Raw genomic sequence first — 72089 nt, 5'->3', positions numbered from 1 at the left:
AGAGTGGCGATGTAAGGAGTTAATCCTTACGTCGCGGGTTCGAATCCACTGCAGGACGTGGAGGCCGGTCCTTCGAATGAGACCGTATAAACCGAGGTCCTGTGTCGCAGTAAGTGCTGGAACGAAAAAGATCCCTCACTGCTCAATGGCCCTGAGTGCCGAGTATAGGTCAAAATTTGCAGCCCTGCACCGGCAATTGGTGGCGTCTCCATATGAGTGAAAACTTTTCCAGATAGACGTTTCACAACAAACAAACAAACAAAAAAAAAAAAACCAAACAAAAAAACTGTATGTCTTTCCTACATGTAATACATGTACAACATGGAATTTCTTTTATAATGTTTATCAATTTAAGGATTACGAACATTACATATCTATTCAAAATCCCTGGTATTGTTATGTTTTTTCACGTGATACTATAATTTTAAATTAAGATATCCTGAAAAAATTATCCTTTGATTAGATTCTGTATACGGTACGTAGTGTATAATCTAATACCGATGCTTCTCATAGTGTGTCATTTGATCGTATCAATATAAAAAACGGCGAATTCAGTTTTTTTCTCATGGGCTTTTGATCAATATTATTAAATGACTGAACATACATATTTAAGAAATATTTCAAAATTTTGAAACTATGTTATTCGTATAAAAAATTGTAAAAAGCTTGTATCTTTCTTAGAGCATAAATAAAAGAAGTAAAGGTGCAAACAATACCTTATCTGCTTACGTGTAAGACCTTTACTTGGCAGTTATGTGCAAATCTCCAGAAGATGCTCTGTGGGCTTTGATGAATGGGAAGATACGCCGGAAATTGAAAATCATTCCTACAAACGTCACCTGGGGAGGTATACATTTCACAATCCGCGCAGTATAATATGCAACTTAAAAATAATAAATAGAAACTGAGAAGAGTAAGAATTTGAAACATAATCACCATTTTTTTTTCAACAGGGCAAAATGATTCTGTTTACCTCAGTTTAATCAACGATTTCATGAAGCCAGTTGTGGCAATAGGTAATAATTTACTAAATTATTCAAACATTCCTTTATCAAGCTTACTGACCAATGTTTTGTTACTTAAAGATTTAAGTACGCATAGGGGCTTTTCAGGTGGAATGGATGTTATTTTCCACGTTTTGTCGGATTCTTTGGTTGAAGTGTTATATATTTTTTTGTATTGTTTTACGTAAACAATTTACTATTTAATTTGCTATTGTTGTATCACTCTCTTTAGTTGACAAACTGGTATCTGAAACAACTCTGAAGGTATCAGTCTACACTGGACAACTGGACATCATAGTCAATACGCTTGGTAAGAAATTTTGGACATTTAACCCTAACAAAAAATGCTATAGTTAACTACAGATTACTAGAGCTAACTAAAGTTTATTATAGTATCAAAGTTTCTACCTTTGTAAATCGAAGTTTTTACTTGTTATGTTTACGGTAATCAAAGTATTTTTTTTACTATAGATTTAAGATTATTACATCTTATGTATCCAATGTACAGACGCAGTTTTACTATCAAATGGAAATACTACCTGTAGATTCACATATTACATGTATTTTCAAATTTGACATTGTTGTTGTTTACATTGCTATCGAATTTTAGAGCTATTAAGCTTCGAAACCTCAAAAATAAAGTTCCAGAGTTTAGTTTCATAGTAAATCAAAGTATCGAAGTATTTCCTAGAGTTATCTACAGTAAACTATAGTTACGTATATAAAATTATGTCAGAAAAACTTGGAAATTCAGTCTCACTGCTATGCTATACCAGGTGCTTGTTTGAAGATAACGACTTTGATCATGCCCAACTCATTAAAACAATACAGAATGTAAACAGAGCCAACAAGGACCTCTGAAAACGAAGTTGGGATCATGTGCCTCAACAACTGAATAAGAAATTCATTCAAAAATCTTTATTACATAGGAATTTTATCAAACAATGTATTTTTATATTTGCCATTTTGGAGGGAATTTAAAATAGTAAAATATAAAATTGATAAATGTCTATTATTTACCAGAAACTCAATTATCATAAATAGATCGGATCTACGAAATGGAAAACAATTCCTAAGTAATTAGAAGAACATATAATTTAAAAAAAGTTAATTGTTTCTTTCCTGAACTGAAATGTTGAAATGGCGACATAACAGAAATGAGTAAATAAGAAAAATGTTTACAAAGATAAAATTCATGAGACTAATTGATTTGAAAAAAGAAATGCATTTACAAATAAATTCCTAAAATTTGAAGAAATCGTAGAATTTCTACTGTATTAAGATATTCGACTGTGTGCCTATTTCTTTAAGAATTTATACGAATTTTCGCACAAGTGATGTTATAAATCTGAAAAAATCTTATCTTATTTTGGCGAATGTTACTTTAAATATCTATATGAACATAAATCCAATAATCATGTTGCTGATTTCTCGAAAAAAAAAAGAAAGATGTTATTTATTCCTATTATTTATTGAAACTGCTCATCGGGGAAAAATAAAATTCTTTTAAATTTCTCATATCTTTTTATAAGTATACTTTTATTGCTTATTCCGAAGGAACTCTAAGATGGGTAGAAACGTTGAAAATATTCAAGGACTACGAACTTGCAGAAAGAGAACCATTTAAATGCCCAAATACATCGAATACATGCGGATTTGAAAAGACTTATAATAACTTTTCGTTTTTCTGGATCATGGATGCAGGTCATATGGTAAGTTTTCATTAGATATTTAGCTTTAAGATTTTCTCGTGAGAAATCATCCGATAAATCATTCTTTCCAGAAATGAAATGTTAGTAAAGTGCATGTGACTCTAATGATTTTAATTCCATTGTGTTTTCACCGTTGCAATTCCCAGAAAATAAACCTTTATCATCTGATATCGTTTTTGTTATTAAGGTTCCAAAAGACAACGGAGCAGCAGGACTAGAAATGCTCAAAAGAATAATAAAAAGCTAAGAGAATTAAAAAAAAACCCAGCTATTTTAATAATTGTATTAACTTGATTTAAAAAAGAATAAATTGTATTGGATACAGAATAATTTTTGGTTACTTATATTGATTTGATTTATTGAAATGTATTATTTTCAATTCATCTATTAAATATGCATTACTATATACCAGTACTAGTATGACCACAATATGTTGGCTTTAAAATAATATTTTTAAACTGGAAAGATAAAATGTTGACATTTTTTATGAAAAGGTATGAAGAAACATGAAAACAAATGGTCGAATGATTTGATAAGAAAAATAACTAAGATAAATTTACTACAGTATCAAACTTTTTACAGAGTTTCTTAAATAAAGTTGCAAGGAAAAAAACTTAAGTACTCATGCATGTATTCTGCTCAGTTCCACACCTAGTCAATGTTGTAAACGATTTTTTTTCTTTTGTAACAATGAGTAATTATGTTCAGGAATATCCGTACTTTAGCCCTTACTTTGCTAGCCTAGCAAAGTAAGGACTAATAAGAAAATAGTTTAAACGACTTTGTGCATAATATTTCCCGCTAAACTCCAAACGACTTATGTGCCATCTGCAAAATTAATCGCTAAATTCTATAATTAGAGATTGTATCATTAATGGTAGATGGAAGCAATACTATTTCATGTCATGTTATTGCTATGTGATGTGTGAATTACCCCTTTCAATCATTAGTTCAGTAAAAGTCAAAATATATCAAAACTGAAATCGGTGCGATTTGAATTTCTTTATAAACTATAATATGCTGGAAGTCCACAATGCTATAAATAAACAGAATAGGATATTGAAGTCGTGCTTTTTTAATTCGATTTGACGTGAATATTTGTTGCTTTCCGAAACATCGATGAACGAATAAACTTCACCATGATATGAAGTGTACTTCCAAATGAAATTCGTACACATGTAAAGAAAAAAAAATAAAAAATAAGGGTTTATTCGTCATTCATATAAACGTTTTACATGAAATAGCAAAGTAAATGCATTAAAATAATGCTCATTAGTTCTTAACATGCTATAAAAGATTTACAGGAAGCTGTCAGTGCATAGTAAACAAAGTAGTGTAGGTAGTTAAACCAATCACAAACAATACTTCAAAATATTGGTATCCAATAAAAATATTACACGTTCTATTAAACTTTTGAATAATGTACTTATTTTATTACACTGCTAAGTCTAGAAACAGGTCAACTATTATTTGAACAAAAGTGCATTCATTACTGAAAAGCATATTTTGTACTAAATTTGAAATTGACCTAGTAACGGAAGTTAAATGTGAAAATTTGCTGGAAACAACAAACAGGAGGAAGAAAAAAAAGCTTTGTTTGGCTCATCAGCTTATTTTACATTTTGTTGTTGTTTTAATGTTGTATTTTTCAGCTTCACAAAAATGTCAGGAAATGAACTCTTTTAATAAATGAGTGTAAAGGTTCAAACATGGAACGAGTAAAAATAAATTCAAAGTACTTCAAATTTTGAATGATTTTGGATTTCAATTATTACTTACTAAATAGGAATTTCTTCTGCTTTACTTCTTATGTAATGTAACTTATGTAATTACAATATTTCAAAATTACTTTTGAAACTTGACATTATGAAACCATTTGCTTCTTTCGCAAAGCATATAGTCTGGAATAATGAAACACATTACACTCAGAATAATTCTCTAAAAGAAAGTGATGTTATCTCATGCGCTGGCGAATCAAAGAATATCATAAGAAATTGAGCATAACAATCGTCATAGAATGAAGACGAATTATCTACCGTCTCAAACAGCGGAACTCTGATAAAAATTCGAAATCGGAGTATAATTTTAGGTCTACTTACTAGTCAGAGACCAGAAGTGCTTATGCAAAAGTAAGATGTCCGTCCGTCTGTCTGTAAACATTTTTTTTTTCAAAACGCTACTCCTCCAAGTTTTGGTCAATTTCATTAAGACTTAATACACAAGCACATGTTCTATGAGTAAGATATCTAATTTCTCGGTTTCTGATTTTGACAAATAGTGTATTTTTTAGCTGTAATGAAAATTCTTCAAACGCTACTCCGATAAAACTTGATAAACAAATACAATATACTAAGATACAGAATTCTGCACCTCAGTTTTTGATTTTACGAACAGTGTTGCCATGGTTGCTTAAAATAAAAATTTCTTTGAAATGATTTCAAAACGTTCTCCTCCCACAGTTTTGGTCCAATTTCAATTAGACTTGATACACAAATACACTATACTATACTAAGAATGACCAAGTACACACCAGTACAGCTTCAGTCTCCTCAGGGACTTCTGGTCAGAATGTTAAGGCATAAGAATTAAGAAAATTAAATGAGAAAAATCACAATACAACTGAATGAATAAGCATATATGAAGAATTATTGCATTCTATTTATCGCCCATCCCTCCTTTGGTTTTAAATTCACCGTAATAACCTTCTATAGCACGCCTGAGAGTTTATTACAGAATTAAAGAAAAAATCAAAAATAAGATGAAATAAAATTTTAACTCTCTGTGTCCTAGATGTCTTAAGATTTCTACATTTGATATTTTTAGGACATAAGATTAAGTTTTTTTTAAAGTCTTCAGGCGATGTTATCTCATTCACTGGTGAATCAAAGAAATAATTGCTTTATTCAGAATGCATTAATTTAAAATTTTGATAAAGGGTTGAATATTCATAATAGTCATGCATAGGGGTTGCCTAATATATGTCCATGCTATGGATACAGAAGAAGTTGTCTTTAAAATTTGTTTTTATTTATACCCCGCCATTTGGCCTGAACCTTGGACCTGGGCGTGGTAGGGGTGATTTTCTTAAAATTGTTAAACGTTTTTGTTCGTTTAGCTTTAATTTGTAGATGTTCCTGAGAAAAGAATATTAAATGAATGAATGAAAGCCTCGTCTCGCTTATCCATACATAGTATGTGTTTTCAATATAATCTATATATCTCTTTGTATAGAAATTTTTCCTTCTTTTGTGCAAAGCAATGTGACTATTGGCCTAATCATGAAGTATGCAAGCAATTACATGACCAATATACAATGAAACAAAGATTAAAATACATTGCACTGTTCATATATTTTGCCTTGCATTGTGATTCAATGTTTTCTAAATTTTGAATACGGAAGGAAATCCATAGGATTTGTTCGCTGATTTTGAAATAAACATAAAAAGTGCAAAGTTTAATATGAACAAAGGAAGTAGTAGAACACGAAGCATTCTGCAATATTACATCAAAGAGCAGAGAAAGAGAAATCCATGGAGAGAATCAACGTATAAATGACTGGTTAATATTTACTGTTATGCTTTAAAATATTAACATTTGAAAAGCAACTTGACATATATTCTCATGTAAGCCCAGTGTAAAGCTGGCTATGTAAATTCGCCTGTCTGTGTTACCGTCTGTATGTTTTTTGACAAAACTTTTTTTTCTTTTCCTTTCAGAATTTTTACTCTTGAAGAACTATAAGGCCATTTAGAACTAAATATGCATGGCAGAAAACATATTCATTTGTTTAAATAAGGGCTTTTTAATTTGCAAAATGTCACATTGAATAATCTGTATTTCAAAATAAATTCATGTTAAAAATAACATAATTTGCATGAAAAAATATTTGCCACATTTAATATCAGACATATTGCAATAAAAATATATCATAGTTGTCTCTACAACATTAGTACATTTTACACCTCGAACAAAGGGTTTTTACTGTTACCAAATCATTTGGTACACTCCAAGCTCAAGCTTCGTGGTTGAGTGACTATTAGTATTAAAACCATTATTATTACTAAAACCATCATCATCCATGATAGGTTATAATCACGGAAGGAGTGCAAGGTGACTAAACAATGAATGTTTGACCTAAGGTACTGAACAGTCAATAAAATCTACAGAGTACATAAAGAAAAAAGATCTCCCTCTATTCCCTTCTCTCATTCATTCTGACTTAATAATAAACTTTAACAAAAATTAGAATTGAAATTTAAGCAAGGTTTAATTGATTGAATATTTAGGATCTATGCTGTGTCACTGATACTTCAGTCATAATTATATTCCATCGAATAGTGCAAAAATTTACAATTACTCACCATTTTGTCGTTGATTCCTAAAAGTCAAATTTTGATTTATTACAAATTTCAATTACACAGGAAGAGTCCTATATTGCCCAAGATGTGTGCAAATTTTCCTGTAAGTTACTGTTACAATGTAAAAATTGAGATAATCCAAACATATACACATTGTTTTAGTCGTAATTTCAGTGGAATTCTTTGCTTTTCTGGAGCAATATGGTCATTTTACACCCAAATACAAATCGTCACTAATGTCCACAAGATACCTTAGCTTCTGACTAAATCCATTAAAAAGATATGACTATCTTCATACAGAGATCTTGAATATAGTTATGCTTGAAAACTACTCACTTTTGACCGTCACCTGATCTGTTGCAGACAGGTAGATATAATCCTGACTGTATAATTATCACATCTGGGCCTGTACAAAATACCAGCATATTCTTATTGAAATCATTTAGACTATGTAAATCTTTTGAAACAGTTAAAATGTTTTATTCATATAAATAATGAATTGACACGCTAACTAAGCATTGCTTGTATAAAATATGCTAATGTTGGCTTCCACTTCGGTATTTAACCCTTTATTTATGGGACTGATAAATATCTTATTAAAAAAGTTTCACAATTATGCTACTTTTTTAAAATAAAGAGCTAGGGCTTGGAAATAGTTGTAAGAAACAACAGTAAACAATGGCGTAATTATAGGGAAATGAATTCCATTATATGGATAAGTATGACACACATAACAGCAGTGATATTAACTAACTCACTCGTTTGTACACATAACTTCATCATCAAGTTCACAAAATATGTATGTCTTTTGAAATAATTATAAACGGCTAAAATCACATTTGGGTCTCAGGACTTGTCACAAATTTAGCTTTTTGCTATATGTGATTCTTAACATGATGTTAGGTACTAATTTATTTCTTAAATACACCTTCATTTCTATATGTTTATTTTCCTTGCTTTTGAGCAATCAAACACTGTCCTTTCTTGATACATGATATTTTTCTTAAACTTCCACTATTAAACAGCTCTAGATCGTCTGTTTCAGTAGTACATAAGTGACACTGTACTCCTGAATGTTTATTTCTTAGGGACAAGAAAAATAAAAGGAAATGTTAGAGTTTCATTGCCGCAAAGTATCTCTTGCTTTAAGTAGCATGACGTAATAATTAAGTGTAAGTGACACTTCTCAAAAGGAGCCACTTCATCATCACTCTAAAGTTTCTCCATTGTCAAGATAACTGCTGAGCGCAGACCTAGGCATTAATTTTTCACACCAAACATGACAAGTGTTCCTATTTCGTAAGTAGCATTTTAATAAAATAAAAATCCCCTCATTTTCTGCAAATGTGAACAATAGCATTTATACGTATTGTTTTGGTATAATTGTATGTATTTTGATAGGGATGAATACATGGAACAAAAATTTAAAATTCTTTTAATGTCAACCAATTCATTTCAAGATTTTCATCTTTCTTATAATCAAACATTTTAAAATAGATTTTATGCAAAAAGGAGAGGTAGAGCTAAATCAAATGATCTTTTGGTTTAGTTTACCTTAGCTCTAGCCATATGATAAACAATGTGTTACATGAAGAGAACCCGATTACGATATGAAACAATATCATTCAAGAAGTATGTAAGAATAAAGCATGGTCGTTTGGGAAAGTTTATTTGCTCTTCGCAAGGATATAACGTGTGGTAATTCAACACCTATCAATGTATCACCGTGTTTTGTGGACTGTAGTGATAACTAAGATTTCTAAACCTGAAAAACAGGACAGGAGACAGTCTTAAAATCAAAGCTGTTTATTCGTGAATGTCCGTCGCAAAAGTGATCATTTACAATCATAATAAAAGATATAAAACAATGATACTCTGTATAATTAAAATGAAAGTGTAAAATGATGCCACAAATAAGAACATGTGTTAATTAAACATCATCTCATGAACACACAATTCATTACAGGTATTATAACATGTCTACTGAATATCTTCATTATAAAAATAAATGAGTTAAAAATAAAAATATATAATTAATATCAATTGGGAGAATTAGCTTGTAAAACATTTACTTGGCTATGAGAGGGGTATGAAAGGAATAGACCAAAAATAGAAAATTCACATGTTATTGTTTACATTGAGTCTACTTCCTGTATAGAGACTCTGACTTCCGGTCATACAAAGGAGGGGGGGTTCCTAATGGACAAACATACAAAGAAACCCTAATCTACTAAATAAACACACTTTACAGTAAAACCTAGTACATTTACCATATTCGGTCATTGAGTACAAGTACACATGTACTAAGCTACGTTCTACTAGTCTTGCATATGATTTTACAAACAATCTACACCTACAGCATGTATAATAGTTATGCATCATAAGAACATGTTTACTAACATAGATATTTTCAGCATTTTTCCTTTTTTACAAACAATTAATAGAGTAGAACAGTAAAATCGACTGCGCGTTTACTTGTACAACAATGTTTTGAATACTAAATAGAAAACCAGTACAAAATAGATGCCAAATATCCGGAAAGGCCAAAACAGTAAATTCGACTTAATGACTTCTTTCAAAACTTCTATAAAACACTACTTAATAATTTTGTTTCATGACACATACTTTTCAAATATAAAATACAACATATGTTTATCTACAGATTTGTGAAAAGTAATTAACATTTTGTAAATATGGGATTATTACTTACTACATGTAGTTTATCTACATGAACTATTAAACAAAATATAAAAATGAAAATAAAGGAAAATACAAAGTAAATCTACATTACCTGAAAAACAGGACAGGAGACAGTCTTAAAATCAAAGCTGTTTATTCGTGAATGTCCGTCGCAAAAGTGATCGGACAAAAACCCGATAGCGTCCCCTGTCCAGGTGTTGAGTTATTCTTGCCACTAATTGTTACAAAAGGGCGTTAATCTAAAAGGACTCATACTCGACATCAAACGGAAGATTAACAATAGGGCTTTACGGCAAAATAGAATTTAAGTAATTAAGAAAACAAAATTCCATTTGCGGAAAACTAAGAAAAGCACAGATTTTACACGAAAGGATGACACTAATTGATTTCACAACTTTTCTCAAGAAAACTGACAAAGGACCTCAAGTTATTATTTCTTTTAAATCCAAAGCCATGAATTTTATTGCAGTAAATAAAAATACCAACTGGTAAATAAAAATTAATGAAATAAAAATAATTTGAAATTGATAATAAATTTATACTAAATATATAGTAAAAATAGAAAATATATCAGAGGGTCAATTTTACACTATGATAAATGTATCCAATCCTTAAGGGGTCGTTGTTTTCAAACACGCTTGGGTATTTTTTTGTTTAAAAAAATATGCTTGTGATATTATAGAGAGGGGGGGGGGGGTCATTTAAGCAAGCAAAAATAGTTTCAACCTACATAACATTGTAAGAAAAAATACAAAATGACCACGGACCATTTTTATTTATTTAGACAAATATTATGTACTTGAACAATGCATGCGCATATTACTGAATTTACATTAATATTTTTATCGCGCTTAAGTGTTGCCAAGTTTTGGTTATTATGAATCCAAACGTCAATTACAGTGTTTACGAATCCAAAGACCACTTACCAATGAAAGTTTTTATAAAAACAAAAACGCTGTACAGAAATTTACGAGTTGCAAATAAAAAAAAAACTGTAATGACCAGAGAGCAAAAACAGGTAAGAGTAAATAGGAAAATCTTTATTTTAAAATGATATAACTGTTTAAATAAGAGTGCGAGTGGAGTATCATCCGGTGCAATGGGATGTAGTCATAAGATATTGTCAAAGTGAATATGAATTAGTGGAGCCGGTTACTGGAACCTGTTTGAATGAGTCTGCTAAATATATACATGTATGTAGAGGATATTTGCAATTTAGAGATTACCGGTATATTTGTCTCTGACTATTCCAGGAAGATCCCTGCTTATACAGATACCAGTCGATGTGATTTACGATGACTCAATCCTTCCTTCCTTTTCCAATCGAGGGACTAAGAGGGATACTTTTAAAACTTTGTGCTGGAGAAAGAGAAAAGTGCTTTTATCATACAGTATTGGCAACAATGTGGAGTGCTTATGAGAGCATTTTACAGTGATGGTAAGCTCCTTTTTTAAAGTTATAATTGTTGTCTAATAAAATTTTTTGCAACTGGTAAAAACTGCTTTTTCTATGAAAAAGGAAAACGGAAAAAGTACCATTTTTACTAATGGTTGAAACTCACTTTTACGAAAAAAAAAATTGCTTATTAATAATTTTCTTGTTTTGCTACATTTCATATTTTATTTTTAAACTGACGTTCATTTCATTTTATGAAATCTATCAATTTGATACCAAGAGGTACTAACTGCCAGGCAGTAACCTTTTCCCAATTTACTATGAAAATGGATTCTTGGTACTGACAAATTACAAAAATGCTATCGTATTTGAATGCCATATTACCAAATTTAACATTAAGAATGTAGATGTTTTTATGAGCTTTTGGCTCAAAGAGGATTCATAAAGTATACCTTTTGATATATAAAGCTTTATTAGATGCATATTCATTACTTTTGTGTGTCTTGTAAGTTTAGTTTTACTTCACAAAACCAAAACTCAAATTTGCATTACAATTTTGTGATAAAATGATTTAGTCAAAGGAAGAATGAAATACAGTTTAATATATTACTAGAAAATAAATGTAGTTAAACCAAATACTTGTAGATAATATAGCATTCTTTCTGCGCGAAAAATCCTTTCAAGCTAAAGGTAATTAATGGGACATTTTTTCCAGATTATGCAAAATCTTCCTCCAAATTATACCGATGATACAAACTTCTTTTGAAAATCAAGAAATAAACAACTAAATCATGTTATATAAGTAAAATGAATGTTTGACCTCATAGATTCTAAATTTATTTTTAAAGTTTCACAAAAATACCCTATAATGATATTAAAAGTTGTATAGAATTTTAAAGATGCTCACAGAAAGGTACAATTTTGAACATCACAGATAGTTTACAATATCTTGATATTTTAGGAATGAAAAGGTGAAGATAACGAATAGTAATCGATCTAAAAAAAATATCAAGCGATACAAATCTGTGAACAGGACATAAAACACGGACCCCGAAAATTCCTAAGGTTGGATCAGGTGCATAGGAGGAGTAAGCATCCCCTTTTGACGGGTTCCGTCGTGAGCCCTATGTATTGAACATGTAGACGGAATAATCCGTAGTCAAATTCAGTATATAAACAAAAGGCCTATCATTTGATATAAAACACATCAGCCAAGATACGACCCAATAAAATTTGATATTTTTTATCATTTACAATCGAAAAAGGTCTCTCTCTCTCTCTCTCTCTCTCTCTCTCTCTCTCCAGGTATCCGTTTTTTGTTTGTACTATATAGTAACGTATATGGTACATTTTATGATCAAACTTTTTTCCCCAAAAAACTGTTTGAATATGTTTTTAAATCGAGAAATAAATTCGTATATTACAAAACAATCTGACCCGTGTACATATCGGTACGGTTTAGATCGTGCGAACAATTTGATCAAAATCAATTTTCCAGAAATAAAACAACAGTATTCCTGTATAAGGAAATAAATATTTATTATGGAACATTATTCAAAATAATTTACTTAACATTTTGCAACATTCGGAAATAAGTGTTTTTCTCTCTGATTTTTTTTTTTTTTTTGCACTGAGTTCATTTATTTAAAAAAAAAGAAGACTCAAAAAATAACTGCTTAGGACATATTTTGAAACATGCCGGGACGAATGTGTACAACCTTATATTGGTCGATCAAGTGACTACCGAACAGGTCTTTATGGCAATCAGCATTTTCTTGTCTTTCCAATTCTTCTTACCATTTAGAAAGCCTGATAACAGTTACACATACAAAATATTGTTCATTTTGACAGTTTTGGTACGGTCCCGGGACTTTTATACTAATGCTGGTTTTCTTTATTCATTTCGAACTGATTTTCTATGCTCTCTGATTCAGACGGATGATATGAAAGCATCTAAACCTTATATCTGTTGAATTGCTAAATAAACCCAAATTTTGTTCTTGGAAAATAAATCCATAGTGACGTCAGTTCTGTTAGAATGACTATTCCATTTTTATTGGAACAAAGGTCAATCTACTTTTTCCTCATGAGTATTGGTCTTTTAAGTGTTTGGTCAAGCGAGTTACCTGATTTTTTCACAAATAATTTAATATCATTGATTCTTATTTTGCTCTATGATAAAAAGCCTTAATTCATTGAGCAAGTATATTTTTGGAACCTTATAAAATTTTTTTTTACAATGCGGTAAACTTAATAAACGTTTTAATTAATTGTTTATTAGTGAAGTTATTTTAACTAGTATGATTTCATTACCGTCATATGTTTCAAGGGTTTATTTTGTATGCACATTTTCATACAATGGAGACATTTACAATAGATTTATTGACTGAAAAAATCATGTGAAACTAGTCATATGTTTTTTTAGTTTCCATTCCAAGACAATTTTGTGTACTTTAAATGCCATAATTCCTGTCTTAAAGTATATTTTAGAATTTAAAATTGACTGTGGCTGTCATCCATATATATGTTGTTTATTTAGATATCGCAAGAATGTTTTATATGAAGAACTACGCAATTGTTTTTCTTATACTAATCAACTTTAAAATTGCCACATCATTTTACACAACAAGAAAAACGGATGATTCAACTTCAGACCTTCGAAAAATCGCCATTCATCGAAACACTGGGGAAATTTATGTTGGAGGAAAAAACGCTCTTTTACGATTTAATTCAAAATTCGAAAATGCGTCTAGCATTTCTTTTAGAAGAAAGTATTGTGTGCAAAATCAAATCAGTATTTGTGGAAATGCAACAGCTCCGGATGATATAGTGGAGGTTTTAGAGTATTTACCAGAAATAAAGAAAACACTGATGTGTGGATCACTGGAACATAAAAGTTGTAATTTACTGTCTGGAAAAGAGATATCGCCATTATCTGATAAGAAAGCAAACTATATAGACAGTAGAAAAGGTTCCATACTTGTTCCGATACAAAAAGAACAGACTTGGATCTACTTTATTGGAACAAGTTGGGATGGAGGGAATTCAGTGGAAAGTGAATTTTCCTTCAAAAAGTTATATAACGAGGAATTTTTGGACGAATCCGTGTACTCTAAAATGAAACTTTGTGACCAAGAACGACGAAAATCGAATCTAAAATTTATTTATGGATTCCAAGATGAAGAGTTTGTTTATTCAATCTATCTAAAAATAAGAATGGAAGATTCTAGAAACTATTATGAAACCAAACTATCTCGAATTTGCAAAAACGACGATTACATGGGTTCATTTAGTGAAAGAATATTGTCCTGTAATCAACATAACATTGCTACTGCTGCATATTATTTGACTAATGGGACTTTGTATGTGGCTTTTGGAACGGGAAGCCATTCTCTTGAAGCCCTCCCATCGTCTGTTGTGTGTATGTTGGACATCCAGGAAATCAATAAAATGTTTACGTTTACGCATATCAGTTGTTATTCAAATATTAAGAAGAGTGGATATACTCCTCCTCGTTGGAATAACTGTGAGCATAGAAGATGCAACAAGGATTCAGATGTGAGTTAAAATCTTATTTAAAGCATTATCAATAATTCATTTTATAACTCCTTTAATATTTATTACATTGATGTTATAGAATTACAAACTATAAACTTTGATTTATAAAAATGTTTCCAGTTAGTTGATGACAAAGTGACATATTTTTAATATCTTACAATTACTTATGTTCATGTTTCAGATTCCGGCAGGGAGAATTTGTACAAATGGTAAACTACGCTCTCTATATGGAATTGAAAGTATAGCACCCATACCTGGAAGTCAAGCCGAGATTTATAGACATGAGAAGAAGTTATTTACGAGTGTTTTCTCAAATGGAATGACAGAATATCAAAATCCTTTAGTATGGATTGGAACAAACGATGGGTTTCTTTTAAAAGTATTTTGTTTTTACTTTCTTTTAAAAAACATTATCTTTAAATAATATAATAAACGATAACATCTTTTGCCTTGCAGATTACATGATCTGATTTAAAAAAAAAAGGGGGGGGGGCAAGATATCTATATTTAGCGAAAGTATTTTTTACAAATAATGGCCCGATGAAAATTAATCACTTTACAGTATATCACATACAAACATATTTGAAATTACTTTTCTTTTATATCTATGTGTCTTATCTGATTCATAGCATCCATTGAAAACTCTAACTTCTATATATGTTTCATACCTTCATGTACATATGGATATACTTTGATATTTTCTTGATAAATAAAATATTGTTATCCTTCAGGTAGGCAGTACTTCACCTACTGGGTCTCGGGTCTACGTCGAATTTGATCTCACAAAAAATAGAAGTGTAAAAATAGAACCTGATGTAGAGATTGTTGAGGAAGGAAAGTACGCCTACATTCTGTATGGTAATAAGGTGCGTGAGAAAAAAAGAAATTCTGAAATATTGCTGTAACGCATCTCTAAAAATTGGCTCGCTACGATTTTATATTATTGCGTTCACCTTTTATAAGAGTGTGTGTAGTGATTTCAGTAGAAGTAGGAAACATCGTATGCACTTAATTTATTACTGCTTTGTTGTCTTTTTATTGGTTGTCAGTATATTTAGTTAAAAGTAGGAATAAGTTATGCTTTGCCAAGATGTTTTCATCGATGTGAATTTGGCACACTATAGTTTCGTATAATCTGAAAATATACAAAACTTCTCTGAAAATGTTATTTTTAAAAATGAAAAAAAAAAAATGCTTGGCGCCAACCACAAATGCATAACATCCTTTGAATGTCATTTGCCATATGCATACAATATTGTAGCCTCAAAATAGTACTATGCAAAAATATCGAAGAATTCATTTCATAACGTTGTGCAAATATGAATTAATTTGGTCATTCAGTATTATACAATTTATGAAATATTTCAGAATAACCCTTGTAAATGATTTAAGCTTTAATTTAAACAATTTTTGAATTAATTTTATGAACTAGGTTTCCAAATTTCCTCTTGATTCCTGTCAAATCCATACAACTTGTGGAGCTTGTGTTTTGAGTGGTGATCCTTTAGGATGTGGTTGGTGCAAAGATGTCTGTCTGAAGAAAGACCTGTGTAAGTCCACATGGTACAATGATAGTTGCCCGCCATTTATACACGAGGTAAATACTGATCTCTGATCTGCATGAACTCTTTGCAATCTAGAGTTGAAAACAGGGGGAAAACAAGTTTTAGGCATTCGTTTTTCTAGCTGTGATAGTTGAAACTTCTGAGTACTTTTAAAATTTGCAGTCTAAGAAATGTTTTAGCATATGCTTCCTATAGCTACATGTAACATTTTTAAGTATTTTTTTTCGATATTAACATCCAATGTCTATTGCAAAGTGTTACATATTATGTTTGCTTGTTTAATACCAGGTATTTCCTACCAGTGGACCAACAGAAGGTGGGACAGTTCTTACCTTAAAGGGAAGGAATTTTGGATCCTCGAATCTAAATCCTCCCTCAATATCTGTGGGGAAAACAAAATGTGAAAATGTCACTTGGAATGATACGAAGTAAGCATATTTTATTTTCAATTAGAAAGGTCGAATATATTTTTAGGATCAGTTATTGTAAGAAGGAAAAAATATTTCAGAAACAAAAACTCTAAATCCTTTATCGTATGGCTCGATTATAAAATATCATCAACAAAGTCTCTCTGAATTATTAGCATATACTTTTAATTTATATGCAGGGCAAGATGTTATAACTCTAAGGACTATATGTCACTCTAAGGAGCATTTTAAGACTTGTATCTATGCTAATGTACATGTTACGCTATTATTCCTTTTGGGTTTCTAGCATTCAGTGTGTCCTCCCGATGTCCAAAAATTTTACTGATGTGGTCATTGTAAAAACATATCCTCAGAATTCAACACATGGATATAAAATTAAGGGAGATTCAGAAATTGGCATTTATAATTTCTCATTCAAGGTACATAAGCATTTCTCTTGAGATTCTTGATAAAAAAATTAAATTCCAATATATATTTGTCATATGATCTGAACCGATTACAGTATCGATCAAAAATCTGAAATCATCTAACTATAGATCATGATATAATGATATTAAGAAATCGTTTGTAAAATTTCCCGAATCTGCTCAAAGAAAGACAATTTACAGCAGAAACGTGTTAACTACATGTGCAATAATGAATATACATAGGTCCCGATTGTGATGTCAGTGAGTCCCACATTTGGTCCACGACATGGAAATACCATTGTTACCATCACCGGTGAAAATCTGGATATTGGATCAAAAACTTCTCTGTCAATGTGTAAAATGATAAGGTAACTTTTCGCTTTAGGTGTCAATTGTCTTTTTTCATTTAATATTATTTTATTTTAATTATTAGATGCATTGAATTGAAGTTTTTGATATGATTATTGTGTGATCTATGAAAAATATTTTATTTTAGGATAAATTCCTCTAGCATTCTTTGTAAAATAAATGAATGTCTGATAGTTCGGTCTGGAAGTGAAGGCTTTAAACCCATTAAGCAATGTCCATATTGTGATGATTTCGTGATTGAAATAGACAATTTCAAATTTTGGAATAAAACATTCTGCTACAAACCAAACCCTGTTGTTCAAAATATTTCACGAACAAGTACAATGAAAAGGTAAGATAGTTGGCAAATATGATTCAAATTATACAAAGATCTTTAGTTATTGAATGTTACTAGTATGACAATTAGTATTTCATCATGCTTCATGAAGGTTAAAATTTTCTTCAACCGATGAAGTTCATCTATTCGTTTAAAAGGTATTAGATTTGTTTAAAAAGCAAAGGTAGTGTTTGCATGTTTGTTTGAGAAGACACTGTATAGCTTTTCTTCGTTGCTGTTTTTTTCTTTTAAAAAACACTATTTTTTTTTTTATGCATACACAAGATTCTGTGCAAAACAAAGCCAATTAATATAGTGTAATATATATTATAATTATAAAGCTACTTAGCTTTGGAGGAAATATTTTATGAAATTCGTACTGAGTGATGTAAATTTTTTATTTGATTTTTTAAAAAATAAAAGTAATACCTCAAAATATTTCATAATTTTTATTCAGTTTTTAGATTTTTGCATCACTTTCTTGTAGTGGTGGGTTGAGGTTCAAAATATCAGGACGTCATTTTGGTTCTGTACACTCATATGTGTTCCGTACCATAATTAATTCCACATACATCAAAGATATGGTAAAAGAATAAATTGAATACTTTTCTTTTTAATATTTCATTACCTTGATAGTTTCATTGGAGTATTAAACTAAAAATATCATTTCTTTTTTCCTGTTTTTTAATAATTTCTAATAATTATTAATAATGAATGAGAAAAAAATGTGCATCTGCTAGTGCAAATATCAAGGCACGTCTTAGAGCATTTTTGACGAATTATATTCTGCAGATTTCATTTGTTTGTTGTATTTGTACATGTTTAAGTGTGCTATGTAACACAATGTTTTACTTAATTTTCTGACAATTAATGTCCAAGCTTTGGCTGCCTATCTTAAACACTCTCGGCATTATGGGAATGAATGGGCTATGCAACTTCCGCTAAGATGACATTCATGTCATTCTTCTTTTTTTCTTAGGATTAATAAAATTTGTTTCTGAGTTTGCACCCTGTCCTTCCAGAAATTTTTATTTTACTGCTAGAAAGTTTATTTAAACTGTAAAAATTTCAACATCAAATTCAGAAAACTCATCAAGTTTGAACCAATAATATATTAAGCTTCTTTTTCTAAGCGAGCGATATTTTTTTTCCAGAATTGCACTCAAATTAATGGAACTGAAATAATATGTAAGACGCCAAACTTGTCAAATATATCCGAAGTGAGGCGAGCACAAGTTGTTTTACTTCTGGAAGACGATGCCTTCTATTGGAAGTCCTGGAATAATCAGAAACCCGTGCATTGGAAAGTTTACCAAGATCCTCATTTTAACACCCTCAGAACCTCTCTTTCTAAAGAAGTGTTACATGATACTCGCCTGGAGCTAAAGGTAATATCTATATATTAACATTATAGTTTTCTTTCCATTTATCAATTTTAATTAAGAGTGATTAAATAGACAGATTAGATTCCGAATAAAATATTTATTGGTAGAAACTCAATTTCTAATCAGTTCTTTAATGTCCAAATTAATGATATAAATTGATTATTAGTAAAAGCATAACCTAACAATAGTTAACTTTATTTTACTAAGCTAATTAAAGTGATAACTTTGACACTGTACAATGTAGAGTATTGAAAGACATTAGATTTTAAAAAAGTATCAAAGTAAAATTCATATTCAAAATAATATGTATTGCATGCAAAGTGCATGGAATTATTCGAAGTACAAGACTCAACAGATATCTTTGTTAAAAGCAGAAAGTCTGCAAAACTTCATACTGAAACTGAGACTGATTTATTTGATTAAACGCCTATTTTTACACAAATGTATTCAATGGCGTTGTACAGTAAAGCTGTAAAAAATATTAACATATTATATACAAATATACATGGAGAGTAATCATTAAAATAAAGCATCAAAGTCCCTAAAGAAGTAATTTTTTAAGTTGTTTTTGAAATCATCAATAGATTTTGATTGTTTGATATACAAAGGCAGTTCATTCCACAATTTTGGTCCGATGGTACTAAAACTCCTGTCGCCGAAAGTTTTTCTTTTATTAAATGGGACTATGTATCAGCTTTCGGAATTTCGGGAAGAGCGCAATTTTTGATTTGAAGTTTGTTTTGACAGAAGTTCAATTAAATATTCCGGTGCTTGACCCACTGAACAATTATACATGAATGTCAGAATCTTGAATGATATTCTAGTTTTGATTGGAAGCCAGTGGAGATCAAATAGAGATTCTTTTGAACTGTCAAATTTCCTGCGATTTAAAACCAATTTGGCACACATGTTTTGAATTCGTTGCATTTTATTAATTTCGTATTGTGCTGTACCGAATAAAATAACATTGCAATAGCCTAAATGTGAAATAAGTAATGATAGAACCAAAATTCCCGTAGCCTCCTTTGTTATATATTTACGAATGTTTTTGATCCTTAGATAATTAAACATTGCTGTGCGACATTTCCTATTTACATGTTCTTTGAAATTAAGATTTTCATTCAAAAATGCACCCAAGTATCGTATACGTTTGACGGGTTTTATTTCATTTTCATTAATGTTGATCACTTTTGTAGCACATTTTTTTGGTTGTTTTTTACTCTCAAATAGAATAAATTCTGTTTTTGATGCATTCATTTTAAGTTAATTAGCGTTCATCCAGTTGTTAATAATCTTTGCACAATCCTCAAGCTCGCGAATAGCCTCAATTTCGCTGTTTTGACGTCGGGTTAAAGCCTATGATACCTATGTTGTGAAAAAAATTCAAACTTTGAATTAAACTTCGAATATAGTTATCACTTCTAAAACTTTGATTTACAATTGTGAATATAGTTATCAGTCTTAAAACTTTGATTTACAATCGTGATAAATTTGACACTTTGATTTAGCATATCTTTGACACTTTTATTTAATACATTGATAGTTATTGACACTATATAGTGGTCACTATGAGACTATAGTATTACAGTATAGCAATAAGTTTGAACACTTGATTAACTGTAGTCAGGCATAGTAAACTATAATAACTATAATATCTTTTACATGTATCAGGTTCTGTGTATGTATTTCATCACACATATCATGGAGGATTTCCAAAATATCCTCGATATTTAAGCTAAATAATCTTAAGACTTTTAGACAAAAATTATGAATTTCCATTTATTATTACTTTTGATATGAAACTTAAACCTGGAATAACTTGTTTCAGGGAAGAAACCTTGATGGTTTACGGCCTGAGGATATAGTTGTTACCTTAGATGAAATAGAATGTCCAGTGATTGATGTCCAGTCTTCCTTATTAAAATGTGATCTAACGACAGCAATTGAACGATACAACATTCTAGAAAGAGACATGGCATTTAAAGTGGAGGTAACTGATAAAATAGACAAATCACCGTGCTTATGAATATACAGTACTGATGAATATTTACATTATTAATGCTACCTCCCAAAATACATGAAAGTTTTAATATGCAAAATTATAACAATATCATATAATGAATAATTACTTGAAACAAAAATAATCTTTTATAGTCGTAATACTGTATCCTTCGTTTCGGCAGGTATCAATCGGAAATCTCAGACTCTTACTCGGGGATATGACTCTAAAGCACCAAGTAAAATTACACCTAGCTGGCAATAAGACAGTCATACCTATTTCCTTGATCAGCTTTTTTATAGTTCTTCTAATAATTTGTGCCATATGTATGAAGGTTAATAGAATAGGACCATTTAAACGAAAGATTCTTCATCACGAGTCCTCCGTGGTTTTCCAAGCTGAGAATCACACTGCTCCAGTGTCCCGAAGATTACTTCCGGATCCAGACCCTGAGAGCAGCACGAGTGCCAGACTAAATGGTACATATATAGAAAAGTACAAGCATATTTTTTAAGTAATTGAAGAAATCTGTCTAAACTTTTTTTTTATCCTTAAGAAACATAAGCTGTAATGTAGAGGTCACGGTCATTATGTTTAGAAGCAGAACAACTGAAATAGCAATGTAATAAATCAATAATAATTTTTTAAAAACAAACTGTGGTTTACAGTACACAAAATGGATATTTTTCTTCAAGTCATGCATTTATAAATATTACTTTGCAAAAAGCATAGACTTTCCGAAAAAAAGAGTATAGTTCATCAGGATTTTACAATGAAATTGCTTTAAAATTCAAATGGTAAATAAGCAATTTGGAGAAGATCTTTGTCATTGGAACAAAGTATATTTTTCCTGTTGGGAATAATTTTCGGTCATAGGGATGAACTCATAGCAATTGCTACCCCTTTTAAATGACTCCATACTACGGAAATAATACAAGTGTTTAAATCATCCTGGAATTCGGGAATCATAACCTACTAGCAATACTTATATAATTTTGACATATATTTAGCTAGTTCAGTTGTATTTCAACAGCACAATCTCACAATTTTTATTATGTCTTTTGTAGATTATGTCCGAGATCTGGATGGCATGATTATAGAAAAACGATCGTTTGATGAACTGGACAGTGATTTCTGTGTCACGGTTCAAGTGCTCGAAAAACAAAACCTCCTGATAGATGGAGATAACTTAAGATTTGACCGTAACTGCGGTAACTTAGGGCGAGGTAACGTCAATTGTCATGTTTACCTCTTATCAATCCTTGTATAAGTGCTGTATCTACTCATATATAAGTACCTCATGATTCACAGAAGTGACATTGCATTTTTCAAAACTTAATAATGATTCAGATTAATTTCTTCATAAGGTCTGACTATTTCAGATGAAACTTAAGATATTAGCATGTTGACAGTGTCTCATGCATATTCTGACGTTCTTTCATTTTAATTACGTTGTATTTTTTTTTAGGGAACTTTGGTTGTGTATATAAAGCTTTTCTTAGGAGACCAGAAGAACATCTTGAGCTTACTGTTGCTGTGAAGACAATCATAAGTACGAACTACTTAATTCATCGATAAGATTGTTGAATGTTATTAAACCAATACTTACATGACTGATTATGCTTTTCTTAAGATTTACAACATGCTGGAAGAATATTAAATCTTGAATTCAAATCCATTATCATATTATCATCAATATATTCCTGTTAAGGACATACGCAACGTAGTTTTGAAATTAATTTTCTTATTGTCTATGATTTAAGAGCTACAATACGTAGAGGACCTTTTTGCGATTTTATAATGTATTGTAATGCTTTACACCTTCTCGTAATCAAATGTATAGGAAATACTGGCAAAACTATATTTTGATAAGTGTTAATTTCTCTTAATAAGAACGCAATAATTTTCATCATTTGATATCTATTCAAAACTCCTGGTAATGTATGCTGATATTTTGTGGAAGGACATCTGATGGTATTTTGATTTTAAATGAAGAATAATTTGAAAAATATATCAGTGGAAAAGATACATTGCAGAGTATATGTACGTTGCGCATGCCCTTAATATTTTGAACTCATTATGTCTCCCACACCTGCTTTTTCCCCATTGCCTTTTCCATCTTTACAACGACTAAAAGAAAATTCCATTTGTGAAACAAATCAAAGCTTAAATTCGTGCGTGGTTAATCGTGATGCATTTCAGCTCAAGATCATTCATCGTCCAGAAACTCAGGTCAGGGCAAAGTGACATTGAAATTGTGTTCACATGTATGTCAGAACTGTGCAACCCTTGATTTTACACAAAAGAACATTTGAATATGTACTTTGTTTGAAAAGTGGCTAAGAAATGCTGCTTCAACGTAACATTTTCATCTCAGAAAAAATAAAATATCAATGCCTGTAATAAATGCCATATTTTACCAAGGAATACCATATAACATACATGTACCACCACAAATGTGTCAATTACAAATACATGTATATACAGTATACGGTACATTCTATAATTTCATCAATGGCAAATAAAATTTCTTGCTGAGCCGTCCGATTTTAGTCATTCAATATGTTTTATGCGTATACTTGAAGATCTGTATGCATAGACTTGGGATTTTATTTTGAAAACAAAACCTGTCCATGTTAATGTATGAATTTCATGTGTGCCGAATGTATTCTACATGCTCACTGAAAACGGGCAAATGTAAATGGCGTTAAACTCAGGAACAAAGAATGAAGACATATGCTTTTCGTCGACATAATGTATAGAGTAATTTTGCCCCACAAGAAAAGGGTGATTCAGTTTAGGCAGAAAATAACTGCTAAAACATTGTCACTCCAGACTCTGAAACAAGAAAGTCTATCGTATCTATACATGCATCATATTTTCAATTACGGGTTAAAGTTTTTAAAATTGTACCATCATAGTTTAGATTAAAATCATCTTTAGAGAATATTCTAAGCTTTCAGGTCAGGTTTCTTCACAGAAGAATTGTTAAATATGGTGTATTAATTCTAAATATGCATGAAGTTTAAAAAAGTTTTGTTCTGAAAAAATCTTTTGAATGAAACTATTTTAAACCACAATTTTTATTTACATGTATTTTCTTGTGGGATAGGCTAAATGCCGTAATGTTGTTAAGAAGGATGAGCGTAATGTATATTTTGAGTATTTATAGTAATTAACGGTTAATGACATTGGCTTCCATTTATGGAAATCGCCCATACCTGTTTAATATAAAATCAAGTTCTCCCAAAGTTTTGAAATTACTGTATTTGTCAATGTTGTATAACATTTCCTCAGTATTTCTAGTCATTGAAATTTTATTTTGCACCTGTAGTAATTTACATCAATATATTTTTGCGAGTAATTAAGTCGTATTAAAAATATGTTGTTTTTTTTTCATGTTATTTGGAAGGATCCAGCGATGCAGATGTGACGGCGTTCTTAAATGAAGCATTGATCATGAAGGATTTCAACCATCCGAATGTCCTTACGTTAATAGGAATAACTCTGGACAAGGGGGAGTTCCCAATGGTCATTCTACCATTTATGCAAAATGGATCCCTATTGTCTTACATAAGGAATGAAAATAATGTAAGTTATCCATTAATATATAGCAAGTTTTATGATTCAGTGCCATTTAAGGGATCTTGAAAATGTTTAATAAATTGTAAATAGAAATAGCATTATATACATGTATCTGAAACATCAAATTGTCGTTACAACGTTAGAATCTCTAGAATAAACTCTGAACAGATATCTGCTCTTGAAAACTTTTAGATTGATATTCCCCTAACATCGTATTCAAAGAGCAAGAGCCACTTTGGGCCTTTTTTGGCCTTGTGAATTTCTGAAAATTCAAAACTGTATAGTATTAGTCAACAAGGCAATAAATAATACTTGAACACTTGGTAAATGAATATCTACTGAAAATAACGTAATTTTCTTTCTAGTCAATGCATTATGACGTCATGAATTGCGTCATTATTCACATGTCCTGAATATTTCTTCAAAAATGGCCAAAATGTGATGCCATTTTTCAACATTTCGTATACAGCACAACCTCCGATCCAAAATGTGTAACTATATTATAAAAGAACTGTTAATGAAGATTTTAAAACATATTTTAATTTTTGGATCGAGGGGTGTGCTCATATTTTAATTCTTTGCTGAAGGTTCTCAAAAACACCTGTTTTCTGCAAAATTCAATAACATTGCAATTTCACACAACCTGTTTTTCAATGCCTGGACTCTTCAAAGGAAATTCTAGTTTATAAACTGAAAGCACTAGGTCTCTACTTTATATTAATGTTGAAAATGGTACACGGGGTATTAGTCAATAATTTGGTATACCTACAGGGCCATTTTATGCATAAAGTGAACCTAGCTCTTTGAATTGTGATCTTAAGAGCAATGTTAAAGACAATTAAGTATGTTATCTCGCCCTATAAATATTATCTGGAGGCGTCCAAAAAAAACAAACAAACAAACACAAAAAAAAACAACCAAAAAAAAAAAAAAAAAAAAAAAAAAAAAACCCAAAAAAAACTAACCACCACTTATTAAGGTTTAAGAGCTCGGTCGTAATACATGTATTTCACAGTACTACCCACCTAAACCAGCATTCGGCTTTTTTCCTTTAATTTTGAATTACCTTTATGTTTTGCTATTTTTTAGAAAAACTAAAACCTCACTGGTATAAAAGTTCTGAACGTTTTCGATCAGTGATGGATGTGTATTTTGGGCCACATGAAATAAAACTCTATAAATTACAACTTCAGGCACTTTTCCTCTTTAACATGATTTTTAGGTCATCTAAGCCAATCAGGTGATCTAATCCTATCTGTTTTTGTCTGTCGTCGTCGGTCGTCCATCGTGCTTAAAGGTCGTAAACTTTTGAACATTTTCAGTTTCTTCTCTTGAATTCTCAACCAATTTTGGCAAAAAGCATCATTAGGAATCCGTGGTCCCTGCTCCCCTTGGGCCTGAGGGGTTGGGCTAAAACCATCTAAATTAATGCTATCTTTAAAAATCTTCTTCACTCCTGAACATCAAGAAATCAAACTTTTAGCATGATAGGCATTAATATCTCTGCCAAAACTGTGAATTCATGATCCCAGAGTCAGGGGTTCTGGAGTTAGGGTGGAGCTCTAATAATCATACAGTGAAAATGCGAAAATTCTTTTAAAAAAATTCTTCTCTCCACCTGTATCTTTAGCTTATAAACTGACTGCAGGGTTATGAAAAACAAAGGTGTCTCTTCCAAATTCCTGAGCTTTGTAGCCAAGGTCAGGGGTTCTGGTGTGGGGGTAGGCTCTGTTGATAATACATTAAAAATGCACTATTTTGTTGAAAATTCCTTCTTTGATCCTGCGTATTAAGCAAACAAAGTTAGTGCATTTTGATGAGCAAGGGTGCCTCTTAAAAAATTATAAATTTCGTATCCTATGGGTCATGGGTTCTGGTTTTAGGGCCGGGCTGTATTGTTTATATTGTGAATATGCATTAATTCTTTAAAAGTGTTCTTCTTTAATATGTTCATTGATATTCAGCAGATAAGCTACATGTAAGTTCATAGATATGGTGCGCACGTTGTGAAATTTGTGGTCCTAAGGGCAGGGGTCTTGGTTTTGGGGGAGGGACTCAGTTAAATATATAGAGAAAATGCATATTTTTTTAAAAATTCTTTTTCTCTGTTTCTAGGTACTAAGCAAACAAAGTAAGTGCAAGGCTATCATGAGCAAGGGTGCTTGTACCAAAATTATGATTTTGAAGGCCCCTTGGTCAAGGATTCTAGTTTTAGGGGTGGGCTTTTATTGATAATATAATTAAAATGCATTATTGGTTTGAAAGTCTAGTTCTCTCCCTGGGTATTAAGCAGATGGATTAAGGTCATGGTTATAATGGGCAAGGGTGCCTCTTCCGAAATCGTGAAATTCATTTTCCCTGGATCAGGGGTTCTGGTGTTAGGGCGGTGTTCGATAAATCAGATATTGAAAATGCATAAATTACGTCCTTGGGTTTTTAGCAGGCAAATTCAAGGAATGGTTATGATGAGCAAGGATGCCTCTTCCAAAATTGTGAATTTCTCAGCCCCTGGGCCTAGGGTCTCTGGAACTAGGGTGGGGCTCTATTGATTATATCAGTGAAAATACATAAATTCTTCGAAAATCCTCTTCTCTGCATCTGGGTACTATGCAAACGAACTAAGTGCATAGTTATAATGTGCAAGTGTGCCTCTTCAAAAATTGTTAATTTCATTGCCCGTGCCCCTGGGTACGGGATTCTGGTGTCAGGGTTGGGCTGTGTTGAATCTATAGTGAAAAAAGCACTATTCTTTGAAAATCATTTTCACTGTTTCTGGTTGTCTAGGAGGCACACAGAGTACAAAATTGTAATAAGCAATTGTAATAAGCAGAGGTATTTTTATCAGATTTTTCAAATTATGGACCACTTGGTCAACTGTTCTGGTGCTGGGCAGGCATCAATCAATTCGTAGTCCACTGAAATAATTCATTCCCCTTTGTTATTCACCTATGATAAGTGATCAATGTATAAAATGATAATTGAAATAATAATGTAATTGAAAGGTCAATTGAGAAAGAAACTTATACAGGCATTTTTATGATATATAATACAGAAAGTCCTTTTATAGTTTCTAACTGTTGAAAAAAGTGGTAAATAATAGATAATTAAAGAGACTGTTTAATTTTTTTTTTTTTTTTTTTACAAAAAATTAAAAAGATAAAAATCTATTTTCAGATGCCGACTGTAAAAATGCTGGTAACCTATGGTCTTCATATAGCACGTGGTATGGAGTATATGGCTGAAAATAAGTTTGTCCATAGAGATTTAGCAGCAAGAAATTGCATGTATGGGTCTTTTTGAAATTTAATAGGATTTTCTAGTTTGGCAGAGATATACAAAAGCCTTTCTTGCCAACGGAGTCTGGAGTTTAAATACTGTTTATTATGTGTTTGCCTTCAATATGCTCCTTGACAATTGGAAAATATTTTCAATGAATATATCAATCACTTGTGTTTCATTTAATAACTTTATAAAGTCATTCTGAGAATTATTTCATATTCATTGCTATGAGTTTAACAAGAAAATGTTTAAAGCTTAAAAATGATTGATTGATTAATGGATATTGTTTAACGCCGAGCCGGCAACATTTCAGCCATATTTCAGGCGGACTTAAGGTTGTTTTAAAGGATTTGTTCATTATCTAGTAAGTGAATCCACTTTTACATAATTATTTTCTTTCTGAATAGGCTGGACTCCAATTTTATCGTAAAAGTTGCAGATTTTGGGCTTACTCGGGATGTTTATTCCAAACAATATTACAGTAGTGAAAACAAAGAACGTCTGCCAGTCAAATGGATGGCTCCTGAGAGTTTGGAACAGGGAAAATACTCAGCAAAATCAGATGTTGTATGTTGATATTCGTGCTTATAGCGTTTTATGCATTTTGTATTTGGTTTTGTAAAATGTTTGTTTATAAAGAAAACAATTGAAGAATATCACCAAGAAAAAACCTTCTCTAACATTTTGTATAATCCATATATAAGTTTTCAATACTTAATCTACATCAACATATCTTTTAATAGCAAGAAAGTATCCAGTGTACCTGTGCTTAAGAACAAAAAAAAAATAACTCGTCATATTCGATTGGCTAAAAGATTTGCTCATAAATAAAAATAAAGTTGAAAAAAGTGAATGGTTTGTGTAAACTTTTATTTTTATTCTTAGCATTAACTAAAGATATGAAATATAATGAAGTACTATTTATTTATCAAGTGGTCTTATGGAGTGTTGTTGTGGGAGTTAATGACAAGAGGAGCTATCCCCTACCCGGAAGTGGACAACTGGGATGTGTGCACTTACATTAAAACCGGAAGGCGACTGCAACGACCAGAATATTGTCCTCCCCATTTGTAAGGCTTTAGAAATTTTCCTATTGAGTGATGCTATTATCTACTATCAAACATTTTATTTAGACTATTTGTTTTTGCATTTACCGAAATCTTACTTAATTTTCTCAAGTTTCCTTTAAAATGTACAAAAAAATGTTATATCACCAGAATAGTTTATACTCGTTTAATGAATTATTAATTAATAAATGATATTCATTATAAAAGGTATCGACTTATGAGAATGTGCTGGCAGGAGAATCCGATGCAGCGACCTCCATTCAGTCGAATGAGAGAAGAAATTGAAAAGTTATTAGATATTAAGGGGAATGGTAAGATGGTAGGGGACACCCAAGTTGATCTTGAGCGATGTACGAACTATCATTACATGGACGAAGTGAGTCTCGCTCGACAAAGGAGTCTAAGCACCAAGTGGTCAACTTCGTCGGAGGATGCCGCTCTCTTGTAAGGAATATTGCAAAGAGACCATGAGCCCTTTGGAGTGTGTCCCCGAGGATGTACTTCTGTTTGTTGCCCATAACTTTATTTAAGGCAATGAAGGGTAGATATCTATTGTACGATGAACTGTAGTTATGAAATACACTGTTCAGTTTTAAAACAATAACCAATTAAAGTTTTACAAGGTTCTGAAATAAACTTTCCACTTTTTTTTTTATACATTTCTGTGAGTTGAATTGTTTATGAATTGTTTAATGCAATTTTTCTTTCTTTTTTTCTTTTTTATTATATTTTATTTGTTTGTCTGCAGAGAGCAGTCCATTTGTAACTATTATTCCATGGTTTTATGACAGCAATTTGATCAAACTATTGGTGCTTATCACATAGTGATTGTTTCTAAAGCTGTTTTAGTAGATAAGAAATATATTTAAAGTTCTTTTTTCTTTTATACTAAAGAGAACTGGATTTTCATGGTAGTTTTTCTGACAATTAGTATTTCGATCTCCTGGAAAAGAAGAACAATGTCTAAAGATAACATATAATTGCATTAAATTGCACCGGTCGGCAGGGGATGTTCACTCCTCCATGGCACCTGATTCCACCTCTGATGGTTTAGAGGTCCGTGTTTGCTCTGCTACTGATTTGCATTGTTTGAATGAACTTTTGAGCTTGAATACTGTTCGTTTTTTTATTTTTTTATTTTTTTTTTTATTTTATTTTTTTTTTATAAATATCAAGTTATTACTGGAACATCTCAACCTAATAATAGTCTATGGCTAAAAAAAAAAATATTTCATATTTTTATGGAGCTATTGCAAAATTTGATGAATTCCCAGCCTCAATATCATAACAAAGATATGTGAGTGGTATTTTTTTTTTATCATACTTCAAAAGCATATCATAGATGAAGCTCAAAAATATTTCAAAACTTTTTTCGACATATTTTCTTTCTTTCTTTCTTTTTTTTTTTGAAATAGGTTTATTTAATTCAAATCAATTTTAGTTTTTTTTATTTGTCATTGTCAGATATAAATTTTGGGCACAAAAATATATTTACATTATTTTTGTTTCACTGCCTTACTTGGTTCTTTAGATACAGATGTATAATAAATATTGCATCATGTATATTTTGATCTCCTGTTAGTTGTCCTTTTTATCCCAGACTAGGGCAAAGATTTACACTACTACCATGACTGTAAATATTTAATGTTTACTGTATAGGGCTTTTGTTGTATGACTTTGAAATGTATTTAATAAAAAAATGTTTTATATCAAATCCTGGTGTATGGTACTTTATTTGACCTTGAGCAAACTTAAAGTTTGTACGCTTAATTTACACGTTGATCTTAATTTTGCAGGTCGCTAAGAAAAATCAAACTTTTACACTGAATATTAATTATTAAATAATTATTTTGTTTTCGATTTTTGTCGATGTCAGAGCTGGATCCAGAACCAGAGTGCAATACAATTACAACATGAAATTATACAATTCATGTATGCATTGTTATGATCTATTAATCTGTCAAAAGTCAAAATAAATTTGGTCACTCAAATGTCACGCCCAGAAATATAAGAATGGTTCTTTCTTTTCTCTTTTAATGCTACCTGATATGTATTTACATTTTATCCTTACAAACACACATTTCCTTTTTGCTTTTTCTTTTTGTCAATTGATGCATTTACACTACAGATGGAATGAGAAAATAACGAACAGTGATCATTCTCAAACGTCCAATTAAAAATGCAAATTACGAGCACAGTCAACACACACCTTTGAAACTAGAAGTGGAATCAGGTGCCATAGAGGTGTAAGCACCCGTTTAAGTCGGCCGTGTGCTCCTTGTCATGATCAGTTAAACAAAATCTGACTGTCACGGTGATAATCGTAATTTAAATTAAGATGATATAGTTCCAAAGTTTCAAACAAATCTTGAATCAAATCCTTTTCATGGAACGTGAATATTTCTTGCTCTGAAAGATTATTACGACTAACACCAGTAAAAAGTGTATGACCTGTAGGTTCACATATGATTGGCTAAAAAATATTCGACTTTCCACAATTTATTAAATTGTCCTGAATTTTTTATCACCCTAAATGAAATATGGAGATAACGAACAGTATTCAAGCTAAAAGTCCATTAAAACAATACAAATCGGGAGCAGAGCTAACAAGGACCTCCAAAAATCAGAGATGGGAAAAGGTGCCACGGAGGAGTGAGTATTCCCTTCCTACCAGTCACACCCGCCGTGTGCTCCTTGTCATGATCGAGAAATGACCGATAAATGTTTGTCCTTCTTTGGAGAAGGAAGCTCCAAACATAATACTTTTAATCTACTCTGTATTTTCAAACACTTTCAAATATTGCAAAGAAATAAAACCAAGACCTTTGAAAGTAATACTTTCTCTTGAATTGTACTGTGATCGTTTCAGTTACAGTGTCACAACTGGTGCCTATTTTATTTGATAAGCAATCCACCAAACGCGGTCACCCCATGATCATCGCTTTCGATTCCACCTCCATTATTTGCAGCTGTTCTTACAAATACGTCATCTCCTTTATTGAAGAGGACCACACAGGTGCCACTAACATTTTCATTGCAAGAAGTACCAACACTAAGAAAAACTTACAACATGAAAGTTTATTTAAGGCAAAGGGTTTTCATAATCCCATAGGTCCGCCACAGTTACAATTGTCGTCGTTATTTAAATCAATATATAAATTTATAGATAAAATGAACCTCCAATTTATATACCGTTTTTCAGTTTCTAATGCTAAACCGTTAATTTACTCTAATTAGGACCCATTGTTTGCCCTGCACAATCAATTACTTCTAGATCTCCCTGGACACATGAATGAAAAGAAACAAGCAATATTTTTACACTTCACGATAATTAAATTTTTAATATCAACTAATTCATGCTTTAATAGGTAGAACAGGTAACCACTTCACTAAATTGAATTGGCACTGCGAGTCAAACATTGTACGTGTATTGTAATCATGTATTTTTGTAATGTTGAAAAATTAACGAGTAGATATACGAAAATATAGTCTTATGACTCTAAACTGCTTTTAAAGTGTTTTTTTATTCACAAATTTAAAAATACTTCAGATCAATAATTAAAATATAGAGATATAAGCGTGATTGTGTGACCTACAAGAATTTCCTCCGTCCTTTAATGAACACTGTAGGTGTATAATTTACCTTTTCCTAAACAAAATTATTTAAAAAAAAAATTAGGGTTAAATGCTTAAAGGGTGTTAAAACTGGCACTATTAATTTCAGATTCTATAAGGTATTAGTGTTGGAGGTCTTTTTTCACAGTTATATATGTTTCGGTCGCGAAATGACCGCGAATGTTAGCACATTGCGTATGTCTTGCGCCACAGTTAAATTTTAAATGATGGAGAACCCTGGATAAATAAAAATTAAAACTAAAAAATTCAGTAAGTAGGTAAAATAAACTTACCACGCAGAGAATTTCATATCATGTAGAGCAAGGACAAAATTTTACCTGGCAATGTAAGAAGGTCAAACGAGACATGATTATACAGAGTAGTTAAGGTGCTTTATGGAAATCTCGATAAACTGTTGTGAAAAAAAGACATTCTTCAGAATGAAAGAATTTTCTTCTTAGAACTTTACCAATATTGGACAAACAAAATAAGGGATAAATTGAATATTGAAGATGGTTGAATTTTATATTAAGACTGGACACGTGATGTGACAATTATCTAGAGGGTTTTTTTATTAGGTATATATTTGCAATCCAATATGCCTGCAGTATTGAGGTCATCTTTACATTTTAAAGATTGCAAGGGCGTAATCAAAGTTGAATTCATAGTTTGAATTATAAATACATGTATCTTCAATATCTTTTGAATAGAGTTTTTGAAAAATGCTGCAAAGTTTAACAGATTCCACTATCAAATCGTTAAAAATCATCGTTATTAGACCGTGTGCTGGATATTTCTTTTTCTAGATATCTGCAAAAAAAAATCAGAGTAAATAATTCATTTCGCAAATTTCCTCAAGTTCACAGTACTTTTCTAATAGAATAATGCCAAATAGTTTTATGTACAAAAGCTTATCATGATACAATGAATTAAGATCCGCTCATATATTTTAAACAAATATACGATAAATAAATATTAATTTTAATATGTTAATTTTCATTTTTTATTTTTTTACTACACATGCATTTGTCGCCTGGATCAAAAGATTATCATAAATTGAATTCCTACTAAAAGGACGTGGTAGAAAAAAAAGAGAAAAACTACATTGATGGCAAGCCCCTTTACTATTTATTAGAAAAATAAGATATCACTGTAATTTAGGATATATCTCTTATTTTAATGGGATATCTCTTTAATAATAGAGATATTTCTCAATTAATAGAGATATATTTTTCACAATACAAATAAAGAATTGTACAATACAAATGGAGAATTATAGAATACAAATGTAAAATTTACAATACAAATGACAAATTATAGAATAAAAATGGAAAATTTTACAATACAAATTGAAAATTATACAATACAAATGGAAAAGATCGAATATTGCAACATTTGACATGACATATTTTGAATAGGTCTGTGGATGTGTCGCAAAAACATACATGTGTTATAATATTTTCATGCAATATTATATACATGTACTTATATGAAAATATTTTTTATTGATCATTTATTAGGAAGACTACTATCCTTAGACCCCACCCCGTATTTCTATTCGGGTAAGATGATACGAAGAGGCATTTATATTTTTTGTTATAGATTTAAATTTCAGAAATTGATATCAAAGTATGATGCTACCATAGGTTTTAATAGACAGACAAATGATACAGAGAGAGAAATTCACCCTGCATTCATCCACAATGCATGCACTGTATGAAAAATAATCCTACGTTGTATTTTTTTTATATATCAAGCAATGTTACTAATCCATTCTTTATTAAAATAATCTGTTTGTTTGGCAGTCATAGTCTTTTTTTCTGCTTAAAGTTCACACGAAGTCCACATGCTTGTCCTGTCAATCAAAATCGTTTGACACTGTCTTGCTGTGTAAGGCTCGTCATGCCGAAGACGAAGTTCTAGTACATCCAAAAAGTTTGATATATTTTCCTGATCATTTCTAGATCAGGATCTAGATTTTTTTATTAGAAAAAAAGCGAAAATACATTGGATGTATGCACTTGCAATGATTTAGATGCATAAATTTGATACACACTTTATGCCAGTTTCAAATACCACTGCCGGCACGTGTATTTTGAACTACGATTCCCAAATACAATTTTTAGATAGATGTATGTTTTGAGACTGACATTTTTATGTTAAAAAATCATTGATTTCTTGTTAACTGTTAATTAAATATATACTACAAATATTGCGTAGGTGGCTGATTAAAAAAAAAGAGGGGGACTCTTAATTATATCGAGCAGCAAACATATATAGTCAGAGTGCAGAAAAGCATTTTTTCTCTCTAACCATAAACTATGACTATATGTAAAGTAGAAAAGCTTATTCCATCTTACTTCCGCCAAATCTTTGCTAGTTTTTTTTTTCGTGTATTACAATTTAAATAAATATTTTTTTAAACCACACTATCAATGTAAGCCAGAATTAGATATTTAATTCATAATGTTATCTATAATTCTCAGAGCTAGCTCTTACATGTATTTCTATAGTAACTTTAAGAGATATCTCTCTAAGTTAAAGAGATATCTCTCTAAGTTAAAGACATATCTCTCTGAGTTAAAAATATATCTCCCTATATCTCTTTTGGATAAAGAGATATCTCTTTTGGTTAAAGAGATATTCTATCTATGATAAAGAGAGATCTTTCTAAGTTAAAGATATATGTCTTTAAGTTAAAGAGATATTTCTTAGGCAAAGAGAGATATCTCTCTTATTGGGAGAGATAATTTATTTTCGGAGAAAAAGTAATAAAAGTCTTGCCATATATATTTCTTTCGAATCCAAGATATATATACTTTGTAAGCTTGAAAAGAAATTATGTAATTTTCATATGATTATTTGTTTCTTAAATATTTGGAATATTCAAATTCATGCTTAAAGGGCGAGATTTCCATTAATTAATTCAGAAGTTCATTTCCAAATCATCATTCCTTTGGGCCTTGTCAAACAGTAGTCCATTAAAGAACGAACTAATAATCCACACGGATTCCCATATTGTAGTTACACGATAAAGTCACTAAAATGTTTTGTGGCACATAACTATTCTTGTGTAAAAATTAGCTGGAGGCAGCCATTCAACGTATCTGGATAATGATCCTATCTGATTATGTTCAGAGCTTATAGACATGTAGATCAATATCCAGACGAATACAGAGAGTTCTTACATCAAAGGGCTATATAACTAAGTATTAAGGTAGAAAATTATTTAGTAATTTTATTTGTTTTATTTCTCCGAAGCGTCTCATTACTACGGCGGCCATTTTTAATGGGGACAATAATTAATGGGTACACCACTTTACTTATTTGAAGTTTTTATTTTAAATTTAGCATACATTAAGGTAACCCAAATTCACTCTCGTTGACTTGGATGTAATTTTCTAAAAATTAAACACGAATAATTTTATAATTTAAAATTCGAACTGTGAAGTTAGGTTTATTTACTAGATGTGAAATAAAAGTCAAGTTACTGTAAAATGATTGTGTAAAATGATTTGTGAGCTTACAAAGCACTGTTCGTGTACTTAAAGAAGCAGGCTTTATATTTTAGCGGCTTTCGTGCGGACAAATATGGCTAATTCATGACTACCACCAAGAAAACATTAATAAATACCATGCACGGCGCGGACATGTGTAACGCTAATTCATGATTACGCCAATAACTCTATACCCAGAGATACTTTTGTTCATCACGTTGTGTCTGACTTTGTAATACACTGGGCGAGGCTTGCATAGATTTCGATTTATTAGTCCCCTACCGGTGAAACCGGAGGGAACTATAGGTTTGTCCTTCTGCCTGTCAGTCTGTCCCACTTGGTTTTCCGCACTTTTTTCCTAAACGCTTGCAGATATATAGCTGATTTTTGATATGTGAGTTTATCTTGATAAGTTACAGATCAAGTTTGCATTTCGTTCCGCTTCATTGAATTTTAACGGAATTACGACATTTTCAATGTTTAAGAGTTTTCTGCAATTTTTTTTTCTAAACGCTTGCAGATATTGAGCTGATTTTTGGTCTGTGACTTTACCTTGATTAGTTTTATAGTAAGTTTGAATTTCGTTCCGTTTCAATGATTTTTGATGGAATTAAGGCATTTTCAATTTTTAACTGGAACCACATTACACTTGCCGGTAGAGGACTAGTATTGCTAATGCAATACTCTCAGAATGCTTGTTGAATAACGCTCTTACTTCTTTTCCTGTACATTTCTTTGTTTTGAACTGCTTATGACAAATGCAACGCAATATTTCTTTGTAATTTTTATTTTCTGTTAATTTTTATTGATCAGTCTGCCAGGAGCAGGCGATATGTTATTTTATGACATGAAGATGATAATGTTTGTGCTTATTAAAAAGTACTTTTTTCAAGAATAATCCCGGAAAAGAGAGAGAACTGTTTAAAGATACTGAAAATTGCATTAAATATTAAAACTGGTACTTTTATACTAAATTATAGTTTGTGGCTAGAAAAAAATCATATTTTATTTGGAAAGTTTTATAAATACACGGCCGCATGGATATTTCTAAAATTTCCATAATAACCACTAACATTAGTATAATGTGTATGACCGGTAGGATCTTTCATAATTGGCTACAATATATTTTAGAATTTTTACTACTTATTTTATAGAACTTATTTTTATTCTCATACTTCATTAGAGTGAATATATGCACTTCTTGAAAGATATTGATAGTTGATATTGTTTAACGCCGAGTCGGCAATATTTCAGCCATATTTCCCTGCTTGAAAGAGAGGGAAACTCCAAACACAGAACTGTTAATCTGTTTTTCATTTTTCATAAAATGTCAAATATCCAAAGAAATATAATCATGGCCTTTGAAGAGTAATATTTTCTCGTAAATTCTTATTGATCCTTTCACTTACAAAGCATTACAACATGATGCGCACTTTATTTGATAAGCCATCCACCAAACGCGGTCACCCCAGAACCATCACTCTCGATTCCACCTCCATTAGCCGAGGTTGTTCTTACGAACACATCGTCTCCTTTATTCAAGAGGACCACACAGGTGCCACTAACATTTTCATTGCCAGAATTTCCAACGCTAAGATAAACTGCACTATACATATTGTTGTCAACGATTAATTGGGTGCTGTGGTGCTCGGGTCCGTGTGCTGTGTGGAGACGCATTGTCCAAGTAAAGGCGTACATCCCTGTGGCTGGAGCGATAAAAACACCAGAGTGAGGCTGGTATCCATTTCCTGCATTTAGCTGAACTTTATCAAATATAAGAGTTTGGTGAGTTCCTGGGTTTGTCATACCTTTGGACATGATAGCATAAAAGCCTACCATTTCTGGTGCAGTTGTTGGAGGTGCCAGTAAGCGTTCTGAAATTTAATAGTCCCACATGTACATAAAAAGAAACTAATTTCAAATATTGAAATTATTTGTTTGAGGCGTATTCGAAGTACATGTATATATATTATTTTAAATATGAAATAAATTAAATCTATATTGAAGAACGTCTGTTTAACTCAGAATTTTCCACTGATAAGAATGTTGTTTTTTATATTCATGCAAACTATTGTCTGTTAGACTGATTCTAGTATTAAGCAAAAACTACTGTACTTATATTGGCAAATTTGTTCCACACTTGTAGGACTGTTTTTTTTGTTTTGTTTTTTGTTGTTTTTGTTGTTGTTTTTTTTTTTATCAGAACATCATGATTGCTGATATGAAAAAATAGTGATTTGATGAACATTTAATTAACTAAATACCTTGGCGAATAGTGTGATTTCGATGAAAATTGTCAAAGCCTTTCTCCTCATCAGGTTTATTCAGCAACGACTCATTGTCTTGGTAAGGGGAATCTATTACGACTGGTGGCAGTTTCTGATCTTGTAGTTTCCCCACGATGGTCTCTAAACGTTCTATCTTTTCGGTCTTTTCTGCCACAATTTTATTCAGATCCGTATTTGATTTCTCGAGATCAATTATCTTGTCTGTCTGAAAACGTACTGTGTTTTCCAACTGCAAAACTCTTTCAAAGAGAGCAGATATTTGTAACTGTGAATTATCACAGTTGGTTGCCACTATGCACGATGTCAATAGAACACATACAAGCTGTTCCATGTCAGATGTGTGTCAGATTCTGAGAAAAAAAAAAGAGAAACTGAATTATTCACAAAATACAGATTTTAATATCTATTTTGTTTACATTTTTTTCAATGAAGAAATCTTGCTTTCTCCCTCACCCCGCCTCTCTCATGCGCTCAAAAGCTTTATTGCACATTGATATTTTGTTTGCAGTTATATTATTTTTCCTGCAGATGTGACCGTATAGTTTTTACCGAGCTAACATACTTCATGAAATATAAGAGAAAAAAACCCATAAATATATATAACAAAGAAGAACTATCAAGCCATGCACGTATCTTCGTTAGTTTTAAATAAATTATCGGAACAATAGTAATCGGTTAGAAAATCTGTAATCGGTTAGTCGGAAAAAATAATATTTATGTAAATTACAAGACAATTTCCTAAAAATTCAATCAAATAAAAATATCTGAAATTTTAGCATATTCTCCGATCTCTTTAAGCTGACTTGGGAATAATTAAGGCTCTATGGTAGGACATCATAGGGACAATTGATGAGTATTCGAGATGTTAATTGTTGTTTAAACACCATGTTGTTACCTCATTTCGTCAATGATTTTGATTAGATAATCGTTGAGTACCGTGAACTGATTATAATGTGTTCCTTACCTCTTCCATCCTTTGTAGTTACCCATCAAATTATATTTTTAAAGAAACATTAAAAATTAAGCGATAGTTCAGACTTTGTTTCGAGTATTGTGACATGTGAGTATAGCGCGACGTCTCTGAATTATTTTTAAATGTATACAATGTATGAAACTTCAGGCATGATTCATGAGTTTTTTTTTTTTTTTTTTTTTTTTTTTAATTTTTTTCTATTATTCTTTCCTTTTTCACCTTTTAAAATTGAATAAAGATATAGAAAGTTTTTTGTTCATTAAACATAATATTTCTACATGTAACATCTTTATAACCTTGTTTTTTTAGTAATGCTCACAACGATATAATATGTCAAGAATTTTTGATACGATTAACCGATGAATCAGTCGGAACGTCTTGCGGTTAACCGATAGGCAATTCTGTATTCGATTCCATCCCTAATGTGTACACAATTTTATATGAGGTTTCGGGGAGTGTAGTTAATAATATGTAGCACTACTATTTCATGATTTCTGTTTTAGACTATTGACTTAAAATGTTAAAAATACTGCATTAATTATAAGCTTAAATTAAATAAGCACTACGTAAACGTTCCAGCTCAATAGACAATTACTGGTAGTGCAGACGGAATAACATCAAAGATACAGAATTGATAAAATTATAAGGTATCAAATTAATCTAAAGTATGTAAAACAACAAGAGAGTTCCAAGGAACGCATGTGTGGCCTGCTTTGTAGCTTCATTAATCAAAGATGTAAATAAATCTAAGAGTGGCCCGCTTTTTATTTACTATTAGCATAAAGAAATAATGGCGTCCATGGATATTATAAGACTGCAAAAGAATCTGACAATCAAAGAACATATGGTTCCCTATAATCCTCAAATGAATAATTAAATTGAAATTATAAGAAATAACTATTTATCATGTTATTAATACGTGTTTCCAACAATCTTCCAAAGGTGAGTTCAGTCTGTCTTTACTGCAATTGTCAGTCTCCACGATCTATTAGTATTTAAATATAAGTTTGTGTGGTAACTGAATATCATACAGTTTCAAACTGAAAGTACAGTATCATGAGCTCATAAAAATATATAAATGCTAATTATCAAAATTTTATCTCTCAAAATTCAAAACTTAAAGTTAACTGCCCGGAGTATTTTTTGCAAAGTGGGTCAAGGTCAAATGGATTGTAATGCTTGTATTTTTCATATCGTCTTTAGACAAACAGTGCACATGCTAAATAGTATAGAATTACTTTTAAAAAATATGCTGTATATCAGCATCGTGAACTATTTTGAAAAGTAGGTCAAAGATAACGAAATCGGTAACCATGGTAATTTACATAAGCTATAGTGCTAAGCAATAAGTATGCAAAATATCAAATCCATATCTCTTACAATTCTCGAGATATAGGGTGTGACAGACGGACGGACAGGCAGACAGACAGACGCCGTTTAAAGCGATCCGTAAGTGCTCTGCAGGCGACACAAAATTCATCTCAGCTCATTGCAGACGAGAATACCTGTTTCTAGTGACACAGAATGAATAATATTTGTCCTCTAAGAAATTAAAGTGTGCTACACTGAGGCATAGTTCCGTTTTACTGTTTATAGTTACTTAGAATTTACACGTACGATTTGCTTTCTCTTTAATGTCTTTTAAATCAAAACTATGCATTTAAGATAGAAAATCGAAGGAAAATACATAAATTATCCTTATATAAAAATTAAAGTAGCTTTTGAAAGAGATATTATGGCGATGAGGGGATTCGAATCACGACTCAAATAAATCGTAACTTAAGCTTCAAGATTCAGCAGTTTAACCTTCTGAGCCATTTTGACTTTATAGTGGGTATAAATACGACCACATTGTCAAAAATATGTTTCCTTATCATTGATTTTTTTTTTTGCGATTTTTAACTCCGAGGCAGGAATGCTTCTAAAACATCCTATATTGAAATATATTACGATCACATACCACAAAATATCGTAATTTTATTTAGGGACAGATCTTTTCTGGAGGACTTCGCGGCCAAAATTCATACAAAATTCGGTGCATTAACGGGGGTTATTTTTTTTTTTTTTTTTTTTTTTTTTTAGACATCTTTGAGGGTTAATTATTTTCTCATAAAAATGCATGTAAATAAAAAAGTCACAATTGTAAATATAATATGTTCTCTCTTTAAAATAAAAAATAAAGGACAAAAGAACAAAATATTATTTTCGTGATAAATCAAATAAAAATTGGCAATAAAATGCAAAACATATTATCTCATCAAATACTTTATAAACATTTCAACCCTCTGTCATTCGCTGAAATATTCCACGTAAAACTGAAATGTTGAAATTAATTAAATATAATATTTTCAAGATAAATATTCAATACAATCAAATTTAAACAGGTTACCCAGAAACCTTAGAGATAAAAGATACATGTAGAAAGAACTAATCCAAGGAAAATAACTCCTACATAATTTGTTTGACAGTAAATGTAAATTACAGTGCTTATTTTCTTACATTATAAAATGAACATCGGGTACTTTCACATCTTTCAAACAAAACTCTTAATATTATGTGTACTTAATTATTTGCTACAAAAAATTTCATTATCAAGAGGCATGTCAGTTTTTATCTACTTCGATTAGAATTAATAAATAAATTAAAAAAAAAACACGAAATTGTAATTTTCTTTTCCAAATTGAAATGGAGCAATTAGCAAAGGATTGATCTGGATATCTAACTCTGAATCATTTACAGAAAAGTATATTTAAGTTTTTTTTAATTTCTCTGCTGAAGATAAAACCAATTAAGAAATAAATAAGACTCGGTTGAAACCTTTATTACAAATTAGTTGTAGATAATATAAACTTACCACACAGAGAATATCAGATATTGTAGAGCAAGGACGAAATCTTATCTGACAATGTCAGAAGTTCAAATGAGATAAGATGACTGTGGATTATGGTATGTAATCATCCAATAATGGAATTTGGCAAATGAAATCAAACCATTTCGAAATTTATAATTCGCAATAGTGCATACATTGAACAATTGCTATTGGAGTTTTGTCTTCTTTAATTTTTTTTAATAAAATGACTTCACACACCAAATAAAATGCATTTTTATAGGCTTAACGATTGATTGATTGGTCGTCTGTTGTTTTATGGGACGTCGAGAATTTTTCACTGATATAGAGACGTTATATGCTTTACGAAGAAATGCAAAAAAAAACTTAATTTATATTTAAGAAATACCGGTAAATATTGGTTTTGAAAATTCATGAAGGTATAAGTTTTAACTTAATACATTTTTTAAATACACAAACGCATATTTCATGAATCATATGAGGGTTACATAAAAATATATCGGTGAAAAACATAAGGAAAAGTATTATAAGTTCCAGGTTAGAAAAAGTATGCACTTTGTTTGACTGAGTGCATACTGGTGACATATGCACTCAGTCATATGCATTGGTGCAATAGGGTGACATAATTGAAAATTCATTATCAATTTTAATTATGAAATTGAAGACCATAATTTTCATAGATGCTTTATACTAAAATTTGCTGAAACTGGTGCATCAGTTCCAGAGAGGAAGCTGAAAGTGTTCAAATGTTAATGCACCACGAAGGACGACGAATTAAAAACAGATAATAGGCCACCTAAGTGTCTCGAGTGACGTCAGAAATCCTCTTCTCAAGAAATAAGTGAAAATTAATGTTTGTTCAAATTGTGCACCCTCCCCCAAGGCCTGGAGAACGGGTCCACAATAGGGTGACAAATTTTGACATGATATAATTATATGTAAGGAAAATGCATTTCTCAAGAATATAGAAAGTCTACAGTTAGCTTTATTAAAATACAAAATTCCCATATTGTGAAAGTTTTAGGGTTTTTTAACTACTCTACTCCCCCTGAGCCAACATTTGACATAAGCATAAGCTGGGGGAGGTCTACCTTCTTAAGAACGAAAGGCTTAAATTTAGTAATTTTTGCATGATCATCATACAGCGAAGTTTCAAGTTTGTTCAAATAATGGTTCTTTGGGCCACAAAAAAGGCATCAAATTTCTCTATCACTGTTTCACCTAAATACAGAATTGCTCTGAGTATATTTTTTCTTGATATTCATGTTGTCTATTTTGTGCAAATTCTTAATGATAGGTTCACGTGAAAGAAAAGAAAACATATTTAACGAGTTTACTACATGTACTTACAAAAATGAAAAAAAAAAATTAAATTTATTAACAAAATAGACCCAATTAGATAAGAGTGTTCATGGATCTCGAATGATAACGGGAGTGAGAGAAACATTTTAAAAAAGTAACCAAAAAATCTCATTCAGAGTTTAATATCCATGGCAACTCCTTTAATAAACACAGAAATGTACATCAAAAATTTAAAGCTCAGGAGACTTAAAAAATTAGTTTCTATGTTAAACAATACATACACAATCGTTTGAGCCAACTTTTCATGGCAATAAATATTTTGACACTTCAAAAAAAAAAAATGAATTTTACAAAACACTTTCATAAAAACTTTGTTGAAAAGAAAGCAGGGTCCCCTTCAATAGCTGTCAGAAAACTGGAGGAAAAACTTTCAATACAGATCCATGAAAATAAATGGAAAGACTCTTTTCCTTTACCCTATTTAATAACAGAGGACACAAAGCTTCGACGCTTTCAGTTTAAGCCTTTACATCAAATATTTTTTGTTTTACAAATAGCAAACTTATGAAATGCAGATTAGCTGAAACAGAACTTTGTTCTTTTTGCCATGATACTAAAGAAACAATTATTCATCTAATGTGCTTGTGTCCTTATTCCGTTACTTTATGGTCTAATTTAAGAGATAAACTTCGAAATACATGTGGTTTAATAATAAATTTACTGCTGAAGAAATATTTGGATATAACGGTTCTAGTGAAACTGCTTTTAGAACTTTGAACATAATTATTTTGTTGCTAAGCAATATATAATGAATTGTAAATGGAAAGATATAACACCGTCTTTTAATGCGTACTTGGAAGTACTTAGATACTATAAAACTATAGAGCTCTTTTCCTCCTTTCTCTCATAAAAAAGCAGACATGATAAAGCAAAGTTGGGGTTTTTTGAAAACATTTCTCAGTCAGTGAAGGTTTAATGTTACATAAAAATATGTTGTCTATTTTTCAAAATTGTTCAAATGGATCTCTTTCTTTAGCTATCATGTAGGATATTTGTATTTATACCATGTTATTGTATTTTCTGTAATGTTTGTATAAAAATACATGTTACAATGGAAATAAAAATATGAATGACAAAAAAAAAAAAAAATAAATAAATAAAAAAAAAAAATAAATAAAAAAAAAGTTTATGGCAGGTTCAATCGAAAGAAAAGAAAACATATTTAACGAATTCATTACTCACAAAATTTAAAAAAAAAAATCAAATTTATTAACAAAAGAGCCCCAATCAGATAAGAGTAACGACTCATAATCCTCAAATGATAACAGAATGGAAAATCAATAGAATGATTGATTGTATGTAATTGTAGGTACCAATAAAGAATTGTTCGATCATTTAGGCCTATACATAGCACTCAGGACCATTGAGCAGTGAGGGTTCCTTATCGTGCCAGCGCCTACCGTGACAAGGGACCTCGGTTTGTAAGGCCTCATCCAAATTATCCTTGATTTTTACTTCTAGTGCTGGGCGCTGGCCGAAGGAACAGTCATGACGAATGTTTATGTCTTACGTTTTGTGCTGCGCGGTGAACGAAAATCGGACCCGGGCCTTCTGGTCACTAAGCGAAAGCCCCGGATAGAGTTACATTTTATTTGAAAAAAAGATTCAGAGTTAAATGTTCATGACAACTTTATCAATAAACAAAAGAATGTACATCAAACATTTATAGCTCAGGAGATTTTTAAATAAATGTTTCTATATACAATACATAAAATCATATATCTCTATTTAAAATATTTAATTTTCTTAACAATTCCTCCCCATTCAGCGACAAACAAATTATCTTTATTCACATATAAACCGTATGGCTCCTTCAATTCACATGTATCTATATAACAGAGAAAAAGTCCCTCTTGGTCTAGAATGTGGATACAGTGGTTATCAGTGTCTGCTGTCAGGATCTGACTCTGACTGTCTGTTGTAATGCCACGAGGCTTAAATGGTTTAATGTTTGTAGCAGAATGATGACCAGAGTATCTAAATCGGAGTTTTCCAGTCTGGCTAACGACTACTACAGCACCAGCTCCACAGTCGGCCACGCAGATATCCAGGTTTCTGTTCTCAGTAATGTACTTAATTCTGTCATTTCCTGAATATAGAGGGTTACCCTCATCATCAAACTGAATTGTTTGTTTCTCTGTAGAGCCTGAGTAGCGCACGAATTTGGATTGTGTTCCATCTTCACTGCACATGGTAACTAAGAGATCACCAGAGGAGGTGACATTGAGATTGAGAGGTGTCCAGCCCTGTAATTTTATAACCTCCTCTGTCTGTCTATTCTTCACTTTATTAACAGTTCCTTTCTTCCCCTCTGAGTATACAAGTTCCCCATCACGTGTAATTGCTATATCACTTGGCCATCCCCCTGATCTCTTTGTTATTGTCTTGATAAGTGAGCCTCGAATGTTGAAGCATTTAATATCACTGACTTGTGCACTTGTCCAGATTTCTTCTTCATTCAGACACACAACACTGCGGAGGTTTTTATACCCAGTATTTATAGAAGTGATAAGTTCTGGAACTTCCAGCACTTCTCTGGAAGGTGTCTCTGGGATCTTCAGTGTGTAGCCATTTTCTTCTTTTGTGGTAGATAAAGGTGCAAGAGATCCAATCAACTTGTAAACATGCTCTCTATCTACTTGTTTTGGATTAAACACGGGCAGTGAAACTTGAACTTTGGGTAAAAATTTGCTGAATTCTTTGTTCCTTGAGCTGTATTCCACCATTACGGACACTTCTTTTGATTCTTTAATTTTTTTCAGCTTGAGAAGAGTTTGTTCAATAAGGGACTGCATTTGCTTGACTTCCTCTGCATGTTTATACAGAATCTCAGAGTGTTTTATTTTAAAATCATCAATTTCTTTATTCATGGCATTAATGACATTGTCAACTTCTCTGTGCCATTGTTTTCCATGTTCTGTCACTGCTGATTTCAGTTTCCCATATTCTCCATCCAAGTTACCTATCTGCTTTCCTATGTCATCTGCAATTTTTTCATAAGCTGGAGAGATAATGTTTTTTAATTCCTCTGTATCTTTTGTGATAAATTTCTTCTTTGAGTTGTAAAGTTCTGAGAGAACTAAGAAACTGTGTCCTTTATGCTGTTGTGATGTGGAGCATAAAGAGCATATAGGAATATTACATTCCTTGCATTGTAAATCACAAAATTTGGTTTGGTGCGTTGTGCATTTTGGATATATTAAAGTTGATTTCCTTTTTTGGAATGGGACAATTTTATGTTCATCATATTCATCAGAAATGTGATCTCCAATACAGGGTTTACAAAGGTTGACATGACAGAAATCACAGTGCATCTGTACTACAGCTGTCTCACAAAGGTCACATCTGATAACATCCTGAGCACTGAAGCGGGGGTCCATAGTTTGTTTACAAGTTCTATAAATTGAGAGATGTTTTAGCATTAAAATACATCATACATTTAATGAATTAATCCTTACTTTAAAGTTTAGTTATTGAATTCTAACAGTACACATACTTCCCTGAAACACAAATTATTCATCACTTCCTTGTAACACAAATTACATGAACAAACATTTTGACTTTGACATTGACTTTGTCCGGCTTGTAGCAAATCAACATAAAATACCAAAAGTTTACAAACCGGAAGTTACTTTGCAAGAGAGGTTTAAAAATTTCATCCATTGTATATTACTTGCCTAACAGTCAGACAGCAGTGGGATTACAGCGCTGGGGTTATAATTGTCCATTCTCCCATTCTTAATATTTTTTCCTTTTCATCTAACTTTCTGTTATGTCGCATTGAGTGTCTCTACAGGAAGGTCACATTTCCTGCATTTTTTAAATCGTCTCTCTAAAACTAGATTGTCTGCTGTATCGCTTGGCGGATCGTAGATCCGCATTGAAGCCCCAAACACCAGGACGACAATAACTAATCAGTAAAATGCCCAACTGTCGATGTTGCGCATGCAAAATTGTGAAGAGACATTCAAGATGACCTGTCATTGCTTCATTTATAAAACGCAATGTTCTTATGCAAGAAAAAAGTTACAACCCTTCCGAAAGACGCTTACATTAATGCTGGCGATCACTGTACATCAGAATAAAACCCTTCTGAGGTCAAAGAAATTCAGCATTAAATTCAACTTCATCTGGACAGATGTTTTATGAAACAGATTGGTGTAAATAAGTGTGAGACTAAATCTTTGTTAATTAATGCATATAGTGATGTAGGTACATGTATGCAAGATTTTAATCACCAGGAAGGTGATAAGTATACACTCATCTTATATATTTATCATATTTATTTAATCATCCATTTAAAAAAAGGGGGAAACGTTATGTATTATTCATTTTGTCGTGCGCAGACACTATGTGCAGCAAGGCGTGGATAATGTGACGGGTGTTCAAGTTATAGAGGATTTTATCAAAGGGGGTATGATTGAAGCCGAGGATTAGTCCGGGTGCCGCTAGTGTATATATATGAGCGCATCCGAGGCACTTCAGTCATTTTGAGTTTAACAGGGCAGGAAAATGTGATTTTCAAAAGTGATTATAAAGAATAACAAGAGGCCCAGGGGCCACATCGCTCACCTGAGCACTGTGGCTAGGAAAAAAAAAAGAAAAAATCAGTTTAGTGTTGAAAAGCTTAAATGCATAAGTGGCCCCAACCTACCCCTAAAGGGGAATGGGGGTATGATTTGAACAAAATTAAATCTACACTTACTAAGGATGCTTACATAATTTTTTGACTGTAACATTTTTCTCTACAAATTGAACTTTCGTTGTGGCCCCACCCTACCCCTGGAGGTCATGATTTGAACAAACTTGAATCTACACTAATTGAGGATGCTTCCATATAAATATAACAGAGACTTTGCTTTTCTTGAGAAGATTTTTAAAGATTTTCCCTCTATATTCCTATGTAAAACTTTGATCATTCATTGTGGCCCCAACCTACCCCAGGGGGTCATGATTTGAACAAACTTGAATCTACACCACCTGAGGATGCTTCCACATAAATATGACCAATCATAGCTTTGCTGTTCTTGAGAAGAAGATTTTTGAAGATTTTTCCTATATATTCCTATGTGAAACTTTGATCGTCCATTGTGGCCCCACCCTACCCCCAGGGGTCATGATTTGAACAAACTTGAATCTACACTACCTGACAATAATTCCACATGAGTTTCATCTTTTCTGGCCCATTGGTTCTTGAGGAGAAGATTTTTCAATAATGCCATTAATTTTTTGCTATTTCTTAATTATCTCCCCTTGGAGGAGGCGTGGCCCTTCATTTGCACAAACTTGAATCCCCTTTACCCAAGAATACTTTGTGCCAAGTTTGATTGAAATTGGCCCAGTAGTTTTGGAGAAGAAGATAAAAATGTGAAAAGTTTACGACAACGCCAACGACAACGCCGACAGACAACGGACAAATTTCGATCAGAAAAGCTCACTTGAGCCTTCGGCTCAGGTGCGCTAAAAAGTTGTATTGTTAATACAGTGTTATGTTGTATCAACTAGCCTTAAACACAATGATTTTTATATTTCCCATCCATTTTTTCGTTGGGTTGAATGTTACCTCGGCGCATTTACAAGAATAATCTTTTTTTAACAGCATATATAATAACATGGTCTAAAATTATATCATTCTGATTTTTTGATGGCATTCTTTCTACTTATCATATTTCTTATCGTGAATGCGGATGAAAGTTGTTGATTGGTTTTATGTTGTTGAGAATTTTTCGCTCATATAGAGAAGTCACAAGCCGGCGAAGTGCTTATGAAGACCTATTCTCGGAACTCAGAGCCATTGAGCAGTGAGGGTTCTTTATCTTGCCAACGCCTACCGTGACACGAGACCTCCGTTTTTATGGTCTGATCCAAAAGACCCGCGACTTTCACTTCTAGTGCCCGGCTCTTAGCGAAGGAACAGTCTCAACCTATGTAGATATAACGTCTTAAGTTTGACGCGGCATTCTGATCAGGAACTAACGCCCTTCCACTAGGCTACCGTGACCGTCTTAATGTTTTTGAAGAGTTTAATTTTAGATCCCGAGTTTCTAAATAAAAGCAGAATAGATTTTGGTAATTTTTATTTTCAAAACGTTTCACTTATGTACAATATGTATAAACAATCCAGTACATTGTAAATTGCATCTTGGAACAGATTTCTTATTTTGTTCTCTGGAATTTGGTTTTTACCAAATACCCCACGCTTCTTCTCTCACAAAACAAACAGAATAGAAATTATTTTGACTGAATGCTTCCAAACACTCCATTTGTTCAGAAATCAGTGAAAGTAATACACTAAGTAGAAAAATACATCCATGTGTATAAAACATTCGTTTTGACCGACAAAACACTTTCCTGAATTGGAGGTCATTCAAGTCGCCAATAGAATTTCTTTCTTTGGATCTTTTCATGTCACTAGCTACTACAAAAGCGGTGCATCATCTGATGAAACTGAGCGTTTAGCACTTAGGCTGCGTTGGCGGGCTAAACTCTGATGATCCATATAATGGTAATTATTACATCTTTCCAAATCGACTTTTGTGTCCACCAGTGAGTACGATTTATCTTTGGCTTCTATCAGACGCATGATATCATCTGCAAGATCCTGAAAAGATGGCCTGTTGGCGGGATTTTCTAACCAACACTTCAGCATGACCCGGTATCTTCAATTAAAGAGATAGAATGTCAATTCTTATTGTGCAGCAGTAAAACTTTAAAAGATATCATTGTTTTTAAATAATCATAAGCATATATGGAACAGAGAAAACTTTTTTCATTCAGTTGAGAAATGATCTTACAACATCATGGGACAATATTCTGGCCTTAGCAGCCGTCGTCCACTTTTGAGGTAGATGGACATATCCCAGTTGTCGACCTCTGGATAAGGCTGGGCTCCTCTAGTCATGAGTTCCCACAATACAACACCAAAGGACCACTATGAAACAAAAGAGAGAACACTACTCAAACTTAATTTAACAATCTATGCTTTCTATTTCTGGTAGTATTTTTCTTTTGATTCAACCTGTAGTATTACCGTGTTAAATTTTAAGTGTTGAAAAACGGAAAAAAAACCTTTTTTAATATTTGAATCTTATACGATGGGTTATCAAAAAGTTTGTGGACTAGCACAATAAAATTAAAACCGCTTGAGGTACATCAATGAATAGTTGAACATTTAATAAGCATAATTTTTTCTATCTACAAAATAAACTATAAATCATAAGTTTAATTTTTTTAATGAATTGTTAGTGTTTTTGTAAGCAATGGTATGTCCAGGTGGCGCAACCTCCAACATGACGTATTTTCTAATTGATTGTAACTGAGGAAAACTCTTTGATATGAACATTTGTCATTCGAAAGTCCCATAAATTCACTCATGTGAAATGACATAATTGATTCGTAAAAGTTGCGATTTTTACCTTATTCTGTAAGTTCTATAAAATTTCATCATAATCTTTATATGGAATGTCCAAACAATTAAAGGTTTAAAAATGACGTCAAAACGGGGAGAGGGTGTCATTTTCCAACATTCTCTAAAACTTTAGTCCCTAAAAAACGGGCGTAGACTTAGAAAATGTTTAAACGGGCTACAGAGAAATTAGATGCATCCAGAGTACTTGTTACTTAATTCCAAAACAGTTTCAGCTAAAGAAGAGACGCACAGTTAATGACGATTTGTAGTCAGGGTGTCCAAAGTCAGTCACGTCGAAAAGTGACGTTAATTATGTGTGGTAGACATTGAACTCCAATAAGCAAATTATGGCATAATCAAGTGAGGATCTTTTCTTATGTAAATTTTTATTTACAATATTAATGCATTGAAATTTGCTGTTCTTGACATTGAAAAGTCGTATGATATGAATAAGACGGGTTTATGTTTTTACCAATACTTAACTACAGGGAATCTCGTTGATAAGTGTATTGAGACAGAGGGAGCAACCATTCAAAAATAATGACGTTGTCCGACGTCATTGAATTCATGGCGAAAGCGCTGGGTGATCATATAATGTCTTTTTAATTAAATTTTTATCTCCACCAATTTGAATTTTTTTAATAGTCTTTAATTGTATAAATGTCTTAATAAAACATAAAAAGTTTGTCGAAATAAAAAAATGGCTTTCATGACTGCCAATGATTTCGAGAATTTTCCCTCTTTGGACCGCAGGATGTGTGGAGTGAATTGTTGTTATCTGTTTTTCTATGGTTTCTATTCGCCCCCCCCCCGCCCCTCCCAAAATTACAAAATTCAATTTATTATCTAAATGAGTCTTCTTGCATATTTTGATTTGTCTTATTTATTATTAATTTTATTCTGGTTATAGTATTTCTCATAAAGAGCGTACGTTTCTTTCAGTAAACATTTACTTACCACGTCGGATTTTGAGGAGTATCGCCCCTGTTCTAAACTTTCTGGTGCCATCCACTTGACTGGTAACTTTTGTCTGTTTTCACAACTGTAGTATTCCTTGGAATATATGTCGCGAGAGAGACCAAAATCTGCCACTTTTACTGCAAAATCTTTGTCAATCCTTTAAATACAAAATTATTTACAGTGTAAGTGTTTCATGCTGGGATACAAATATCTTAAAACTTTAAAGAAGCGTCAAGCAATTTGCCAAATTTATAACATTTCTACATCTCATCTTCAAGATGTTTAAAACTGTAAAATGCAATTCAAAATAATAAGTTGGAAAAAAGAGCAAAAGCATCATACATGCAATTTCTTGCCGCCAAATCTCTGTGAACAAATTTCCTATTTGCAAGATACTCCATTCCCTGAGCAATGTCTAAACCATACATGACCAGCATCTTCACCGTCGGCATCTAAAATCGATCATCGATAGTACATATAGGTAACATTCGGTTTGTGTAAATCCATTTCTTAGGTGATATCAACATTCTAGACTGGCAACTAAATAATTTCAACTTTAGGAAGGGGGTTGTGGTGATGTCGTTTTGTCAGTTTAAGATAAAGTAAAAATGAATTGAAGCAAATATGTTATACCTTCAATCAATTTAACGGTTATCTCTCTTAGGTCGTTTCTTTTTAAGGAGACAAAACAGTGAATGAGTCTTAAACCACAGAGAGAGCTTGAGGAGGGGAAAACACGACCTCCTATCCCCATAAATTAAGAAAACAATGATAAAATATGACTTTAAAACCACCTTCAAGAATCTGTCCTTTAACTTTTAAAAAGTCAACCACATCTTATCTGGAATCATAGATGTGCCAAAATGAATGGGAAAATTTAATGATAATTTATGATGAATTGTAAATATTTATTTTTATTGACAAATTCCTAAATGGAGTTTGATGTTTTCAAACCAAGAATTTGTTAAGAGAATGTCTTGCAGCAGTATAAATTTTCGAAGTCCCAGTTTTTTAATCTCTAATGAGAAAAGGCATCTTACGTAAAGTATGGTACCTTTTTGTTTAATAATACTTTGTTTTTTGAAATTCATTTATGTTTTGAAAAGTAAAAAAAAAAGACTTGCAAATGATTGATTTGTTTTCAATTTAAGAAATCTAAAAAGTAGTTCCAAAATTCAAGAAATGTTACCGGGAATTTTTAGACTTCGTTTTTTTTTAAACTTTAAACGAATGTTAAAAATAACAAGTACACGTATTATAAAATCTATTATCACATTTTTTTGAAACAATGGAAACTGATAAAAACAAAAAGTATTTACAATTTGCCTCATTTTCACAAAAATAATGCATTCTAAAAGGAAGAAACGCACAATGACCAAAGGAAAAATAATAATACAAAGAAACACATCGAAATACATTCTTTTTTCTTTGTATATAATATAGAATTGGTCTAAAATTCATTCATAGTTAAAATTGTTATGAAAGGAATACTTGCAACTGAAATTTGATAATGATATTGTAGTATATTACATCAATGAGTCAGACGAATGTGAAAATATGAATTTGTGTTTCTTCTAGAGAAAAAAAAATGCAAAGCATAAAGCCAAATGAAACACATTTGTAGAAGGGAAAAAAGTATGTGTTTCAAGCTGAAGTATAGGGTCAGAGCTTTTTCCTTTGAAATACAGAAAAACTTCAGTGAAGAACATTATTTGAAATTAATTCAACATAATAAAATTGAAAAACATACATTCTCTTCATCCCTGATATATGTTAACAGAGCTCCATTATGCATGAATGGTAGTATAACCATAGGGAATTCCCCTTTGTCCATTGTGATTCCAATCAAAGTTAACACATTGGGATGATCAAAATCTTTCATAATCAGAGCTTCATTCAAGAAAGCATTCACATCAATGGCCCCCGAGCCTGGAAAATAAGATAAATTGATCGATCGTGCTTTTCTTTGAAGGAAATGGTGAGCAATGGAACAAAAACACATTTTGTAAACTTAATATACCAAATACATTACTGGAATATTTATTTATGAAACATATATATGATATAGAAAATGTTAACTTTATATTGAACATTTGAAAGATCTTAACTTTGTCTGTTTTGATAGAATTTTGAAAAATACCCTTATATTTAAAAGTACGATACAAAACGCTCAAATAGCAAACAAGATTCTTGGCAATTTAAAGCACGACAATTTTTGGGAAGAGGGAGGAAGGTCTAGTGATATATATTCTCCAGTAAATTCAAAGAGAATGTCAGATTCAATGATACCATATCGAAAACAACAAAGAAGGAACATACGGATTATAGTCTTCACTGCCACAACCATTTCAAACTTTTCGTCAGGTCTTTTCAAAAATCCTTTGTATACACAACCAAAATTTCCTACGAAATGAACAGAATTTCATATGATTTATAAGGGGGAAAGTCACCTACAAGTCAATGCACTCTTATATTTTGCATTTGCAAAATTTGATATGAACTGATTTAAAAAAAAATAACTCTGTTTACCTCAACAAAGTAACTAAAATAATATTATCTGTCTTCAAATTCTAAGCATATATACAGTAAGTATATGTAAAATTATGCAACGAACCTCTTCCTAAGTGAGTCCCAAGCCTTAAACAGTCTCCATCAATCAAAAGATTCTGTCTTTTCATGACAGAGACCATGTCTTCTATCAGGTCCGTATCATATCCTCCTACGGCCCCAATCTCCGTAATATGCTTCCCATCTACATAATCTAAGAAGAAAAATTCTTCAGGGGGAATTTGTGGGCTTTATATTTCACGCAAGTAATGTATTTGTTTAGTAAAAGTCTTTTCTTTTCTCAGACTATATTTAAAAAGAACTTGCACTAACAATGAAAATTGATGCAAATTATATGTATAATTACCATTAGGTTTGGCAGTAGTTGTACTGTCGGGGTCAGTTTCTGGCGGTAAAAACGCCTCTGTAATTGGTTGGTTTGCACTTTCAGAACGGAAATTTACAGTTGCATCATATGAGACACGCTTTCTTTGAAAAGGACCCACATGATTACATTTCATGCAAACTCCAATAGTAAAGGCTAAAATGACACAGATGCCAATCAGTCCCGCCATAAAGAAGAGATGGGGACGCGTTATGGGTTGAACATGGTGCTCAAATGCAGCATCACCGAGTGTAACTTTTATGTTACCAACATTAATCTGAAAAAAAAAATGGTAACTGACATACATTTTATCATTACTACAATGACTAATTACATATATCATGATCTTTGATCTGCTTGGCAAATTTACATGTAGTTAATGCAGAATTGTTCAATACTTGCCCTTATTGTTGTCAGTAATAATTTGTTTTTCAGTAAGTCATGCTTTTTGATTGCCTCTGTTAAATCACATTTCAAATACGTTGATGTTAGTTCTTTCACTGGACACAAAACATTCTGCACCTCTATATTGTAGTCTTCGGGTTTTAACGCCACATTCAAATTTTTCCCCTGTCAATATCAAATATATTGTAGAAAAGTTTTTCATGGAATCTGGATGAAAACATCATTTCTGGATGTGTTATTCCTTTATACCAAAAATATTTCAAAATGCATTTCATATTTCTCATGCACATAAAATTTCAAGAATCGTAACAAGTCACACATTTCACCAGCTTTGTAAAGCAAACGTTTCTACACTCTTCAAAATGAATTTTCTGCTTCAGATGAAATCATACTTTTATGGACTATTTTGGTGGTGAATATGGTTTGTTATTCACCATAAAAAATAGATACTGTCCGAGGTCTACATTGATTTTTTTTGGTGAATATCAAATCATATTCACCACTTAAAGAGTCCATAATTGTTTTATTATATAGTCCGAATTCGAATAAAGGAGACATTGAATCTTGCATGATGACACCATTTTCATTAACGAGCTTCTGTCGCAGAGAGATTAAAATATGTCAAGTTTACAAGTTATATCTTCCATGGTTCCCTTGAAATGTTTGGATGAAAATCAAGTGATAGGTATGCCTATCGTCTTCCTGCTCGATTACACAGCTGGCATCGACATTTGTAACCATAGTTTACAACATTATTTGAGGTGTCGTTTCTGACGTCACAATTGCCGCTGCACGGCACTGACCCTCCGTTGAATACAGCCTCAAATTTGGTTAATATGTAATGTTATGAACCGTTCGTGTTTGTAAAGGTTATAAAGGGAATATAATAATAATATTTATGATTTAAAACAAATTCATTTTTCCCAGACAGACAATTATATCTTCCAAGAGGGAAGAAATTAGAAATATTCAAGGCTAGATATACGACACTTTTCCAAAAAAAATTTTTTTAAACACGTAATACTTATTTTACTTCTTCCCATACAAATATTTCCTTGAGTTAACTATAGTTTACTATAGCTTACTATAGTAAATACTTTGATACTTTGATTTACTATGAAACATTACTTCAGAGCCTTTTTAGAGAGATTTTGATAGTCAAAATCTCTTAAACTTTTGGAAATAATAAGTGAATGTACAGGTAACATTTCCATTTAATACTAAAATGTGCATGTATGAGTTGGAGAACAAAAAACAGGGTTCATTTGATAAGTTTTACTATGTCGCAAACTTTCCAAGATGCACAAATATTCGCAGAAATCAAATTTGCACAATTTTTTGTATAACTAGTTTGATACAGAAATGCTATGATTGTATATATATATATATATATATATATATATATATATATATATATATATATATATATATATATATATATATATATATATATATATATATATATATATATATATATATATATATATATTTAAAAAAATGAATTAATAGATATTTTAAACAATTAGAGTGCATGTTTCCACTATTTAGAGTGATGAACATACTATAACGCAAGCGCTCTGATCTGTAACCCCTCCCAACATACACATAACTTAAAAAGAAATAAACAAACATAAAAAATATATTTGTATCAGTATCTACAAGATGTTATTGTTAAACTCTGATATTTTTAAATACATGTATAACTTTATATTTTACACGTACATTGCAGAGTAGAGGGAATTCTGGTTTAACATACAATCGAACTATTTACTATCTTTACAAATAAATCTGTTATGATTCAAGTCATTTGAGCGTTTTTAATTTTAAAAAGAACTTCTTGATTTACGAAATATTTTTAGGGGGATGCCTTTAACTTTTCAACATTACATAATAAATGATTAAGATATTTACGATGTTTGACTCGCATGCAGTTCCAACACGGTTTTAGAGACGTTCTAAAGTAAGGCCTAATAATTTATCGGTGATAAAAATTCAACAAGCATTTTTACAGTAACATTGGAGCGTGAAAACAAATGGTGTGTCTTTGTTCATTCATGCATAGTGTCCAACGATGGTCTACGATATAATTGACAATGCAAGGTGAAGCCAGACAATGGGCCCTAATTAAGAGTAAATTAAGTGTTCTGCATTGAGAATCATAAAGCGATATATTAATTAAAGATTCGATTAGAGGGAATTTATGTTCCTGATTATCTGATTGTCGAAAATCTTTCTGTGGCGCAAAATATTTACTGTGTTGCACTCATACAGTTTGAATCGTTACTGTGGCGGGGGGAAATTTTACTGTGTCGGGGTCGCCACAGTAAAACACGGCCGCGGAGAATCCTGATAAAATATAGCAATCTGAAATCAATAGTAAAAATTCTTTGACTATAGTAAAAACATTAATTCACTATAGTATAAAGACTTTGATACTTAAGTAAACTATAGTTAACTATAGTATTTTTTGTTAGGGATTCTAATGATCTTCATACATCTTTTTACAAATGATATTGATTATTAAAAATTACTGAAAGATATTACTCACATTCAACTTGAAAAGTTTCTCGTCTATATGAATCTCACGTTTCCCTGTACTGTTAAAATTTTCAAACAAAGGATCTGGATAAACAGTCATATAGCTTAAGTAAGGATTTTTACTGGTCCAAATATGCCAGTGATGGCCATCGTCTTCCAGTAAAACACCCATTTTTGCCCTTAAACCTTTACTTGTTATTTCTGTAGACATTGAGGACAGATCGGGTGTTTTACAAAGGACTTTTCCACCATACAAATGGCAATCCTGCCAAAAAGCAAAAAATGGTTGAACACATCGATTTTTTGTGAATGATTTTATTTTTTATCATGTGATGTAAAGTTATAAACATTTACTACGTGCTTTTATTTGTGACAAAGCTTTACATATGGCATATTGAATAATTTATATTTTACTATGAGATAATATCATTTTATTTTAAATTTGGAGATTGTAGTAAGGATTTAATCAATATTATACTTACATTTTCTATCGGTTTCCCATTTGTGAAATTCATGTAAAACTTGTATGAATTTGCATGATTAAGATTTACTCCATCGATGATCAATGAGAGACCTCCACTAGAAATAATAAAACAATGTGCTGAAGACAATTAAATGAATAAAGTTCATTTTCATTTAAACAAAAGCCATATGTGAGCCTCGGTATTTCGAACTTCGATATCTTATCTTTCATATCAAACTACGTATATATCTGAGTACAGATAACTTTTTCTTGAAGTTTCCCTCCTCGGTCTCATCAAGTTTGCCCTAACAAGATTTTGCTAAAAATGTATTCTATTGAAGTTATGAAATAAACGGAGAAGGTGAAGAGAAATTCTTTTTTTTTGTTAAACAACCAAACAAACATACCTTACAATTGTTTTATTCCTTGATATTGCAGTAATTTCTGGATTTTCGCTATAGCAAAACGTGTCATTTTCATCTGTTAAAATGGTACTGTCAATTACAAATTTGACTGGGTAGCATTCGTTACAAGTCATTGGCTCTTCGATCTGGCTATTTCGAATGTCTATACATTCACTTGTTCTGCACTGCACTTGTGTTTTGGTTTCACTGTGGATTAAATCATATCATACATTAATTACAGTTCTATTTTACCAAAGTATATATTGTACGAATTGTGTTTCTACTGAAATTTCTGTTTTCTTTGAACATTGATAAATGAGCAATTGTTTAAAAAATAAGAGAAATGCATTGCGTCAGGTCGAAAATAATGCTCTGTTAGCAGCCAGGATAAAGTTTGAAGTATTTCAACATTCAAGAGTGATGATTCCTATTTGATTCATTGAATTATAAGTAAAATGGAACTCTTTCTGGAAACAGTCATATAATTAATTAAACATCTTTATAATGGGTTTAGGATGTGGAGAAGTGAAAACAGTTTTATGAAATGCGTAATTGTATCAATAATTCAAGGACATCTGTTTTGTTAAACAAGGGTCAGCAGAATTCTTGAATCTTTATTTTAGATACTCTAACTTATCCATCTCGATATTGAGATCTATGCCTACATGCTATCTTTTGAAAAGATAGACACACATTTCAATTATCTTTTTTTTAATTTGAAGATCATACTTCGTAAAAAAAAAAATGTACCGAATGAATCGAAACGCGGAGCAAAAATGAAAAAAAATATAAATAAAAAAAAATTAGACCATCACCATACAACTGTATACATGTATACAAAAGTGTTCTTAATATAAATCCACATGAATCACACAGAAAAGCTTACATGACTAAGAAGGAAGCGTGGACAGAAAGATAAACTGATAGAAACAAGTTTATATCCTATTTCTGTCTGAGATAAATTATATGTTACATTATATTAAATATGCATAATACATAATATATATAGCATACATAAAAAAGTTTATCACTTCATAAAGGATTCTAATCCTTACCTTACGATCTGACACTGTAAATTAGAAATCATTATCATAGTTTTCAGTCCGATGTCTAAATTGTCACCATTAAAAGTTATCAGTGTATTTCCATGACGAGGCCCTGATCCAGGATGACTTGCGGATAGAAATGGTATCTGTTTTAAAAGTTTTATAATTTATCAGAATGCTTTGATAGTAATGATGATCTTTTTTTACAAGCTTATCGTTTAACAAAAAAAAAAAAAAAAAAAAAAAAAAAAAAACATGGTCAGAAGAAATAAAACAAATATAATGTATGATAAATAAATTCTGTTGCATGACTTTGATTGATTGATTGACTGAGTCAGCAATAAATAAGGTATATTTCGGCGGTTGAACTCAGATTATCCCTTTTTCCACAAAAAAATTCACTTTGTTCTTTATATATATATATATATATATATATATATATATATATATATATATATATATATATATATATATATATATATATATATATATATAACCTTTCTTTTGTTTGTAATGTATGTCAAAGATGCGACTTTCAGAATCTTAAAGATGCAATGATTCTATAAATAAAGGTATATCATGCGAAATAACCTCTTAACCAAGGAGAAATATATTTTTAGATCTAGTAGGGTCATTTCTTTGATAATAACGTGGACAGTTTATCTGTGTTTCTCAGTATGGTAGTAGGTTGTTAGAAATAAATTGTATTTTTTTTATTTGATTAACTTAGCTTCTATCTTTTTCAGGTTTTCTTCTTCATTTTGTCTTATATAGAGAATCGATGTCCCAAATAGCATTTTATATATAATTTGCCAATACTATGCTACATGATATCTCAACATAAAACACATTTCGATATATTTAACTTTGCTTTTACAAAGCCTAAGGCTTAAAACCTAGACCCAAATTGATTGATTGATTGTATGTTGTTTTAAGTCCCATTCGAGAATTTTTCACTTATATAGAGACGTCACCATATACCGGTGAAGGGCCTCCAGTTTTGACCTTTACTCGGCACTCATGGCCATTGAGCAGTGAGGGATCTTTATCGTGCCAACGCCTGCCGTGACACGGGGCCTCGGTTTTTAAGGTCTCATCCGAAGGACCCGCAACTTTCACTTCAAAGTGCCGAGCGCATGGCGAAGGAACAGTTGCTACCCATTTTTTATCGACTTAGGTCAGTCGCGACCGAGATTCGAACTCACCACCTCCCGATCTTGGAGCGAGCGCTCTACCCTAGACCCAGAAGAAACAATCTTCACACGTTCGGTAGAAAGTTTATCACTTATTTTCATCATGATGCTAGTTTGTCTGCCAAATGTTTTAAGTAAATTGCTAAGTAGAACGTTTTAAGGATATGATGCATTTTCAATATACATGTATGTGATTAACAAAAGGCAATCCTGTTGCATGCTTACTTGACCTAGTGACATGATTTTTATATGTAGTAAATGGAATATTGCCAATCTTATCTATTGAAAAGAGTTTCTTTCTTAAATTTCCTTAAATAAAGGAAATTTGATATACAGTTCTCAAAAAGTGACTGCACTGTAATCATTTTCAATAATGCATTGTGATAAGAATCAAGTTGAACAACATAAGGGGCTCTTGTTGGCAATGGACATGATAAACACACACACGTAGGCATTAATTTTAAATTCGAACACTCCTATATTTTTTTTACCTCCATTCTACATACATATAATCATAAAATTGATGTGATGTACAAGTCTCCACTAAGTCATCAATGTAGCTGGGCTTAATGAATATTATTAAGACAACTGAAACATTTGATTTAGCATGCTCTAAGAATTAGAGTAAATAATATTAATTTCGATTAAAAATATTTAAACTAGAATTTCTACAGTTTTGAAAAGTACCTCTTTTCTTCTAAAAATAAAAGCAGGGTTATAAATAACTTTAAAAATATTGTTATGCAAAATGAGTCAGTACAACAATACGATATGAATAACTTGATCAAAAGAGTCACAAATTCAAAAAATTCAAATTCACTTCCCTAGGTCTTAGGATAAACTTTTAAAGTATTTCAACAATGATATGAAAAATAAATATATTTTTTCTGAATATGGCCTTCAACTCCACATTCATGTTTGCCACATCTGCTTCATATTTGGATGTTCTATTGACTATGGACGATAAAAACCAATTAACAACAAATTGTTTGACAAACGAGATGACTTCAGCTTTTTCATCGTTAACTTTCCTTATTTATGTAGTTATATTTCACTATCCCTTGCATATGATGTTAACGTTTCCCAACTTATTCGATACTCAAGAGCATGCTTTTAGTACGAGTAATTTTTGTACCGAGGCAGATTAATGACAGAGTAGTAGAGGTTACAGGAATTTCAACCTCGTTTAAAATAGGAATCTCGTAAATTTTATGGTTGTTATAACGACCTTGTTAGCAAATAAGACCTATCATTTGGTCGTATTCTGGCTTACATGCTTCATACCAATTGTTGGCCTTTGTTTTTAATACTTTATTTCTGTCTAATCAATACATAGGGTTCACAGCGGGTGTGACCGGTTGACGGTGGATGCTTACTTCTCCCAAGCACCTGATTCAAGCTCTGAAATTTCCGGAGGCCCGTGTTTAATGCACTGTTCAAAGATTTGTATTGTTTGTAGATTTCTTTTAGATCACTGTTCGTTACCTTCACCTCTTTCACATGGCTGTATTCTATGTTAATTTCATATGCATGTACACTGACACTTAATTGTATAACTTTTCAAACTCTTTATTTTCAGCTAGATTTGCAGATTGTTCAATAATATTTACATCTGAACTGTTTAAAGTAAAATGGTCGACTTAAGGACATACGCAACGTAGTTTGAACATTATTGTCTTTTTCCCTGGAGTTGAAGAGTTCCAATACTTGAAGACCTGTGTGGTACTCTTTTAATGTCTATATATGGTGCTGTACACCTCTTTTAAAACAAATTTGGATGAAAAAAAAAACCATCTAGAATATACGTTTAATAATTTTTGTATATTTTTCTTTGAATTATACAAGAATTTTCATCATTTGACATCTTTTCAAAACCCCCGGTAATGAATGCTGATTTTTTGTCTGCGAACATCTAATGTTATTATAATTTTAAATTAGGAATATCTTGAAAATTTATCAGTAGGTAAGATACATTGCTCATGTCATATCCGCCCCTGTGACGGTACATACCCTTACTGCACATATTGTCGTACCTCAACTAGCAATGCTTGGCCCTAACAAGAATACTATAGTATACTATAGTTGACTATAGTATCGAAGTTTTCAAAATAGTAAATCAAAGTTTTTACTACAGTAAATTAAAGTATTTTTTAATAGAGTATTAAATGGAAATATTACTTTTATATGCATATATTATTTCCATATTTTACATCACTGATATTAAATTTAAAGAATTTAGGCTATAAATCTCAAAAAGAAAGTTCAAAAGTAAAGTTTCAAAGAAAATCAAAATATCAAAGTATTAGCTATAATTAACTATAGTAAACTATAGTTTACAATAGTACATTTTTGTTTGAGATTAGCCTGTGATGAAACTGTATGTGATTTTGAAACAATATCACATGCTTAAATACTGTGTATTTCATACAAAATGAAGTCAATAGAGGAACTAAATTAACGCATTAGTGTAAAAAAAATATGCATTTTTTCCCCAAGTGCCTGAATATATGTACCTATAGATTTTTAATCTAAATATTCTTGTTGGTCAATTTTCAATACGAAATTGCATTCAGGATTCCTGAAAAAATATATTTGAAATCTAATAACTGTCCATTTATGTTAAGATTAATTATAATGATCAGCTTTAAATAAATAAAATAGGTAAATACACATTTCTTTGCAAAATCAATGACCTTTTTGTAATCATTTTAATCAGATAACTGCAGGTTTTCAAACATGAGGTAAAGGGTACCCTCATTATTGTTTCCTTAATATTCAAAATAACTCTGAGTACCTCATTTCCTATATATTTCGAAATTTGTGTCTGTATTTCCGCTTTGTTGTTTTGATCTTAAGATGTAATTTGGTCTTTCTTTATTTGAAACTTTCCATTGTTCCGAGAGACAACTTTTGTTATTGTTTAGACGAGGGGAGTAATATAATTTCTCTTAAACATATACACACATTTATATAACAAACCGCCGTGTGTAATTCACAAGGATATGTTAAGTATTTTTCCGCCTTTTGAGGAAATTTTCTGGAAAAATATCAAGAGCGTAATTAAGTCTTGGTGTAGAAACCAGGATATGCACCCTTGTATTCGAAATAAAATCCATAAAATATTAATATTTGGCCATTTGAGTCACGTATACTTTAACGTTTGCAAAAATGATGTAGATCTGAAAACAATTTTTTAAGATTGCAAAAATATGAGTCTCATATGAAAATTAATGAGTCACCACTAATTGTGTTGAATTGTTTAAGGTTTGATATTTGCAGGAATTCGGAAAAAAGCAATTTTTCTGCATGGAAGGAAAATGGTATCACCAGCTTCAACTTAGGAAATCAAAAAATTAGGTGATAATTTTTAACTCGAAGAAGTATTTAATTTTAAAGAGCGGCGAGTTTTGTACATAACTGTTGTTTGCTTTCTATCATAACTTACTCGAAAATATACAACATATACTGATCTGAAACATCGTCCGGTACCTAAATGTTTTAGCATAATTGCGAAAAGGAAACTCATAACTAGATATATGCAAAATTGACCCCAAAATATATACTAATTGCAATTGATTACAAACCAGAAGTTTTCTTAAAAGATTTTAAAAAGTAAGATTTTTCTTAATTATGTAATATTCATACCTTATAAGAAAAATTGAAAACTTGAATCTCGGACGGTTTCACGACACCCATTCTGTTTGTCGTCACTTTTACCAAGTACTCACTGGCTTCTGTTGCTGAACTTGTGTTACATATAATTCTACAAATTAAGATTTTTTCTTCATTTTCTTGATTACAATTCATTTCCAGAACAAAAAAATCATTTTAAAGAAGAGTATGTCAATGTCATCTTGCCTATATCCTCTATATATTCCCCTCTTAAAAATAGATTTAGAAATTTATCCCTTTTTATCATTATATGGATAATTCATGTAATTTATGTAGTTGAATTTTCATTAATCTTGATTATGAAAGTAACAAAGTCTGTAAAAATAACTGAACTGTAAAGGTTAAAAATAAGATTTCTCACTGAAATGACTTTAATAAATAAATCTTACATACGTAGTTTCTTAGTTTGTTCGGACTGTCTTTCAGGAATATGTATATTCCCTTCAATTTTAGAAAGTTAAAAAAAGGCTGATCTATTTTTACAATTTCATGCGGTTTAAAACAGATTTCAAAGAAATATAATAAAACATTGCATCTGCCTAATATGATTTTCCAGTAAAGCTCTCAACATGATTGTTTTGTTTCTACATTGTTGTGTTATTTAAGGCGTTCTTCCTTGTACCACTTAAAATGTGCCAAAGAAACGAAAAATATATCATTTTTTATACTTGACATTTGTCGAGTTGACGATGTTGCATACAGCCTGTCCAATAGTCACATTTGTGAATTGGTCGTCTGCAAAGTTCTCCCCTTCAATTGTTACTATCGTTCCGCCTTGTAATGGACCACTTAAAGGATACACCTGTAGTATGCAATGATGAAATTACTACTCATTGCAATACGTAAAATATGCCTTTCACAGAATGTGTAACATATTAAGATATTTTGACAAGTATTAAAGATATTTTTATTGAGATATTCAGACATTAATGAAGTACTTCAGGCATCCAACCATGGAATTTAATTTTTTTTTTTAATCCTTCAATCACCGCTAGTATTTATTGAATAAAGGTAACCTAAAAACCAAAACTATATATGGTCAATGCCGGAATTTAGCCGTGTGTAATTTGACGTCTCTAAAAACTCTGTGACGTCAGATATGTTATCTTTTACGCCATGGAGTCAGTTTCAATTGCAAAAATGTGCCTAAATTTGATGAAAATAAGTAAATTTAGAGGTCAAGTGTAAAACTACCTTGTAGCTAGGAAAAATAAAATACATGATAACTTGTAGAAATATCAGTGGTATTTGGGGGAGGGTATAAGAACTGGATAGAGGACTCAGGAAGCCGCAACCCTATCAAGTTTTTTTTCTCTCTCACCCTTATCCAATTATTGCTTGTACAATTCAAGATTATATATATATATATATATATATATATATATATATATATATATATATATATATATATATATATATATATATATATATATATATATAATTTAAAGAGATGTGTACCCTGCTGATAAATGGCGGACATGTGTCGTTGTACCACGTGCTATTACACTCGCTCCTCATCACACACGAATCTTTACACCACCCACACCCGAGTGGGTCACCACTTGTTAGACATGTACGGCAAGTAGTGTGGACATGACAAGAATACAAAGGAAATCTTGAAGCCTGAAGAAAGAAAATTTGTTATCATGTAATGATTACTATCTATAAAAAGTACTAATGCATTTTAATTATCTTAAGTATTAAATCTTGCTGTATACACATGCTTATGCTAGACAAGATCAAGAATTTTAAAAACTCTCTACTTGAAGATCTCTATCCCCTCGATTTATGTCGCTTTATTTTAAATTACAGAAAACAATAAAATACTGAGTACAATGAAAGAGGCATAAGTATTTTTCTTCTTCTTCCTCTGAATTCTTACGTTCATTTCTTTTTCCTATGAGAACTAAATTTTTATGTGCTGTTTCCTAGGTTTCAATGTTTCACTATTGACTGACAAATATATGTAAGCATACTGTAAATATATTGTATTTAGCGTGTAAGTTATTTGATTATTTTAATAAGTTAGCTTAGATTTGATTTAGCGCATTTCTTAGTGTTCTTATTTATGTGTATATGTGCAAGACATTTTGCGATGTACTTAAATTAGCGGAAGTTGCTTTCCGCCAAATACACAGACAAAGGTAATACGTTTACAGTAATAAAATAAGTTTAAACCAACGTATTCTCTTTCTGTGTTTGAATTTCTTATCTAATCAGAGCACTTATAAGTATTTAAATTTTGCGAAAAAGTTATTGTCTGACCTTGTTTCCATGTAAAAATATGACATGGGCCGTGCCTACTGGATCCACCACATGATGAGGCTCAATCCTCTGTCTTCTGTTCTGACTCAGATCAAATTTTAAATACGGTTTTCTTTCTCTATGCCGCCCCGCAATATTTACCTAGAAATGTGAACAATCTTTTCATTTGGCATTGAGAGTAATTTGAAAATTATACTTGAATTAATGATATATTTGTTAACAACAAATAATATATAGCATTGTCATTTTTTTTCTTGTTTTACTGTTATACGTAATTGCTATGTATATTGCAAATTAAAATAAATAACATATAATTAAGAATAATTTTTATTTACTTTAAGAATGTAACCATCAATTGTTCCAATCCACAAAATATTCGTCTTTGAATTGATTCTATGTGAAAACACTGACGTGAAAATTGTCCTCCTTTCTTTGTAAATTAAAGCCTGTGGATTGAAGTAGGGTTCTGATAACCTCTGTATTCCAGGGTTGGTTTTACGTGCTTCCCTTATATGTCTCTCCGAGCTGCAGTAGCTATCAACGGGCATCTAGAATTTAATGACACTGTATACAAGCTAAAGAAAATATACTTTCGATATTATAATTTATCTAAGGTACAACTGTTAAAGCTATTGTGATAGAAACATTGCCATGAACTCGAATAATTGCAAATTTTGTAGTCCCTATACAATTCAAAATTGTAAACAACACATAGAAAGTTTAAGAAAGTTATGCATTTCTTACTAATTTTACGTTTAAATCGATATTACTTTTGTAATAGGTTTGAATTGATATTTTATAAGTATTTTTTTTACAGTACTTACTCTAAGATATTCACGTTCTAATATTATATATAATTAACTATAATGAAAAATCTTCCAGAGACCTAAAAGACTCTTTAAATAAATAAATAAACATGTATGTTTTAACAGTTACAAACAAACACACATGTTAAACATATGTTATAAATATAAATGTTTAACATATGTTATAATGAATACTTCTTTCGATAAGTTTGCTTACTGTTGCACTAGTGTTACATTTTTGTGTTTCCCCACACGTCGACCAATCAGGTGGGCTTAGAGCATCTCTGTTATTATAACAATGTGTAATCAAATTATTAAACATGTTGTCTATTTCTCCCTGGGTGAATTTGCAAACAGACGCTGAAGCATTTTTGGAAGGCTGAACAGAATCTAAGCTGATACCAAATGCCACATATAGCGCAGTTTCCTCCGCTTCTTCACTATAATAAGCAGCAGTTGCAATATTATGGTCTTTGCATTCCAGAATAATTTCATTAAAAGATCTCATATATTTGTCGCTCGTGCATATCCTTGACATTTTAGTTTGGTATATCATTCTGGAAGATACGTTTCTTGCCTGGGTATATATGCTAAAGACAAAATGGTTTTTTTGAAAACCGTAAATAAACTGAGTTGAAGTATCTTCTCGTTTTTTTTCACATATTCCAATTGACGCAAACAGTGTTGTATTCTGAAATTCCCATCTATTGATTAAGTCAGCAGATCTATTATGGATTCCCATGAAAGAAAACTCTGGAAAAGTATACTTCATCGGTCGTCCATCCCAACTTCGGCCTATAAAATAGTTGTAATCTTTCTTGTCATCAGTGTATGGTACAAATATCGTTCCATTTCTACTTCCAACGTAGTTTTGTGTATTTCTTAGAAAATTTTCTTCGTCATATGATATTGAGTGACTCTTCAGGAATTTGCAACGACCTTGCTCAACTGATCCACACATGAGTACCATTCTTTGCTTTGGAATGAATTCTAGAACTTCTACATAATTATCTGTTAACTGCAAAGAGTTACAAGCATTTTCAGGATCACACTGCTTGCTGTCTTGTCGGGGACCTATTGTTTTGTTGCTTTTTACATCAAAATTTTTGTCCAGATGCAGAATTATGTTCTTGCCACCTATGTACACATCTCCATTGTCTGGTTTTACCGTGATTCTTCGGAGTGGAGTAAATGATAAAGGTACTGATAGCGTTTTGTGTAATATTCCAAAAGTAGGATTTATAATTACTATCAGAAAACTGAAAAGGCAATTAAGATCAGTTGAAATTTTAAAACATATTCATTTTTCTTTCTAATAAAGCTGAAGACCATCACCCAATAAATTCTAAAGCCATTTGTTCATATAAATCCAATTTAAATGCTAGAAACAGATCTGTTTGTTATTAGTCAAAATGTTTTTATTTTAGACTTTAATTTACTATTTCTTAGCATTTAGGGAAAACTAAACAAATGATCTAAATAAACTGCAAAATATGTTTTAAAAATTCTAAAGGAAAAGAAACTGACTGAAACGTTTAAAATATTTGAAAGCTTACCCTTGGAAGAGAATCATGTTGATGCTTAAATACACTGACATTTCCCTGAGTGAATTACGTATATATACAAATAAGCAACTCCTCAAAGAAGGAAGGAAATACATCAATCAAATATGTCGCCGACACATTTAATTTGTGATACACACTTTGAAATCTCTTGATTTCTTGTACATACAATGTTGACTTGTAAAATCAACAAATTGTTCAAATTAACATTATTATTGTAATATTTCTTTTTTAGCTCATGTTATTTTAACTATTCCTTTTCTAATAATTGCTAATAATGCACGAAATTGTTAATTACATTAATGTTGCGCATAAATATGGGAAATCATTATTTCAAAATAAAAAAAAGGTATAGAAAATGTGTATATTTTAATTTGTTCGGCGCGCTTTGTACGTGATAGAGAGAATATAATATATTTCTGTCTAAGTAATTGTAAACTTATATAGAAATAGACAAAATAATTATTAGTTGAACACAATAGGAAAATAACTCTTTTACTCTCTTTTAACACTTTCGGTACTATTTCCAATCATATTTATAACAATCATTAGTCATTTCAATATCTAAACTTGTGGCGCCAAACATATAAAGAGGACTGAAAATGCTTTGATTTTTATAAGCGCCCATTAAGCATGCGAGGAAACACTCATTAATTAAATACAAACAATATGTTAAGGCTTTCATGCTTAAGGTATATATTATAATATATATGACGTCCGTATTAGGACCTTTAAATTTAATATCGATCACTTTTCTGGGGTACTTTCTATAGATATATGTCAAAAGAATAAAATGTATAACAAAAGGAATATTGACTCTGTTATCAGGCAAAATGCATTTTGTCGAACCCTCGTACCAAACTGTTTGCCTTCAGTCTAATGGCCTCAGGCAAACAGTTTGGTTCATTGGTCCGACAAACGCAGGTTGTCCTCGAACCCAGTCAATAAATGTACACTGTTAAATGGTAAAATCTTTCAAATCATTTAAAATTTATTTGCTATGATGTCGAAAATGAAATGGATACGATCAAGAGAGACAGACTTTTTTGTGATATGTATCGCAAGGAAAGGAAAAAAAAATGCTATGATCATGTAAAAGAAAATCATAGAATAATTTTATTATGGTTATAAAAATGTGGAAGGTCATTCAGCATTCCAGACCTTGCACGCTTTCCTTGATATAGTTCTTTTTCTCGCTTTAAGTTGTTTTCATTTTGATATTAATTGTTACATTATATCTTTGAGTATGATTTTAATCTATGTTAATAAGATTGTTTAGCACTTCATTCACTACTGGACGAAAAATGTGCTGAGAATCCCAAATTTTACCGATGTTTGATAATTACTGATACTGTGCTGTTTTTGATGATAAATATTGATATTTACCCGGTACTGTTCTTATTACTGTTGTTGCTGATAATTTTAGTTGTCTCTGTTAATTATAAAAACTGATAATTACTGTTGTCTTTACTTTTGAGTCTGATAAATACTGATAAATACTGTTACTGTGCTGTCTGTGCTGCGAATAACTGAGATTTACGTGGCCATTGTTCCTAGGCTGAGAAAATACTAAATAAGGGAGATATCCCTCTTACCATTGGAAAGAGCAATAAAAAAAAAAAAAAAAATAAGGATAAAGACAGCATCTATGGGAAATTGGTCTCTTAAAAAATTCAAGGGAGTACTGGGAAACGACAGCCCTTTCAGCTCAGATAACGCTTTGTAACAAGGGCAAAAGTGTAACTCCCACACATTTTTGCATATCTGCCAAGACTGTAATGGTCCCCATCCCCGATTACAACGCACAGGAATACGGTCCAACTCCACCTTTTGAATCAGAAATGACAGTGGCCCTTCCAACTCTAGTAAAAAACAATGGCCAGTAAAACTCATAAATGAGTTACAAGGCTTTGAATAAGAAAAATTGTACTTTTTAGTTTCAAGCATCACATTTGATTTTCGTTTAGGGTGTGTAAAAACCCTTCCATTTACCCTGCTCACACTCACGAATCAACCTCTGAACACCCAGAAATTGTTAAAGACTATATTAATGCAGGTTTAAATAGGCAAAGAATTTCAGGCCCATTTCCGTATCCGCCCCATTTCAAATCTTCTCCACTAAGCGTTGTTCCTATATCTGAAACAAATAAATTTCGGATCATTCATGATCTTTTTTAAGCCCAGGATTCAGTTAATTAAAATATTCCTAAAGAATGTTCGGAAGTTTATTATGATTCGGTTGACACTATTGTATCACTTGTACGGCAGTTTGGGAAAGGATCTCAGTGCTAAAACTAATACTAAGGATGCTTTTCGAATTATACCTGTGAATCCATATGATAATCACCTTTTGGATTTACATAGCAAGGTCACTTTTACGATGTTTGGCTATTGGGTCAAGCAGCTCTTGTCAAAAATATGAGCATTTATATACAGCTCTTCAGTGCATAATGTTGAACAAACTGAAGGCTGCAGGCTTGTCTCATATTTTGGATAATTTTTTTCATTGGGCCTCCCAGTTCAGAGAAATGCAAATATGATATGGAGAACTTTTGGCTTGATATGGAAGAATAAACATTCCAATGAATACGGGTCAAACCTGGCCAGTGACATGCATTATTATTTTTGGTAATAATGTAGATTCAATTGATATGGAGAGTCCCCTTCTACACTAGACAAACTTACAAACTGCTTCAGTTCAGAAACATAAAGAAAATTACATTA

At 31.5% G+C, this 72089-nt stretch overlaps 5 protein-coding genes across 6 annotated transcripts in view; 2 read left to right on the top strand and 3 right to left on the bottom strand.

Annotated features, from left to right (window-relative positions):
* LOC133195907 (retinoid-inducible serine carboxypeptidase-like) overlaps positions 1–3033 on the top strand; it is an 8405-nt gene extending 5372 nt beyond the window's left edge. Inside the window, exons 8-12 of one of the 2 annotated variants that reach the window (XM_061331886.1) lie at positions 770–847; positions 954–1016; positions 1237–1314; positions 2562–2716; positions 2904–3033. In XM_061331886.1, coding sequence (XP_061187870.1) covers positions 770–847; positions 954–1016; positions 1237–1314; positions 2562–2716; positions 2904–2963 — 434 coding nt within the window. In that variant the 3' untranslated portion in view covers positions 2964–3033. Of the gene's footprint in view, positions 1–751; positions 848–953; positions 1017–1236; positions 1315–2561; positions 2717–2903 lie in introns of both variants that reach the window. The other variant, XM_061331884.1, reaches the window with a different exon arrangement.
* A 10672-nt stretch (positions 3034–13705) lies between these two features.
* On the top strand, positions 13706–30842 carry LOC133195900 (hepatocyte growth factor receptor-like). The gene is made up of 19 exons (XM_061331878.1): positions 13706–14728; positions 14910–15107; positions 15460–15594; positions 16161–16325; positions 16582–16721; positions 17008–17140; positions 17372–17496; positions 17625–17828; positions 18301–18397; positions 18968–19201; positions 21027–21188; positions 21382–21676; positions 22265–22423; positions 22666–22749; positions 24610–24788; positions 27957–28066; positions 28469–28628; positions 28995–29131; positions 29336–30842. Exons 1-19 carry the CDS (start codon positions 13721–13723, stop codon positions 29574–29576), a joined length of 3966 nt encoding a protein of 1321 aa, XP_061187862.1. The 5' UTR covers positions 13706–13720; the 3' UTR covers positions 29577–30842.
* A 6832-nt stretch (positions 30843–37674) lies between these two features.
* On the bottom strand, positions 37675–38120 carry LOC133195280 (complement C1q tumor necrosis factor-related protein 7-like). The gene has a single exon (XM_061331133.1). It carries the CDS (start codon positions 38077–38079, stop codon positions 37675–37677), a length of 405 nt encoding a protein of 134 aa, XP_061187117.1. The 5' UTR covers positions 38080–38120.
* Positions 38121–45391: 7271 nt separating this feature from the next.
* Positions 45392–47101, bottom strand: LOC133194807 (E3 ubiquitin-protein ligase TRIM71-like). Its single transcript, XM_061330713.1, has one exon. It carries the CDS (start codon positions 47089–47091, stop codon positions 45436–45438), a length of 1656 nt encoding a protein of 551 aa, XP_061186697.1. The 5' UTR covers positions 47092–47101; the 3' UTR covers positions 45392–45435.
* Positions 47102–49839: 2738 nt separating this feature from the next.
* Positions 49840–69376, bottom strand: LOC133195279 (hepatocyte growth factor receptor-like). Its single transcript, XM_061331132.1, has 20 exons — positions 69360–69376; positions 68021–69062; positions 67333–67545; positions 66998–67138; positions 66191–66355; positions 65401–65534; positions 64706–64823; positions 59877–60013; positions 58825–59028; positions 58437–58533; positions 57965–58219; positions 55414–55581; positions 54994–55288; positions 54694–54840; positions 54399–54482; positions 53830–54008; positions 52422–52531; positions 52077–52236; positions 50506–50642; positions 49840–50370 (listed from the first exon to the last, which is right to left on the bottom strand). The coding sequence occupies exons 1-20, from the start codon at positions 69374–69376 to the stop codon at positions 50130–50132; spliced, it is 4044 nt and encodes a 1347-aa protein (XP_061187116.1). The 3' UTR covers positions 49840–50129.
* Positions 69377–72089: the final 2713 nt, after the last annotated feature.

This window comes from Saccostrea echinata, unplaced genomic scaffold (assembly GCF_033153115.1).
Source record: "Saccostrea echinata isolate AGI-Se365-2 ecotype Australia unplaced genomic scaffold, CSIRO_AGI_Sech_v1 ptg000029l, whole genome shotgun sequence".
NCBI classification, from domain to species: Eukaryota; Metazoa; Mollusca; class Bivalvia; order Ostreida; family Ostreidae; genus Saccostrea; species Saccostrea echinata.
The sequence above is the reverse complement of the archived record's forward strand: the minus strand, read 5'-3'. Positions and strand labels throughout refer to the sequence as shown.

Coding starts and splice junctions, on each gene's coding strand:
- LOC133195900 (XM_061331878.1), top strand. CDS start 13,721: ATGTTTTATATGAAGAACTACGCAATTGTTTTTCTTATACTAATCAAC. Junction 21,189..21,381: donor ACATGGCATTTAAAGTGGAG/GTAACTGATAAA, acceptor TCGTTTCGGCAG/GTATCAATCGGAAATCTCAG. Junction 21,677..22,264: donor CACGAGTGCCAGACTAAATG/GTACATATATAG, acceptor TGTCTTTTGTAG/ATTATGTCCGAGATCTGGAT.
- LOC133195280 (XM_061331133.1), bottom strand. CDS start 38,079: ATGGTAGGCTTTTATGCTATCATGTCCAAAGGTATGACAAACCCAGGA.
- LOC133194807 (XM_061330713.1), bottom strand. CDS start 47,091: ATGGACCCCCGCTTCAGTGCTCAGGATGTTATCAGATGTGACCTTTGT.
- LOC133195279 (XM_061331132.1), bottom strand. Junction 67,546..68,020: donor AATGTAACACTAGTGCAACA/GTAAGCAAACTT, acceptor ATTAAATTCTAG/ATGCCCGTTGATAGCTACTG. Junction 67,139..67,332: donor TTGATGGTTACATTCTTAAA/GTAAATAAAAAT, acceptor TCACATTTCTAG/GTAAATATTGCGGGGCGGCA.